Source organism: Lepidochelys kempii, chromosome 2 (genome assembly GCF_965140285.1).
Source record: "Lepidochelys kempii isolate rLepKem1 chromosome 2, rLepKem1.hap1, whole genome shotgun sequence".
Lineage (NCBI taxonomy): Eukaryota > Metazoa > Chordata > Testudines > Cheloniidae > Lepidochelys > Lepidochelys kempii.
In genome coordinates this window covers 181,531,595-181,603,683 of record NC_136381.1, presented here as the reverse complement: position 1 = coordinate 181,603,683, position 72,089 = coordinate 181,531,595, and the positions used below count along the sequence as shown (strand labels likewise).

General features: G+C 42.0%; 1 protein-coding gene across 1 annotated transcript; it reads right to left on the bottom strand.

The window, feature by feature from the left end:
• Positions 1 to 38,797: 38,797 nt before the first annotated feature.
• On the bottom strand, positions 38,798 to 67,430 carry HERPUD2 (HERPUD family member 2). Its single transcript, XM_073332898.2, has 9 exons — positions 67,324 to 67,430; positions 66,709 to 67,061; positions 58,551 to 58,628; positions 54,273 to 54,386; positions 51,266 to 51,423; positions 43,343 to 43,465; positions 41,780 to 42,103; positions 40,218 to 40,335; positions 38,798 to 39,755 (listed from the first exon to the last, which is right to left on the bottom strand). The coding sequence occupies exons 2-9, from the start codon at positions 66,853 to 66,855 to the stop codon at positions 39,594 to 39,596; spliced, it is 1,224 nt and encodes a 407-aa protein (XP_073188999.1). The 5' UTR covers positions 66,856 to 67,061; positions 67,324 to 67,430; the 3' UTR covers positions 38,798 to 39,593.
• Positions 67,431 to 72,089: the final 4,659 nt, after the last annotated feature.

Here is a 72,089-nt window from a genome sequence, read left to right as displayed (position 1 = left end):
CTGATTATATAGAGGCAAAGCAGTGGAGAATCAAGTCCCTAATAGTTTCCTGTGGCTAGGATGTCTTCCAAGCTCATCTTGAATCCCCAGGAAATCCTCTCCCTTACTCACTTACCTTCCAGCTGCTGCAATGTTACAATTGTCCTTTCAGTCACACAGACATGTTTCTCTTTAGCCTCACCAGTGCTACTCCTTCGCCACCCAGAGCGATTAAACAACTGTTCCCGTCCAAGGGCGGGTCTACACATACAGTGCTGCAGCGGAGCAGTTGGACCTGTGTAGCTGTAGCACTTAGTGAAGACTCTACCTACGCCGATGGGAGAGTTTCCCCCATGAGCATAAGTACTCCACCTCCCCGAGAGGCAGTAGCCATGGCGACAGGAGAAGAGAGTAATTTAAAGTAATGTTGTGTTTGTGCAGTTGGGCACATGGAAGTCTCCTCTAAAATTCATCATTCATTCTTCCTCCCTCCTAAAGGAAAGGAAACAGATTTAAATTTGTCTTCCCTTCAAAATGCCACAGCCCTAATATAAACCAAAGTTCATGACTTTCTGTGCATGTGAAAGGTGGCATGTGGTGGTCATGGGGAAATCATTACCCTATTGAAATCAGTGGCAAAATTCCCATTGACTTGAACAGGGCCAGTGTTTCACCTCAGGAATACAAGGGAGGGGCTCATCCTATGTCATCTTCAGTAGAAGAAAGACATGTCTGGTTCTGAAATAAGGAGGTTGATCTAAAATAGCATAGACATCGGCCACAATGCAATTTTAATCAACAGAGAAGCATGAGCTGCTCCAGGATTAAGAAAGTTCCATAATTCAGAAACTAGTCTCTATCCATTTCTATTGCATCTGTCACCACAGTCTTTAGACCCCAATCATTGCAGTCACAATCACTGGCAAGCTATAAAACCTGAAAGCAGAGCCAACCCCAACGGTCTGGTTCACCTCTACGTGTCCAAACATCAGCTAGCACTTCAAAGCTATCTCTAGGCATGTAAAATACACTGAGTGAGACACGAGAACAAGTGATTGCCAAGGAATAATGACAGTAATTATTTTCACTGGCTTGGTCCTCCTTGGCTTGTCCACATCTATAGGCCTCGAGATAAATCAGACCCAGGCAATGAACTGGCCCACCTTTAGTGGCTCCATTACACAGCCAACACATCTCATTGTATATCTGCCTCGACTTGGTGGTGCCAGGATCTATGTCTGTAGTGACCACACACATCACAGAGCTACAGCAGATGCTGCCAGCACCATCTTAATGAACCTCACAGCCCATCACAGAGACTTGCAAGTTCACGGGGAGAAAACTACAGTTTCAAACCAACCAGTGAAACATAAAAGAAAAGAAAAATATTCCCGAGATTGGAAGCTCTTAGCAGGTAGCCACAATTCTCCCTTTCATATTTTCATTACCCTGGCTTGTCTCTCTCCCCTTAGCTTAGTCAATTAGACTTATCTGTTGCTATCTGCTTTGTAATTAACAGACTGGTACCTGGTGGTTTAAAAACCTACTCATCTTGCTGGTTTAGTGCTTCAGAAGGGTTTAGATTTAAAAGACTATGTACATCTGGGTTGAATTCCACAAACATCTTCACATATCCTGAGCTGAGAAGAGCAGTCACGTATTGGATAAAGCTGGCGTCTGAAGGTTTAGAGCTTTCTGGTTAGTAGCTTAGTGAGATTTAACTTTTGCATTTCACTGTAACTTTCACTGAACATTGACTTCTGGGCTTATGCTTTCTGATGTCCTTGATGTTTCTTTTCCTCGTTGTTATTACTATGCCACTGAACAGCTTTCGCTACAGATCTGACATCAGCCTCTCCGAGTCTACCTCCCTCCCTCTTCAGCTCCACACGGAGGGGGTAGCATGAATTTAAACTTAAGATGATCAAATTCTTCTTTGGCATCATTTTCTAAGAGCCGCTTGCTCCTGCATTACAAATGTGCTGCCCTTTAAATGACGTTGCCTGCCTCCCTCCGAGTGTGGTACCACTGGATGTACAGCGCTGCACTTGCTGGGTTTTGCTGGGTCTCCGATACCTTTTTGACCAGGTTTACAAGTTTCTGTTCCTGTTGTGAAATCTTATCGGTGTGTGTAGGGTAGTGTGACTAGGTTATTGTGGTGGGTGATAGCAGAAACTGAGAGATTCATGCAATGGTCTCAGTCAGCGGGGTAATGGTGGGTATGCGGAATATATCCAGTGTGGGCCAGATTCTGACATTTAGACACAGGCACTTACTGAGGGCTATGTGCCACTGCAGAGACCACAGCAATGACCACATATAAATGACTAGACCAGGGAAGGGCAAAGTTTTTGGCCTGAGGGCCACATCGGGCTTCCAAAACTGTATGGAGGGCCAGGTAGGGAAGGCTGTGCCTCCCCAAACAGCCTGGCCCCTACCCCCTATCCACCCCCTCCCACTTCCTGCCCCCTGACTGCCCTCCTCAGAACCCTCCACCCATCCAACCCCCCCCCCACTCCTTGTCCCCTGACCACCCCCTCCCGGGACCCCCTGCCCCTAACCACCCCCCCGGACTCCACCCCCTATCCAACCCCCCTGCTCCCTGTCCCCTGACTGCCCCGACCCCCATCCACAACCCCACCCCCTGACAGGCCCCCTGGGACTCCCACACCTGTCCAACCCCCCCATCCCCTGACCGCTCCCCTCCCCCGAGAACCTCTACCCCATCCAACTGGCCCCTGCCCCTGCCTGCCCCCCAGGACCCCCTGCCCCTTATCTATCCCCCTCACCCAAGCTCCCCTTCCCCTTACCATGCCGCTCAGAGCACCAGGACGGGCAGCCACACTGCCTGGCCAGAGCCAGCCATGCCGCCGTGCTGCCCAGCAGGAGCTCGCCGCCCAGAGCACTGGCAGCAAGGCGAGCTGAGGCTGCGGGGAAGGGGGAATAGAAGGAGAGGGGCCGGGGACTAGCCTCCTCAGCCAGGAGCTCAAGAGCTGGGCAGGACGGTCCCGCAGGCCGTAGTTTGCCCACCTCTGGACTAGACAGACAAAGGAGACAAAGGCACAGTGCCTCCAAAGCTCCCTGGTGCACAGCGAGAGTGTCCCTGCTGCACTGCAGCTTAGGAGGGTGCAGCAGGCTGCGCTGGCTGGTTCAGAGTGCATGCGAGTCATGGCCCACCTCCCTCCTGCTCCCTTTGGACTGGCCAGCACCCCAGGAGACACTAGCAGGGACTTAACTGTGCCTCCTCTCAGCATGCAGGGTACAAGAAGGGAGAATCTCCCAGCATTCTTCCCCCAACCCATTGGTCACCTACACAAGGAGCAGGCAGAATCTAAGCCTTTGTACTTCTGAAGAGAGAGAGAGAGAGAGAGAGAGAGAGAGAATCTGTCAATTTTTGGCCTCTGTGAATACTGAAAGTGGCTGATGTGGTCTATCTACAAGTCTCCCTGTTTACCAGATCTGTGAACGGCAAGAAGTATGACACATAGGAATGTCCAGAATGGCCCCATTTTGCTAGGCACTGTAGAAATACAGAAGAATGGACAATTGCACCCTAAAGAACTTACAGTCTCTAAATAGACAAATCAGAGAAAAGGTGGGAAGGGACACCACAGGCCACAAAGGCAAAGTGCCTTCCCCAGGGTCATGCAGCAGTTCAATGGCATTGCCAGGTATCCTGACTTGTTGGTTAGTGCCCTAAGCACTAGACGACACTGCCTCCCTCTGATGAAAAATGTGCTGGTGGGTGATCTTTAAAAAAAATAATAACCCCAGAGAAAGAGCTGTATTCAAGAAAAAGAACTTGGCCCTAACTGGGTGGTATCCATCTTAATGGCAATTCTTTCCAGTAGGGTAATGAGTTGTTTTAGTTTTTTTAAACAACGGCTAAGAAGAATTTGCAGAGTTTGCTCTGAAATTACTTTTTGCCAGAACTCATGTCAGCATATTTTTAGCAAGAAAAAAATACTTTCCGCTTATTCAGCTAAATATATATATCTATTTACTCTGCTTAACACAGCCAGGACGGCACGGGCAAATGTTCAGGACGGTGTCTGGGGAATCAGGCACGCAGCCCTCACTGCGGCTAACAGGAGATCTGGCACTTGGTATTCGCTCTCCCACCATTAATCTCTGTGTAAAATCAAATGCAAACATGGCACTCGAACATGGCATGAAACAGCCCATTGAAAGGTCTCCTGATTTCTCTGGAATGGAAATAGTGCTTTGTGGTTTGACAGCTTCCCCTTTAGCAAACACCCGCCGTGCCAAGCCTCTTCTCGCTTCCGCAAATCCTCCTTTAAAATCCCCGAGGCCTCACTCTCCAGATGTCAAGGAAAGTCCAGTTCTTCAGGGAAATATTGTCATCTTGCTGGTACTACCCACAAAGGTGAATGTCTGGCTCATAGAAAACCGGGGTGATAGGTCTGCTAGAGAACAGGGCACAGCAACAATTTGAGGAGTAAAATTCTGCTGTCTTGTTTCAATCCTTTTGGCTGAGGCCCTGGGTGCACAAAGGGAGGAAGGTGCAAATCCATCTTCCCTGTCCTTTTGCACCAGATCTAGGAGCAAACCGTAATCTTAGCCCAGTGCTTTCTTAGTCAGATTAGGCAACTGGCCCCAAGCACAGAGGAAAGCATGCTGTAGCCCCCTGATGGAGTAGGGAAGCACAAGCACTCCCCCGGAGCACAAGCCAGCTCTAGGGACACTTTGTGGAAAATTCTATCCATTGTATTTATTAATTTTTTGTTCTGAGATAAATGAATCTTCAGTTTTGTTTGTGGTGGACGTTGCTACCTCAGGTAATAAGCAACAAAGAAGTATGTATCCTGTTGGGTAATGTTTTAAGTCTGCTTTGCTCCTCAGAAGTAGCGTTCTAAATCTGACTGTAGACTATCTGCTGCCTGGTGTGTTCAGTCTGAGAGATAGGTGTAAAGATGTTTGCAGAGTAGACACTGAAATGCACCATAATCACAAACCCACCATTCCTTTTTTCCTGAGGTAGATCCCACCTTTGGTTGTCCCTGGTTTTCTCGCTCCCCAAGTCTTCAAAGGGTCTACTTTGTAGTGTTCCTCCCTTTCGCAAGGAGATCTGGATTCAGCTCCCTTCGAAAGCCCATCAGCATTTCTTCTTGAGCTAGCCAAGGAGGAGGAGGCAGCATGGCCAAGTAGACAGAGTGCTGGACTGAGGACACTGGAAATGAGTTCTAGCCCTGGCACTGCCCCAACCTGCTATGCAGCCTTGGGCAAATCACTTTGCCTTTCTGTGCCTCAGTTTCCCTTCTCAACCTATGTCTGCCTTTGCCATTTAGACTGTCATCTCCTGAGGGACTGTGTCCTAAGGAATGTCTACAGGGCAGCTGGAAGCGTGCTTCCCAGCATGCATAGACAGACATCCACTGGCTGGGCTCAAGCTAGTGTGCTAAAAATAAAAACCACAATAGCAAGGGCAGTGGTTCAAGCAAGTCATCTGAGTAAACACCTGCCCGGATCCCTGGGTACGTACTCAGGTGGCTACCCAAGCCACTATCCCGGCAACACTGCTATTGTAAGGACACTAGCTCCAGCAGAGCTAGCATGTGTCTGTCTACCTGTGCTGGGAAGCACACTCCCAGCTGCGGCACATATGTACCCTTACTGTGTGTTTGTACAGTTCCGAGCACAATGGAACCCCAATTTCAGTTGAGGCTTCTCGGTTACTGCAATAAAAAGAATAATAATTAGGGAGCCAGGCGAGGTGTTGCTTTTTCACCCCATTTCCCCAGCTTGCTGCCTTTCTGGGAACAAGGATCCCCCTTAGGTCTGAGTATTGGGTTGGTATTATATTTGCAGTATTGCTCAGTCAGCCATTTGTAAATCCTAGTTCAGACAGGTTGCTGCATTGTACTTTGGAAAGGTCTAAATACCGTCATTTCAGGGAAGCAATAGTGCAATACACTTTTGGGAAAACCAGTGGTGGTGGCAGCCAAGTGTTCCAATTGGGAAAAGCTCAGGCACGACTGTGATCTGGCAGGTGTGTCTGCCTAACACTTTCCTTCAAGGACTTAACATGTCTAGTGTGTTGTGTCACTTACTTCAAATAAGAAGACTCCAACATTTATGCAACACTGCATGAATGGGACACTCTAAAAAAAAAAAAAAAACCCTGTCTTCCTGGCTAAATCAACAAGCTACTCGCCTGGCTAGGACTTTTTCATTTATATAAATGAAAGAATATTTTTCCATTTCTGTGATTCCCTCCATTAAATTCATTCTTAACACACTGCAAACAATAGGAGAATACTTTAAGCAGAAACCCCGCTTCAGAAGCCACATTCCAGTGGCATTGAAAAATCACTTTCTTGTGGTAGAAATAGAATCCTGCTCTCAGAGATGTAAAGAAGTTTTTTCTTTGCCATAGTTTTTAAAGTGGTTGAGATCTTGTATGCTACAGAACTGGTCTTATTTTAGATTCTGATGTACCTCATGAGCTGTAAATCTTTGTTCTAAAACAGTTTAATCTCTGGCTTTAATCTTTCATCTGCTTGATAGAAGTGGTTTCATGGGGCCAGGCTGAAGGCCAGAAAAGAGTACTGCAAAATGAAGATTTTCCCCCAGCCCCACACTAAATTTGATATTTCTCTCTCTCAGCAGTTGTCCTTGCTTGCTTTTGATCTTCCTTACTCATCACTGACTCTAGGACTTTCTTTCTCTTCCTTCTTTCCTCTCTCTCTTTTCCTTTCATATTCATTGTGTTTCCTTCCTCCGTATATAGTTAGTGGCTGTATTCTTGCTGTAAGAAGGGAGACAAACTACAAGGGAGCGTGAGCTCGGTAAACTGGAGACATTTAGTTCAATCAGTTAAATACAGGAAAAGAAACTCCCTCAGTAAAATGCAGTTGGCTCACTTTGGTGCTTTATTAACTCTATGTGCTTTCTGCTCTGCGGCCGCAGTCCAGCAAAGCTCTTTAGCACCTGCTTAAACTTTAAGCACATGTAGTCCTACTGACTTGACTTCCCTGGGAGACACATTAGAGTTGGGGACTTGCTGTAGGGCTCCCTCCAGTAGCACCTCCCTCAGCAAGCTTATTTTGATCCCAAAGGGAGATCTTTGTTCTTCTCTTTCTATTTCCAACTGGTTCACTTCCATACAACTGACTCCATCTAGTCCAAGGAGCCTCTGTTCACCACAGAGCCCTTGAGGCTTTCTGCAGCCCAGTCCAAAAGAATACAAGGGGATGGCTTGCTCCAGCCAGTCTCTCTCTCCTCCAAAGAAACAAACTGAAGTGTCAAAAAACCAGTCTATCACCACTGAACACCTCCTGTTCCAGACCCGAACACCTGCCGTGTCCTTCAGCTTGATAGCCTCAAGCCCTTTCTTCAGGGGCCTCTTCATAGAGGAATGGTGATTCCTCCTGTTGTCACTTCCTGGTCCTGTACCAACCCTTTCCCTGTTCTCCACAAGCAAAAGTTTTATACACGCCCCCATCACAGTGACCTTGGGCAAATCAGAACCTCTCTGTCTCTCAGTCTGCCTATTTGTGAATTAGAGTATTAGAGTAGTACCTACCTAGAGTATCTCACAGGCTGTTATGGGGCTTAATTTATGTTTTTAAAACACTTTGAAAATCTCAGATGAAAGGCACAGAAGTGAAGATGTAAGCATTGAAGGTGGTGGTGGATTTTCTATCTCCTGAAGTCTTCAGATCAAGACTGCATGCATTTCTGGAAGGTATGCTTTAGTCATACACAAATTGTTGAGCTCAATACAGGAGTAACTGGATGAAATTCTCTGGCTTGTGTCATATAGGAGATAATAGAATCATAGACTATCAGGGTTGAAAGGGACCTCAGAAGGTCATCTAGTCCAAGCCCCTGCTCAAAGCAGGACCAATCCCCAACTAAATCATCCCAGCCAGGGCTTTGCCAAGCCTGACCTTAAAAACCTCAAAGGAAGGAGATTCTACCACCTCCCTAGGTAACCCATTCCAGTGTTTCACCACCCTCCTAGTGAAAAAGTTTTTCCTAATATCTAACCTAAACCTCCCCCACTGCAACTTGAGACCATTCATTACTCCTTGTTCTGTCATCAGCTACCACTGAGAACAGTCTAGATCCATCCTCTTGGAACCCCCTTTCAGGTAGTTGAAAGCAGCTATCAAATCCCCCCCTCATTCTTCTCTTCCGCATACTAAACAATCCCAGTTCCCTCAGCCTCTCCTCATAAGTCATGTACTCCAGCCACCTAATCATTTTTGTTGCCCTCTGTTGTACTCTTTCCAATTTTTCCACATCCTTCTTGTAGTGTGGGGCCCAAAACTGAACACAATACTCCAGATGAGGCTGCACCAATGCCGAATAGAGGGGAACGATCACTTGATCTGCTGGCAATGCTCCTACTTATACAGCTCAAAATGCTGTTAGCCTTCTTGGCAACAAGGGCACACTATTGACTCATATCCAGCTTCTCATCCACTGTAACCCCTCAGTCCTTTTCTGCAGAACTGCTGCCTAGCCACTCGGTCCCTAGTCTGTAGCAGCGTATGGGATTCTTCTGTCCTAAGTGCAGGACTCTGCACTTGTCCTTGTTGAACCTCATCAGATTTCTTTTGGCCTAATCCTCTAATTAGTCAGGGTCCCTCTGTACCCTATCCCTACCCTCCAGAGAACCTACCACTCCTCCCAGTTTAGTGTCATCTGCAAACTTGCTGAGAGTGCAATCCATACCATCCTCCAGATCATTTATGAAGATATTGAACAAAACTGGCCCCAGGACTGACCCTTGGGGCACTCCACTTGATACCAGCTGCCAACTAGACATGGAGCCATTGATCATTACCAATGAACTCGATGATCTAGCCAGCTTTCTATCCACCTTATAGTCCATTCATTCAGCCCATACTTCTTTAACTTGCTGGCAAGAATACTGTGGGACACCGTATCAAAAGCTTTGCTAAAGTCAAAGAATAACATGTCCACTGCTTTCCCCTCATCCACAGAGCCAGTTATCTCATCACAGAAGGCAATTAGGTTAGTCAGACATGACTTGCCCTTGGTGAATCCATGCTGACTGTTCCTGATCATTTTCCTCTCCTCAAAGTGTCGTATGCCGACATAAGTTAGGTCTACTTCATTTTGTAGTGTAGACATGCCCTTAGGCATCTATCTCTGTGGAGGGGCAGGGCTTAGCACACACCCCTCTCGTCAGCATCTTCCATTCACTAGTTTAGATGCCTCCCCACTTAGCATGCTTGTTTTTGTGAATCCCATTTTTGGCACCTCTCTCTCCCCATACATTGTATAGAAAGTCTACACATCCTGCCCCAGGCTTTGTGGATCCTATTGTTGTTCCAGTGATTTTCTAAGCAAATCCTAAATCCCTTTGTAGCTTCAGGTCTCAGAGCCAAGGAGGCTGACTGAGGTCTGCTTCTTTCAGTGTCTGAGTCTAAGGCTATGTCTACACCACCACGGTAAGTTGACCTATGCTACGCAACTCCAGCTACATGAATAACATAGCTGGAGTAGACGTTCCTTAAGTCGAGATACCGCAGGGGCTACACCAGGGGGGTCCACGGGAGAAAATCTCCCACCAACTTACTTTACTCTTGTCGTTGCGGGTGGAGTACAGGGGTCGACTGTAGAGCAATCTGCAGTCGATTTGGCAGGTCTTCACTAGACCCTCTCGATCAACCACTGGTGGATCGATCTCAGGGCGTCGATCCCTGCCATAGTGTAGACCTGCCCTATGTGATTAGCACTGCATAGCATGAGCCTCTACATAAGGTAACAAAACCCATGCCAAATGGCTGTTGTCAGAGCATCTTAAACGTACAGCTCCCCACGACAAAGATCCCATGACACTTTTCATAAAAGCAGGGGATTGCCCCACTCTCTTTGGCCAATGTCTCCTCTCACCAAACTCATGAGTACCATGCAGCGCACTAGCTTGGGTGCCACTCTTCACCCAAGGGGAGGTGGCTGCATTTTAGTGGTGGACAAAATTATCCCTGCCTGAACACAGGGCTCCATCCCGTCACTACCAAGCTTCAGTTCAGGAAAGCATCCCTATTCAACAGAGCACTTGAGGACAAGCTTAAGTGCTTTCCTGAATCAGAGCACTAGTGCTTACTATCATGAGCAGTCTGAAGTCAATGGGAGTACTCACAGCCTCATACTACTAACCACTGTGAGCCTCATAGCCTCATACTACTAACCACTATATTTGGTAGTGAAGTTAGGTCCATAAGCCCCAGATCAGCAAGGTGAACCCTGGGGATAATCCGACTGATTTTAAAAATCTCACCCATTGTTAGTAAAATAAAATAATCTCCTTAAACATAAATAGCTGACTTTTGAATGCTCTAGAATCGGGAACCTAAACAGGAACAATAGCTAGCAAGCACCTCCAGCCCTCGAGAAAATGAAGGGTTATTATATTTCTGAGGCGTGCATTATGCCTTTCATGGTACTATATTATTGCAAACAGAAGTCACAAGTGAGATATTCATTCTGCTCGATCTATTGATTTCTTTGGTCCTGTATGCAGTGAAGGACATTCAAAACTGCAGATTGTGTGTGTTTTAAGGGAAGTGCAGTCCTAAAAAGGTCAAAAAAGTAATTGGGAGGTAATACAATTGTGTGAGATTATATTAAAGCCTACAGTTATTCAGTTTATTACATTTTGTTGTGAGCCACTGAACTGACTATCTATCTAGGTTGAAGTTGATTCAGTTAAGTTTAGGAATACATGAAATGTTCATTGTCTAGTACTATCTTTGGCTTCTGTTACCTAGGTCAGAGTTCAAGTCACTTTGTAACTTAAAATCTTGCATGCACAGCTGTACTAAGCCATTTCGAGGGAAAGCAGAAGTAACACATGAGAGCTGAAATAGCACCCAAACCGCTACCACAATATAACCGCTCTTTGGAAAAAAATGTCAATTTTTAAATGAATCGACTGAATAAGTTATTAGGAGTTTGGCTTAACATCCAATATTACCCTTTTTCGACTTTACTATCTTTCATTTGATGCTCAGGTATTTTTCGTTCCATTTATCTGCATTTCACTTAAGGATCTTGTCCTGGTTCAAAATATTCTCGATGAAACCCAAAAGCAGATAAATCGTGTTTGATTTTAAGCTCCATTGCAAACTTGAATGTCAGCCCAGGTTCATTTAACATTTTCAGACCTCAGTTTCAAATGAGCCTGGATCCACTTTTGAGTGACTCTCAGCCAGGTATTGAGCAAATCTGCAACGATTTATGGTTTCATGTCAAAATCATCTGTTTCTCATGGTTTCACAAGCTCTCCAGGAATAAACCAGGTGAAACTTGGTTGTTTCATCTGAATTTGGTTTGGAGTATGGGATTTGTTTGAGCGCAAAGCCATGCATGTCAAAACAAGAGAGTTTCATACAGTTCTTGCATGAATCTCAAGCCAATAAAGAAACCAGCATCAATTCACAGACACCTGGCTTTTTTTTTTTTTTTAGGGGCCTCTGCGTCTTTATCTTACACTGCAGTCCATAGATTTTTCTTTACTAGGACCCTATCTGCATTAGATGAAAAGGTAGTGCCACAAACCATTCGTTGGAATGGGCTCAAGCTTGCAACGGTTGTACAGAGCCTTGCATTCAAACAACTCCTTTTACATGCATTAGGTCTGTTGGTCAGTTGGAATTCCCTGGGACAAGCCCTTGTTTAGCTGAAGCCCTGCGCTCTGCAACAGTTGCTCCTCAGCGTGAGCAGAAAGAGAAGGCTTGTGCTAGGCTGGTTCACCCTAATTCCAAGCTATCTGAGACACGGCATTGTGAACACTCCGTACCAGACATCCCTCAGCACTCTGTGCCTTCTGCTCCAGGTATCTCAGTTGACAGTTCTACCTTTCAGAGGGGCTACCGTGTTAGTCTGTATCAGCAAAAACAACGAGGAGTCCTTGTGGCACCTTAGAGACTAACAAATTTATTTGGGCATAAGCTTTCGTGGGCTGTGAAGCGCAGCTGGGCCCCCCTTGCTTCTGCCCCTGCTGCCCTCACAAACCAGTCAGGGATGCCTCAGGTTGATGCAATCACCAGTGTACTTTATTTATATCTATTTCCCACCACCACCACCTTACTATCTATAGATAGGATTTTGCAGCCAGGCTTCACAAGCAGCAGACCAGAGCCACCAGTCCCTCTGACCTCTCCCTTTCTCTTCCTCTGGCTTCCTTCTTGACAGCCTTTATCTAGCCCCTGGCTAACGAGGCCAGCAGCTGTTCCCAGTTTGCCATTCAGGCCTGGGCTTACTAAGCCAGCTCCAATTCCCCTTTCTGCATTGGAGCTGGCATGACAGACCCCTGGCTCAGAGTTTCTTAGCCAGCACCCTGTCACAATTAACAAGAGATTTCCTATTGATATCTAATGCCCAGTAGTTGTTACACATAATCAGATTACACATTTGATCATCAGCATTGACTTGTGAGACAGCAGAACTCCAGTGTCTATTGTTTCTTACAATGTCTGCTCCAAATGAAAGCTCTGATCAAGTTGTAGCTGGCCTGCAGTCGGTGTGATGCCCTGCATGAGATCTGGAGTGATAGTGGGGTCCAGATGGGACTCACACCTTTACAGCTACCACCTAACAGGTCTACACCGTGGCGGTGAGGAAGCTTTCCAAACTGGGTAATGAGTACAGTGTTAAGCACTACTACAATTGGGTCACCAGGACAAGGGCTTACCTTGGAGAAGACAATTAGGAGATTCCGCTACACTTACGGCACGGGTAAAAAAAGAACTGACGTTATTGCCATTTAGCTAACATGGCCTAAATCAGTGGTGTGCAGTCAGCGGCCCATTAGGGTAATCTGCTGGCGGGCCACGAGGCTGTTTGTTCACATTGGCTGTCCGCAGGCCCGGCCGCTCCGCAGCTCCCAGTGGCTGTGGTTAGGGACATGCTGGCTGCTGCTTCCTGCAGCTCTCATTGGCGGGGAACAGCAAACCGCAGCCACTGGGAGCTGTGGGTGGCCGTGCCTGAGGATGGTCAATATAAACAAACTGTCTCGCGGCCCGCCAGCAAATTACCCTGACGGGCCGCAGATTGCCCACCACTGGCCTAAGAATTGTTTTAGTAGGAAAAAAGATAAACAATAGTCCCAGCAAGTGCTACTCCCAGTGGCGGATTAGCCACTGGGCCAATGGGGCCCATGCTCAGGGGCTCTGGCCAATTGGGGGGCCCCAGAAAAATGGGCACTCCTGTACCCCAACGTGCTCTGCCCACCTGGCTCTCCAACTGGGGAGGTGCGGGATTTACCCTAGGGAGTGGCAAGAGCGCCAGATGGGCGGAGTGAGACAAGCCCCCACGCCCTGACCCGCTCCCCAGCAGGAGTGCTGAGTAGGGGAGGGGTGGGACAAGCCCCCGTGCCCTGACCCCATTTCCCTGGCAGGAGCACCAGGGCAGGGGGAACTGTAGGTGGAAGAGGTGGGGTGGGGTATCCACTTGCTCTGGCCCAGGGCCCCACAAAACCCTGGCTACTCCACAGGTATAAGAATTTCACCAAAACTCATTTAAACTAAACCAGGCTTCATGTGATGAGATCTCTTATCACCCATGAGTGAGAAGTGAAAACTTTTGCTGACAATATCTGCAACAACAAAAATGTTAGCCTCATCTTCTTTACCAATGGTGATTTACAAGCCTGGGTCGACATTCTCATTGCCACACACAGCGATCAACCCAGTGTATAGATTTGTGCCAAGGCTGAGTGCCAATACCTGAAGAAGACTTTTCAGTTCCTTGCACAATGGGAGGTCAAAACCAAATGAAACTGGGGCTGTAGTTCAATAAATAAAGCTGGGTTGTTCTGATATAGGTTACTGGAACCAAAATTCCAACGCTGCTGACTAAGATCAACTTAATATGCTCAGTGTTGCCAAACCAAAACACTAGATGTGCACTCCCCTGAACCTCAGAGGTGAACTACATGCAAACTCACATCCACATCAATATTTTGCAACTATCACCTACCTTTATAGTAGGCCTGACCAAAATCCTGTCTTCAATCACCCACAAACTTTGGGGTGTTGAGGATATAGATCTAAAATTTGCAGCTTGAGTCATCTTGCTTTGCCTTTCAATTTGGAAAGCAAAGATACCAAATTGTAAATGACAGGTTTCAGAGTAACAGCTGTGTTAGTCTGTATTCGCAAAAAGAAAAGGAGTACTTGTGGCACCTTAGAGACTAACCAATTTATTTGAGCATGAGCTTTCGTGAGCTACAGCTCACTTCATCGGATCCGATGAAGTGAGCTGTAGCTCACGAAAGCTCATGCTCAAATAAATTGGTTAGTCTCTAAGGTGCCACAAGTACTCCTTTTCTTTTTGCAAATTGTAAATGTAATTCCTTTGAGCCTCTACACAGTCATTATTTTTGCGTGTGCAGAGAATAATATAAGGTGCATTATTAGCCCTCATTATTAGAAGAATCCTTAAGCTACTTCATGAGAAGGGACAGGAGGGCGAATGAGAGCTAGATGAGTACTGTACATATAACACTATACTGTACTGTTCCCTATTGGCCTCTTCCCTTTAAAGAGAGCCACTGCCAAGGTACAATCCTTTCTCTCAAAGATCAGTCATAGCTTTTCCTTCCCAAAACAGAGAAATCAGTCATCTGTTTGGTGTGCAAACAAATTCTCCTAGTGTGGCCACAAGCTGTGCTAACACAAGAAACATTTCCTATTGCCCGACTTTTGCAAATGATGGGCTTTGTCCCAGGGCATTGTATTTAGTTTCAGTCTCAAGCTGTGAATCAGCCTGGGGCTGGGAATCCCACCCTGGCCTTGGTATGAAGGAAGCCGTGTTGAAAGCTCAGCATTTGGCTCCAAGAGAAAGGGTTATTTTTGAGGACTAAACATTTAGCTGTAAAATGTATAAACTGTGTAAAGGACTTCATTCAGTGGTATGTGTTAAAGTAAGAGAATAACATTCAACATTTCTCAGTATCTGCATATAGATATATATCATGTCTTTAGTTAATGACGAGAAGGAATGGTAACAATCACTACGGAGTGTCTAGCACTGAAAAAGAGAGGCCCATCTTTTAATATAGCTCTATAGCAAGAATGTTGTGTTTGCTGAAATGTTGCACATATCCCGTTGAAAAGAAAAGAACTCGTAACCAAACAAACACATTAAGGAGATGTTCTGGCACTGAACAGCTACAGCTGTGAAGCATTTACACATTCTGTACTTCTGAAGTACCCTGTTTAACTTACGTTTCATTTATAAAATACCCACATACATTCCATGTCAAATATCCACCTTCCCAGCCCATTAATGCTGGTCTAAGATATGAAAGTATATGGCCAAGATTTACAAAAGTGACTTGTGATTTTTGGGTGCCTAACTTGAGAAACCTTAAAGGAGCCTGGTCTTCACAAAGCGTTGAGCACCCACCCTCTGAAAATCAAGCCCTTTTAAAGGGACGTCTACACTGCACACTTCTTACAGTGGCATGTAGAGTACACACCTGGGTAGCCCCCCAGCATGGATATAAATAGCAATGTAGACAGTGCAGCACAGCTTAGGCAAGTTAAGACACAGCTGAAGCCTGTGGGTATGTACCCGAGTATATGCCCACCTGTCTCTCTACACTGCTATTTTTAGCAGTGTAGTGTTCCACTGCCTCCTCCAAGAGGCAAAGATTCTGGCAGCAGCAGCTGGGAAAGGCTTTGGCTGGGGGAGGCAGTGGGGAAAGGCTCCAGCAGCTCTCCTCTGTCAAAGCCGTTCAATGACACATGCAGCTACACCCCGCAGTGTGGCTGCAGCTTGCTTTTCACTGTGACTTGTAGCTATACGTACCCTATGCCCCACCGCCACTGGTATGTAGTGTAGACGCAGCCTAAAATGTCTCAAGTTACACATCCAGAATCACTCGTGACTTTGGATAATCTTGGCCATATGTGTCATAGCCATTTGCATCACTGCACGTTGCATGCACTGGGCACATTCCATGGCACAGTGAAGCAGAGAATATTCTACTTTTCGTGTCCTCTTAGATTGCCTCCAGGTACAAAATCATTTCAGATTATCTGAATACTGAGAATCTCAGGGGTGAGGGAAGCCATTTTGAAAACATCATTAACCTTAATTGGTCGAATTTGCAAGGCCGTACACTTAACATGACAGCATTTTTCTGTTTGTCTCCAGCATGGAGGGAGACTGGAGGGAGAGCAGGGGACGATGGTATGGGGGAAGGGGATATGAGGGTGGGGGGACACAGAGCCCCTGGGAGGAAGAGGGGAGAATGGGGGAGTAAGGGGCATGGACAGTCCCTAGGATGGGGGGCGGAATGGGAGACAATGGTATGGGGGAAAGTGGCACACACAGAGATCCTGCAATGGTGGGAATGGAGAGCATCTGGAGAGGGAGAAATGCAGGGGTGGGGACACAGAACCCTTAGCATGGGAGAAGGGGGAAATAGGGAGAGGAGGAGGAGGAATGAGGAGGAAGGTGGCACACAGGGAGTTTGTGGGAAGGACTGGAGGGATGCAAGGAGCCTCTGGTGCATGCAGTGTACTCAGCCTACAGAAGCAATGCAGTGACCCTCTAGTAATATGGGGCTCAGGCCTGCAGGCATATTTCTTGCTCAGGCAAAAGTCCCCATTTGGAATCTGAGGTACTTCCCTAACGCTACTGAGCACTGAAACCTTCTTCTTCTTCTTCTTCTTCTTCTTCTTCTTCTTCTTCTTCTTCTTCTTCGCTTTCATACAAACGTGAACACTCTGGACCTGATTCTCATTTTCATTAAGGCCCCTTTGCCCCTCTCTGACAGCCTACAGGAGCCTTAAAGGGGAAGTCAGTTACAATTACATTCCTGTTAAGGCCCTTTCACAAAGCCAGAGCAGCATAACAGGGCTTTAGTGCAAAGTGGAATCAGTCCCCCTGTTACTTACAAAATATTTTAACCAATGCCCAAAATATGGGGAAAAAATAGTTTAAATGTAAAAACTTTTTTTTTTAAATTTCAGAAGCCACACTCAGGAAATTAAGTTTGATCTGCATTACATCTTACGTGTATTTGTTATATTGTCTTGCAAGATTTTCAGGGCAGGTCCTCATTTTATTCTACATTTTGTAAAGCATCATAGATTAAATTTTCAAAAGCACGTCAGTGACATAGGAGCCTAAATCCCATTTTCAAAGGTGGCACTTGGGGCCTGATATTTAAAAGTATTTAGGAGCCTAAAGATGCAGATGGACACAGAATGGGATTGTCAGATGTGCCTACGTGAATTAGAAGCTTAACAGCCATTGATTTCAATAGGACTTCATATTAATGTATTCATTTTTTACTTGAAATATCCAATCTGCCAACCTAATACTATTGCATTCTGGGGAAAATAGGGGAGCTCTCCTGCAGTTAACTTCATGTTTGTGAATTCCTAAGCATAATACCCAATGACTGTGTACTCTAGTGTGCATATTCTTTATAGGGCGAAAGTAATGAGTTCAAACCCTCTGGGGATGTGATTCTAGGAGAAAGTCTTCACATCTTTTATTTTCTCAGCAGCCAGTACAGGCCTACATTTTCAGCAGTTCATTATCATCATTCCCCAGTACTCTGTGTTTTACTGAAGTATTTGAACAACCTTTGCTTCAAGAAGCAAAACATACTGTAGAACTGATGATTTCCACGAGGTTCTGCATGTGTCAGCCTTATTATGAATTAAGCACCTTGTCTGAGCTTTGTGGCTGAAATTCTCAAAGCTGCCTAAGGGAAAAAAAATGCATGGGAATTGGACAGCCAAATTCCCCAGCTGGCTTTGAAAATCTCAATCTATAGCCCTATTTTTTTAAATCATGTTTTCCTGCCAGGTCTCTTACTAGTTTGACTGCCTGAATTCTGCCCTCTTTCTTTCAAAACAGCTTTACTTCCCTCCCTCTCAAGCTGTTTATGCCAATCCCCGTCAACTCTTCTTTACCTTCACTTCTCTCCTTAAACTCCTTCCCAGCAGCCCAGCTTTCCAGGGATCATAGCAAACTTCTCAAAATCGAATTAAGAGGATCTATCAAAAGACAGCACTTTCTCCCCATTTTTCTTTCCCTTCTTCTGCGCTCTCAATGGCCCCCTTTAGTGAAATGCTTAAACACATGCTTAAAAGTTAAACATGTACTTAAGTCCATCCCTATCATCACAATACTTAAACATTCAATTAACTTTAAGTGTGTGCTTATGCCTCACTGTAGTCAATGGAATTTAAGCTTAACTGTGCTGCTGCCCTGGGGGCAACGGGACAACTTGTGTATAAATGTAAGCATATGTGGAACCAGGATCTATGTTTGTAAAGCCATGTGTAAATGTACAGAGAATTTATCACTATGGCCCTGATTCAGGGAGATACTTAAGAAAATGCCCATAGAATTCAATAGGGCTACTACACACGTACTTAACAGCATCTGATCCTGCACTACTGAAATAAATGGAAATTTTGCAATTCACTTCAATGGGACCAAGAGCAGGGCCAAAGTTAGTACTCAAGGCCCAGATTTTTAAAGGTATTTAGGCACTGCTGTGCTCTTTATTACAATACCTACCTGATTTAGGAGCCTAAATCTCATTTTCAAAAGAAATTTAAGCATCAACGGAATTTAGACTCCTAAATGCCTAATCCCTTTTAAAAATGAGATTTAGGCTCCTAAATCAGCTAGGCATTGCAACGCTGAGCACAGCAATGCCTAAATACCTTTAAAATTCTAGGCCCAACTGCCTTGCTGAATCAAGGGCTAGGTTATGGTATTTAATAATAACAAATTAGAAAAATATTGGCACTCTCCAGCAGCCAAATGCCACCAAATTAACCGAGTGGGAGAATTTTAAAAGGAAATTATTTAAATTAGTTCGGCCTGATCCTACAGACACTGATGCATAGGACTAAACTTTGCCCATCCATGAGAGAACAGACATGACTAAAATGGTGTATTGTCCCAGGATAGCACAATACACAGCAAGAAGTTACATTTCACCCATATTTTAATATGTATGGTAGTTACTCAGGATCATTCATGGAAAAAAAGACATTTGCCAAAAGTACATTACTTCCTGGTTGCAAATATAAAACTGAATTTTAAAAAAGAGAGAGAAAAAGAAATGAAAGTGATAAATTGGCCAATTTATTTGACTTGAATTTTCTCTTCATATGGGAAACAAATGACTATTTACATATTGTAAAGTCAAGTGTCTAGCCACCAAGGTAATGTCATCAAAAAGTCATCAGAAGAAAAATTTTATTATTTAAAAACATTTTTTCCTTCTGTGGTTTCTGCTTCTTAAAAACTAAATAAACATTAAAGCAGCAGCCACATTCCATCTATTGGGAGTTTGGGGGAGGTTGTGAGCCTGCTCGTTTAAAGTGTGAAAACTCTAGCCTTGGTAAACAGCATGCACAGGCCCTCAGGGAGAGACTCACAGAACTAAACAATCCCCACATGCCTTGATTAAGATATGGCATTGTAGGATAGGAAGACTTTTGCAATGCACCTCAGCTGCAGCAGAAGGGAAGTGAGCACTTCTGAGTGTTCCATCAGGCAATATGGAAGATGGCCACTTCCTCGTTACATATGTTACAAAATGTGTGATAATACTGGTTAGGTGATCACCACCAGATGGGAATCCTGTAATCAGGGCATGTAAAGCTACACACATCTCAATAATTTACTGGCCAAGGCAGTTGTTTTGTCATGGTACGTATTTGTACAAGGTGATGGTTTTATTCTACAGGGCCTCTATCTTGATAGGTACTGAACACCCCCAATTTCTTTTGACTCTAGTGGGAGCTAGAGGTCCTTAGCATTTCATAGGATCAAGTCCTAGATGACTTGGGACCTGCTTGCTTGAAAGACCTCCTCTCTCCGTGCTACCCTGCCACAGTTGTAGTCAACTGAGAGATGCTGAAGGTGGACTCCCCTCCATTTAACAGGCAGGGGGAGGGTGGTAGAGCATACCATATGAGAGGCCCTCAGGTGGGGAACAAGCCTCCCCTGCTGGCCCAAAAAATCAGGGTTCATTGCACACTGAAAAGCACATCTCTTTCTGCCACCATTTGAAGATGATGGTGCCGGGCCAGACTGCCGATGGAGGATAGAATTTTGGTGGAGAAAGTCCATCCAAGTGCGTTATGGCACGGGTGGAGCTTTTCTGGGGATTTGCTGTGGTTACGTTACATTGTTGTGTTAAATAACATCAAAGGCAACCAAAGGAGCAGACTGACACCCTTTAAAAATTATAAACAGAGAACAATATTAATAAAATACAGTCACAGGATAGCACCATGGGAAACTCCTGTGCTGAAAGGAGCAGGATGAGTGATTCAGCAGTAGTTGGCTCTCTTGCCTCTGGTTCAGGATTGAGCCATTAATCTAGCACAGTGCTAAAGGAACTGTGTTGCTGCAGGTACCAATTTTCAGGTGAAAAGTAGAACTAAGGCCATGTTTACTGGTAGTTGTTGTAGATCCTTTTACAAGACAGCTCTTATAAGAGGAAAGATGTTAACTTGATGATCTTGGACAAATGGTAATTAAGTTACACTGATCTAACCCCCCACCCCCCGCCCCTTGCAGTTTTACTTGGATAAATTGAACTGGCTTTTTCCACTTCCAATATTGGTTAGGTACTGAGTGCAAAAGAGGCACTGTCTCTCAGAACAGGAGCTAGTCTACAGTGGCTGTTGCTCAATTTTAAGCCCAGTTTAACTTGCATAAAACACTGTATCCCTCTTGATGTTTTGCTAAATCTTTGCTTTCAGACACACGCTTCCATTTTCAATGGATATGACCCAACATTAAGGCATCATTCCTCCAAAGGATCTTGTGTTGTATAGGTCCATATGAGACAAGGCAGCCTCACTCCCCATCTGGGTTGCCAATCCATTGTTCCTGGCTGCCACCAGTAAGCTAATATAAATAATTTACCCAGCCTGATCCCATCATAATAGAGATTTTACCACCATGGACGTGTGAACATCTCAGATTTTAGCCGGGGCACCTCACGTGATACAAAATGAAAAATAAAGACACAAGCATTCCATTCATACCAAGCATTCTCCCAACAGCACATTTAAACAAATCTAACTATTCAAGGGACAGAGCAGAACTGGAGACTGTCTGCTTCCATTTAAATCTGTCCCTGAATGATGTCCATGAGTTAGCAGGGAGAATTACAAGGAAAGGAACAAATAAACAAGAAGAGAAGTAAAAATAAAAAGAGAACCAGACATTTTAAACAATCAGACTCCTAGACGGTTCCCAGGCTAGCATACATACATTAAAATATTCTCTTCATGAGCATACCACTGTTAGCAATTCAAAGAAGTGTAACATATCCATGAATGAAGACACAAATACTACAGCATCAGCTAATTGCAGACATGCAATACTGGAACCAGAACTCAAGTCTTCTCTTCCAGTAAACGAAAACCAAATACCCCAGAACTCTAACACTTGAGCTTTAGCTGCCATTAGCAATAGGTCTTATTTCACTTGCCAGGCCCAACTGTCCAGAAGGCAAAACAGCAGAGCTGGTTGGAAACTGCATAGTGTAGTCTTTGAAATTCTCTCTCCATATATATATAGCATCTAAACAGTTGCAGAGAGGTTACTTACCAGTACCTTTTGTCCTTAGTGAGTCTTTTCTGTGCATTCACTCCTGTGGGATAGGATACCCTTGGTGAAAAGCTGCACAACAGCCTCGAAATGCTGTGTCCACATGAGAGATCTCATGTGATAGTGACACCATTGCTTAAGGGAGTTCAATCCAAATCACCTCAGTTTTTTCTCCCTAAATTGAAGGGTCCTGATCTAAAACTCTGAGATATGGGAGAAAGTGGACATGCCCACTTGTAGAGAATAGCAGGCAGTGCTCCACCAGAAGGATGAGGGGGGAGGGGTTCTTCACTAAATATGGACTGTAGCACCTCTCTGCTAAACTGAGCTTCAGAGCATGATGCTAAAGTCAAGGAGCTGTGCCTGATGGAAGTGTGCACTGTCCTCCAAGTCACTGCTTTGCATATCTTCACCGGGGAACCCTCCTGATGCATGTCATAGAAGTTGTAATAGCTGTTGAGGAGTGGGTCTTTAAACCGCAGGGTACTGGCTTTCCAGCTTAGATGTAACAATGTTCTATATATCTCCTAATCCAGTAAGAGAGTCTCTGTTTGGTAGCAGGTTCTACCAGGCATCTCTCCCCACATGCTACAAATAACCAATTAGATCTTCTAAAGGCATTGGTCTTTAACGGGAAGAACAGTGTGACCTCTTTACATCTAAAATATGGAGACAAGTTTCCCAATGGGTGGGAATATTCAGGGTTTTTATGATCACCCTCTCCTTTCGAGCTGTGATCACTGGAACAGGAACAGGGGCTGAGGAAGAACATAGGGAGGGAAATACATTGAGAGAGGTGGAAATCTCAGATCAGTTAGACATGAAACTGGGATGAAGCTTCATAGTGACTTTGTTCTTTTGGATAGCAATATAAGATGGAATGGTCATCAAAGCACTAAGCCCACTGACCCTTCTAGCCATGTAATTGCTGTGAGGAAGGCTGTTTTGATTGACAAATGCTTGAGAGAGGCTCGAGCAAGAGGCTCATCAGCTAGGTCCATCAGCTTTATTAGGACAAGATTTATTTCCCATGGAGATGGAGCGCTCCACGGGGTGGAAATGCATTTATACTGTCCTCACTGAACCTGAAGGCTGCAGGTGAGTTTGTCCTCAACATAACTATGATGAGCAGATACTGGTCTGCCATATAGACCTTTAGGGAGGGTAAGGCTAAGCCCTGAGACTGAAGGTGCTCTAGGACTGCAACTGGAAAAAGCGATAACACTAAAGAATTAATCTGAAAAGCTAGTTAGCAGAGCATGCCAGAAACACACTGGGGCAAAAAAGTAGCGTGCAGCAAACAGCAGTGCTGCAGAGTGTCATAACAAATGCACTCCTTCATTACCAATCCTTTACCAGGGGCCTGGATACTAAACAGTATCCATTTTTGTCTATAATATTTCAGAGTGCAGCCTTTCCTGCATTGCGCTAGGATGGCCTGAACTCTCTGAGAGCAGAAACAGTCCCCGTTAGTTAGCAGATCAGTTCTCCTCCCTTGCTCTTGAGACAGGAGGTCTGGGGGGGAAAGACAGCAGATACGGTGGCTCCTTGGCCAGCTGTTGGAAATCTAGTTATCAGCGCTGATGAGGCCACATTGAAGCTGTTAACACAATCCTGCCTCTTTCTAATCTGATCTTCCTTATGACTCTAGATATCAGGTGAATGGGACGGAAGGTGTATAGAGGACATTGCCTCCAGTCCAGCAGTAAAACATCTGAGATGGCTTTGGTTTGAATGCTCTTGACTAACTTCCCATTTGGTGTTTTATTCAGCCACAAATAGTCTATTACTGGATGGCCCCACTTGGAAAATAGTGCATTGGACACTGCTGGTGTTGATCCTGAGACCTCCTGCTGAGCGAGTTTGCCTTAACATTCTCTTCCCCAGCAAGGTGAAGAGCTACTGGGTGGATTTGGTTCTGGATGCATCAGAGCCAAAATTTTCTTAACTCAGCAGTTAAGGACTGGGAGCTTGTTGATGTAGTACATTGCTGTGGTGTTGCCTGTAAGCATCTGCACTATATACTGCGGCAGGGATGGGCGAAAGGCCTTGAGGGCCCCCACTATAACAGCCCTGAGCCCAGTATGTTGGGCTTAGCTGCCCTTTGAGACTTTGGAAATCTCCTCCTAGGTACCTAATTTTAAGTGCCCAAATTTGAAAACTTTTGATGATGAACTTTTGATGAAAGTGCCCTGATATTAATTAACAGTGATGAAAAAATGCAAAGCCTCCTGCGGCTACAAAATAGGGAAAACACCCAAAACCAATGACAGCAGGTTAAGTGATTTCCATATCCAGCACAAATCCAATTTTGCCTGAACCTCTTGACCCATGCAGTATAAAAATTGTGTCCAAGTTTAATATAGGAATTTTAGAGCTTGCGTGTAATGTGTGTATTTTATATCTATCTAGAAAATATAAAACAAAGTCAATATAATGAAAAGCTTTCCCCTGTCTCTCTCCTGAAACTCCTCTTCAGCTTAACCCAATTTTCTAAGTCACTTAGAGGCCTTTAAACAAAATGAAATCCTAATGATGTCGCTGCCATGAATAATTAATTGTACTTGTACAATCTCCCAAACAAAATCCATTCTCATTAGGTTAGAGGTTTTCTCAAGACACACGAGTTCATTATGGCATTTATACATCCTTCTTGTCTCCTATGTTTCTTTGTCTTTTCTTATCTATGTCTGAGATCAAGGATTCCATCACTCCTACAACCCTCCAAGAAGAGGTGCACATGCCCAGTTTGGCAATCTTTGAGAAACTGCACTTCAGCTGATGGCTTTTTCCTCTGTGGAACTGGCTATATTTTCAGGGCAAGGACTCTAAACACCAGGTGGTATAGCTGTCAGAGGCCACTGGTACTTCTTTCTGTCTGGCTTTGTAGGTATTTCACAATCAACTTGTTTCAAACCTCTGGAAACTCTTATAAATTTGCCACATATCAGCTTGGGGAGTGATGTTTTTAGTTTTATGCCAAATTTTGTTGAAATGAGCTTAAGTATTTTTAAGTTACAGGAGTGCAAAAAAGTAAAGTTTAATATTCAGTTTTTTGTGCATATTTCCATATTATTCACACAGATTCTCACTGATAATATTGATGCCATTTATAGTAGTCAAGTTAAGGATGGAGGATCACCCCCAAAGAAATTGGCACAACTCCAAAGGCAGTGGGATCTGCCTCTGCTTAGACCGGAGCTGGATTTTGCTCACAGGCTGAGGAACCAGAGCATCCCTCATAATTGACATGATAGGTCATTAGTCCCTGTCTAAGCAAAAGACCTGTGTCACAATCAGGGTCCAGACACTCGGAGGGGAGAACAGGGGTGCAAACACTAAAGAATAAGCAATTGAATCAACTGATTGTATACAATGTTACTGTATATAAAAATACATTGAGTAAAGTCTTTATGAAAGCTTGTAATATTCTGAACTTGGTCATTATGAGATAGGTATAGACTGGTTATGAATTTATGTATTTGTTTATAGAGAAGACTGTGCTCATAACCTGTACTACACTTTCAAACACACCTCACAGCAGGGAGGCGACCCTCCCAAGCCAGGTGTTTACACAAAACCAGACATAAGAAATGATTCATTTTACAATCCAGGAAAAGGCAACAGTGGACAATTAAAGTTAATGGCTAAACATTGAGGAACAAGAGGCAACATGGGGGCATGCAGGCTCACGTGTCCTCCCCCACCCCAGATTTCTACCAGGGTTTGCCAGCCCTGCTCGGTCACATGGTGCAGCTGGGCCCCCTCCCTGCACAGCAGCTGCTGGAGCCTGGGGAGAGGCGGGAGCAACAGCTGGGAGCTGCAGGGAGGGACTGCTGCTTTCCAGGGGGTAAGGGAGTGTGACTCAAGCTGTTCCAGGGCAGCCAAATCTTTAAATTGTGCCCCACCACTATGAGCAGGTACCGGTCCTCTCTCTTGAGGGAACTAGGGATATCCCCCCTTTCAATAGCTATGGCGACTGAAGTGGAAAAAAACCTCAAAATCCTATTTAAAATGGAAGGGGTTTGAAGTGAAAGGCATCCAGCAATGGAGGGACAGTGACGTGGCAGGTTGTGTCTGTGAAATGATGGATCCCCTCTGTGGTAGGGGGTATTCTAGGAAACTGTTCGGAGGCTATAGGTCACTTGTATCAGAAAAGGGATTTTATCTAATTTGAAAGTGTAAAGCCTGAAGTTGTGTCTTTGTTTGTTTTCTGGGTCATGTGTTCAGGTTTTCTATTCCTTACTATTTTATCTTTGAACCTGTGATTTGCCTATTACATAACCCTTTTATTTTTACCCCAAGCAGGTTTCTGTTGTGCAAACCATGTGAAGTGTTTGTGCCAAAGTGAACGGACAGTTGAGGTGCTGGTTTCACTTCTTCGGGGGTGATGAACCAGAATGGAAAAGTCTGAGTAGTTAATAACTCAGGTAGGACCAGAGGTGGACTTACCATGAAACAAACAGGACGGTGGCATGGGGCCCCCAATGATGGGGGGGCCCCAAAATGCAGGACAAATCTCATCTGACAACCTGCCCCTGAGTCCCAGCTGGCGGAACCCTCTGCTGTTGCCTTTCACTTGTAGTGATCTACGTGAGATGTGTTTGGTGCTGTCAGTCTGGTTCCCAGTTGGCAGGTTTCCACATCAAGAGGGGGAAAAAAATCACAATTCAAGCCCTTGCTAGTAGTCTTAGCAGAGATGCTAGTGATTTAATTGGGGTAAAAACTGGACCTCCCTCTCACTTCTAGAAGTGGCCCCTTGAGCTCAAACTCAGGGCATATTGGGGAAACTTGCATTGCTGCTGCCACTGCTATGCCTGTTCTGTGGACTAAGATCTTCACCTTTCAAGGCTGTGAATCCAGGAACTTTCACAAACTAGATTCTCTCTCTCTCAGAAATATTTGGTAATATTTCAACTTGCTCAAGCACTGAGGCTGGGATTTTCCAAGCAGCCTAAGGGGGTATGTGCCCCTGGCACATAACCTCAACTTTATGTAACATACTATTGGTGCTGGGAATCAGGGATTCATCATTTTATTACTGTCTATTCAATTTCTCTGCCCCTTTCTTTTTCCTGCAGCCACATGGAATTGTAGCTATTGTGCAAACATCTTTCAGGAGTTAGATGTTCATGCCGGACTTGGACCCTTGTATGTTTTGTATTATTCTGAACTGCATCTTAAGTATAGGACAAAGAGCAGCATGGGTACAAATAGGAAAGAAGAAGGTTGTGCATGGTTCTTGAGAGCAAATGTATTTCCCTTTTTATTTGATAATTCTTAATATCAATGTTTACTTTATCATCCAAGTAACTTCTCCCCCTAAACAAAGTGTTGTGTGGTGTTGCTCATGTAGAATAACTGATGGATTTCACACACACCCCTTTCCCGCCCATATTGGTGGCTGCATTTCACTGGTGAAGGGGGGAATTCATATATTCTATTGTATTCAGGTTCTTATACTGCTCTCATCTTCACAGTGTCTGAGCGCTTTCCGGAAATGCATTAAGGGACATGACTATACGCCTACCACACAGTATTGCAATAAAAATCATGGGATGGTTTCCTTAGAGGCTGTTTCTTCTCTTATAGTTCCAAAGTTCAGTTCAGGAACTTGGAGGGTGTAGTTTCTAGACTTTAAACTGTTCTGTATAATATTCTATGTTTCTGTCCATTTCAGAGGAAATTTGTGTGGACAACGGGCAAGGGTAGGCAGAACTATAAAAATGAACAACAAAAACCAAACCAAACCAAACGAGGGTCTGATCCTCAGCTGGTCCAATGGGCACAGTTTTATCGATTACGACCAGCCAGAGATCTGGCCCACAGTCATCTATCCATATGCCTGTTAAAGGTATATACTGTTATCTCTCGGCTGTCTCTGACTATGTGGGACCATTTCTGTGGCTAGACTGTGTTTCCACTGTATCCTGTTATATCTGATTTATGAGAGGTCAAACACACATTATGAGAAATAGATCCAAATTTCCTTCCATCCTTCAGTGTCCTGATACCTCCTCCCTTCTTGTTACTGTAATTTAATAACCTCTTATGTGTTAAATTTGACAACCTGAATTATTGCCTCATTGGTTAATGCTCATGACGCTACTAATGCTTGTGTTTCTAATTTCCTCCCTCCTCCACTGTACTAAGCATCCCTGTTTGATCTCTGCTAGGCCGACTAGTACAGTATGAAGGTAGGCAGTTATAGAAACAGGTTCAGATTATTTTGATGATGATACTTTAGGGGAATGGAGGCATTTTCTTTAGGCTTTATTTGTCCCACTTTATTGCCTGTATACAAGCATTCTAACATATCTGACATCTGCACAGGAACAAATACAATTTAGTGTTTCTGGGGAAAAGGGAAGTGTGTCTTGTTTTCTTTTGCTTTTTTCTTTTCAGTCAAGTTGAAGAAATGTAGCTAGATCACTCTGCAATAGTCTAGCCATCTTCCCCTTGAATAATTTTTATAGGGTAAGAATTACCTTCTGTTCTTTCATTCCAGCTGCCTAGTTGTGGCATTTCTTTCTTTGCCTAGAACAAGACGGTGGCACACCTAGCTCCTATTGGTGCGTTCATATTGACTTAACATGGATAATGATACTGCCCACCTTTGTAAAGTGCATTGAGAAAGACTGCTGAAAAGCACTATATCATATATCTCAAAGAGATTTGCTTGAATCCACAAACCCCAGGAAATAGTGAAATTCCACCTCAGACTGCACCAACTTGTGTGCAGCTGTACTCACCACTTAAACCCTTAAATGGCACAGAAATCCTTGCACAATACTAATTCACTGTGGTGAATTTAACCCTTTGTCCTGAAGCTTACACCGAGGTGCCTTGGTACTAATGTACACATATCTGCATTTAGTCACTGGTCTCTGAACCCTGCTCTACTTAAACACAAATGAGTGAGGCTAGCTTGAGGAGTCATTATAGTGAATTTCTTGGGTTTAATTCAAATCTGTGAGTTTATTTTAATTAGTTTGTGTTCAGCTTCCAATTCTAAAACATTAACTGTCATTGGAATCATGGATGATGATGTCTCAAACCAATATAGTTTTGATTTTAATGGGTTCTTTCAAGTTTTTCCATTGATTTATGTCAACTACAGAGGATTATGAAGTGTTTTATATATAAACTATATATATGAGAAATCCTTGACTCATTGATGTCATGCAGTTTCACTTTAAAAAACAAACAAACAAACCCAAACATAGCAGCTGTTTGAGCCAATGGATCTACTCATCTGCTTAAAGCTAAGACTGTGTTTCAGTGCTTTCAAGGCCTGTGGCTTAAAAGTGCATTGCAACACTACAAAGAATTTGTAACTGAAACCACAGGTGAAATTTAAAAAGACAAAACAATTTCCAAAGATGGAATATGTTCAGGATCCAGAAAATAACTCCCTACTCTTGTGAAAAGTCCCATTAGATTTTTAATGGGTGTCGGTGATCAGGACTTCAATTTTATGTTTCTTCTGAAAGACTGAGGTAGTAACAGTTGCTCAAGGGGGTTGAATCATTTCAGTGGTCCTCCATTCCTTAGCTCATTGTCACAGTAAAAAAAACAGCAACTCCATTGGACTATCTTGCATGGTTGAAGGCTATAACCTGGTGATGAGAACACTGTTAGGCCTCATCTACCCTACCGTTCTTTACCATGTTTAAATCGAGTTGTGACCTTTTGGGAATCACCTAGACCAGGAAGGGGTTCTGTCAGCACCTGCCCTGTAACCTTGAGTGCTCTTATGCTATGCAGCTTTGGTTCAGAGCCATGACACCAGTAGCCTCCCAAAAGCACTAGGTCTCACCCTGGCTTCTACCAGGCTGGTTACTCTTTGGAGAGTGCCCCCAAAAGCCCTTCCAGTCCCAGAACCTCCCCAAATCTGTCCTTCCCAGTGGTGGATTTAGAGTTAGTGGGGCCCTTTGCACAGATTCATTTTTTGAGGCCCCCCTTGGGACTCAGCCAAGAAACAGAACATTCTCTCTCATCTCCCACCCCTGATTTTTCATTCTTTTTTTCTTCCTCATCGTCCTATAAGTAATAGGAAGTAAATGAAAATAAAGTGAGGTACCTTGATTGGGGTAGGGGGTTGGGATGTGGGGGGTCAGGCTCTGGGAGGGAGTTTAGGTGCGGGATCTGGGCTGGGGCAGGAGGTTGGGGTATGAGAGGGGTCAGGGGGCCAACGCTTACCTTGGGAGGCGCTGCAGTTCCCAGCCAATGGGAGCTGCGGAGTCGGTGCTCGGGGTGGGGGCAACGCACAGAGATCCCCCCCGAGGGGGCCCAGGGACATGCTGGCCGCTTCCGGGTGAGGCACAGAGGGAGGGAGGCAATGCAGGCAGGGAGCTACTTTAGCCCTACGGCTTGCACGTCTTTGCGTGCCCCTTTGGGGGAGGGGGACAGTGGGTCTCTGTGCACTGCCTGAAAATATTTTACTCAGACATAATTAACCTGATGAACTCATTGCTACAAGAGAGAGCTGCCAACAGTTTATACATACATTTATATGGATCAAATGATCCATAATGACATTGTATAAAATGCATACATACTTAGGAAAGGGATATAAACCACTGAGCTAGGGACAAACTTCTACATGTCAATCCCCACTGCTCTATTACCAAAAACATTTATGATGAAGGCAGTGGCCCAATACATGATCCTGGACTTGAATAAGAACATAGGAAAGGCGATACTGAGTCAGACCAGTGGTCCATCTAGCCCGGTATTCCATCTTCTCACAGTGGCCAGTGCCAGATGCTTCAAAAGGAGTGAACAGGGCAACTGTAAGTGATCCAATCCCAGTCATCTAAGTCCTAGCTTCTGGCAGTTGGAGGTTTAAGGACAACCGGACCATGAGATTGACTCCCTGACCATCTTGACTAAGAGCCATTGATGATCTTAGCCTCCATGAACTTATCTGATTCTTTTTTAAACCCAGTTATACTTTTGGCCTTCACAACATCCCAAGTCAATGAATTCCACTGGTTGACTGTGCATAGTGTGAAATACTTCCTATTTGTTTTAAACTTTCTATTAATTTAACTGGGTTACCTTTATTCTTGTGTTGCTAAGAGATAAACAGAATTTGTCACTTTCTCCACACCCTTCATGATTGTATAGACTATCATAACCTTCCTTAGTCATCCCTCTTCTAAACTGTACCCCTAAACCTCTTCTAAACTGAACCCCTAATCATTTTCATTGCCCTTCTCAGCACCTTTTCCAATTCTAACACATCTTTTTTGAGGTGGGGTGACCAGAACCTAACACAGTATACTCAAGGTGTGGGCATTGCATGGATTTATATCAGGGAATTATGATATTTTCTGTTTCATCCTCCCTCCCTTTCCTAATAGTGTTAGCTTTTTTAACAGCCACTACACATTGAGCAGATGTTTTCAGAGAGCTAGCCATAATGACTCAGAGATCTTTCTTGCATAGTAACAGTTAATTTAGACCCCATTATTAGCGGGGATTATTTTTTCCAAAGTGCATTACACTTTGCATTTATCAAGTCAGAATTTTATCTGTCATTTTGTCACCCAGTTTTGTGAGATGCCTTTATAACTCTTCACAGTCACCTTTGGATTTAACCATCTTGAATAGTTTTTTTATCATTTGCAAATTTTGCCATCTCACTGTTCACCCCCTTTCCAGATCATTTATGAATATGATGAAAGCACAGGTCCTAATACAGATACTTAGGGGACCCCCCCTGCTATTTACCTCTCTCCATTGTGAAAACTGACCACTTACTCCTATCCTCTGCTTCATATCTTACTCAGTTACTGATATATGAAAGGACCTTCCCATTGATCATGACAGCTTGGTTTGATTAAGACTTTTTGGCAAGGAACCTTTGTCAAAGGCTTTGTCAAAGGCTTTCTGAAAGTCCAATTACACTATGGTGACCAGATCACTCTGGTCCACATACTTATTGACACCCTCAAAGAATTCTAATAGATTGGTAAGCCATGATTTCTCTTTACAAAAGCCATGTTGACTCTTCTCCTGCATATCATGTTCATTTATGTGTCTGACAATTTTGTTCTTTACTATAGTTTCAACCAATTTGCCTGCTACAGAAGTTAGGTTTACTGGCTTGTAATTGCCAGGATCACTTCTGGATCCTTTAAAAAAAAAAAAAAAAGTCAGAATTATATTATCTATCCTCCAGACATCTGGTACGGAGGCGGATTTAAACAATAGGTTACATACCAGAGGTCAGAAGTTCTGCAATTTCACACTGGAGTTCCTTCAGAACTCTTGGGTGAATACCATCTGGACCTGGTAACTTAGAACTGTTTAATTTATCAATTTGTTCCAAGCCTTCAGTTTACAGGCAGTCCAAGAATGGAAATAACTTGGTAACACAAAACTGAACTGTCCTGGACAAGACTTTGTGTAATAGAGCTAAATTTTAAAATGACATATTACTGAAGGCACACAGAGCCCAAACTAGATTTTTAGCATGCCTGGCAAAAACCAAAAATCATCCAGCCCTACCCCTCACACCTACCTTCATCACATTCTGTTGGTATTTAAACAAGCACTATCCTCCCCAGCTGTAATTTAGACACACATTCTCTCTCTCAAGAGCAAGCTTTCTCATATGAGAGTGTAAAATGGAATTTGTGCGATCTAGACTTGGGTGCAGTTGTAGTACCATCTAGTGGGAGATATGTGAAATGCTACTGCCCTCATTCAGTTCCACCAGATGGAATTCATATTTACATTCTTTCGGTGAATGAAGTTTGCTGAATTTCATACATGCACTTGTCTCCACTACATTTTAGGCCACTGGTTGAGATAGCCTGGTAAAACCCACAACGTAAGCACGATTTGTATCAGTGAAGCTTACTACTATTAGAAACCAGATTAAGCTGCTCCAGTACAAATCATGCTGCACTCATATAAATTAAGTCTTTTCTAGGAATTTACACCTCTGGCAAAAACCCAGTGTAGACAAAGTCTATGAGTTTATATTTCAGCTAGTCTTAGTGAAATTCTACATCTACCATCCTTCCCCCCTTTTACTCCTCCAGCACCCTTTTTAAAGGTTTGCGGGCAACCCTGGCTTATCTGGGGAAAAAGACAGCAGCTATCAACTGTGCCTATACTTCCCACCCAGCGGTGACCACAGTGTAGGATGAAAATCCAAGCAAAGTTCGGCATAAATAACATCTATAAGTCTCAGCTTCATGATTCAACACACTGATGCCAATGTGTAGTAGCAAAAGTACACTAGCAGCCCAGGACCAGATTTTGATTGATCCCCACATAACTACATCTTTTTTAAAATGTGCACATTTACACGTAATAGAGATGTTTGTCTGTGTTGACTAATGACATTTCAACAAAGTGCAAAGCTTTGAAATAAGTGTAAGTTGATGCTTTAGGAAGGAAGAACAACAGTTACGTGTTTTCTCTTTTACAAGTCCAAAAATCACACAAGGTTGTCTATATTTTTTTATTTCTAGACTGTTTTCTTCCTGGATACTACTGTGTTTGACCTTCATATCTTCATACTAGTTTCCAAAAAAAAAAAAAAGTTTCAAGTTTAATCCATCTCAGCCCGATAAGATGAGACATCAGTATGGGGAAGCTCACACTACTAGAGTCCTTGCTATTACATATTAGTTTTGTGGATGGATCAATAAAGTATGTCAGCCTCCAGAATGGTCCAACCAGCATCTTTCAGGAGCAGTGACTGGCTGAGATTCTGCAAATGAACAAATCCAATGATGAGCAGTAAACTGCCTTAAACCTGAAAACCACTCAGATTACAATGGTTGGACAAGAGAAATAACAGCATCTAGAGGCTGGCTGCTAATACAGAATACTGCTGTGCAACAGAACTTTTTGGCACAGAGATCACAATTGGAGACATTTTATTGCCCATTGTATTGAAGGTGTGCTGCAATGTACTGGAATAAAGCATGTACCAATGACGTGATCAAGGCTAGTAGTGTCCCTGAAATAGCTAGGGGTTTTGAATGATGCTAGTGTAAGTGACAGAACTTGCGTCCCACATACCCCCCAAGTCAGAGTTTTAGAACTGATTTCTCACTCTGCTGTGGTGGACTGCAGCAGCTTCTTCCTTGCTCATCAGGCATGCTTCATGCCAGAACACTTTAAAATTCTAGCTTTCTAGGAAAGCAAGGGCAGATACCATTTCTTCAACATAGCAGGAAAATAAAGAGTGATTTCTGTGACAACTGCAGTTCTTAGGAACTTTGCATACAAACAGCAGTTTCCCTACTGAAGCGGTGATGGCTGAGGAGCTCACTAGATCGCTACTGTTGTTTTCAGTAAGTCTTGAAACACTGGGAAAGTTCCAGAAGAGTAGAAGAAAGCTCATGTGTCAATATTTTAAAAGGATATAAGGTAATTATAGGCCTGCCATTGACATTAATCCCAAGCAAGTTAATGGAGCGGCTGATATGAGACTCAATTAATAAAGAATTAAAGGAGGACAATATAATTAATGACAATCAACATGGTATATGGAAAATAGATCCTGTCAAATTAACCTGATACCTTTTTTTTTAATAAGATTAGAAGTGTGTTTGAGAAAGCTAATAGCGAATAAGGTCTTAAAAAAACCCTCAAAATGTAACTGTAAATGGGGAATCAGCATCAAGCACATGCGTTTCTAATGGGTTCCCACAAAGATCAGTTCTTGGCCCAACACTAACGTTGTTAATCACCTAGAAGAAAACAAAATCACGACTGATAAAGTTTTCAGGTAACAATAATTGGGGGAATGGCAGATAATGAAGAGGACAGGTCACAGGGTGCAAGCAATGTGTGTTTTAATACAGTTTAATGTAAATGTGGAATTATAGGCCATCCTTACAGGATGGGGGACTCAATCCTGGGATACTGTGACTGAAAAAGATTTGAGGATGAAGGTGGATAATCAGTTGAACATGAGCTCCCATGGCAATGCTGTGGCCAAAAGGACTAACACCATCCTTGGATGCATAAACAAGAGAATCTCAAGTAGGAGCAGAGAGGTTATTTTACCTCAGTATTTGGCACTGGTGTAATCACTGCTGGAATACCCTGTCCAGCTCCGGTTTCCACAATTCAAGAAGGATGTTGATAAACTGGGGATGGTTCAGAAGAAGCAACACAAGTCTGATAAGGATTAGAAAATATGCCTTACAGGGATGGACTCAAAAGAACTCAATCTATTTATCTTAACAGGAAGAAGGTTAAGGGGTGACTTGATTACAGTCTATATGCAGCCACATGAGGAACAAACATTTGATAATGGGCGCTTCAATCTAGCAGACAAGGTATAAAGAGTCAATGGCTAGAAGTTGAAGCCAGACAAATTCAGATTGGAAATAAGGCATAATTACCTTCACTGTTAAAAAATTAACTATTGGAACAAGTTATGGTCTTGGTGGAGTCTCCATCACTAGCAAAGAACTTGGATGTTCTTTTCTGAAATTATTTTGAGGAAGTTCTATGGTCTGTGTTATACAGAAGGACAGACTAGAAACAAGATAATCACAATGGCCCCTGCATTAACGTTGGCATCTATCCATCTACAATCGTGTTTGAATATGCTTTTGTGAGACTGAAGGAGATCTCCATTGATGGTAATATATACATGAAGTACAGTCTACAGCCATTGCTGCTTGTTGTGTGTCAGAATGTGTTATCTGAGGAGAGAGCACTGCATGGAGCAACGGGGTGCTCAGGCTGGACTCGGCCCATTTCCCCAGCCAACTGGGAGCTTATTGACTATTACTGATCATGCTATCTAGGTGAACATGAAAAGGGATGCACGATATATTTTGTTCATGCAGATACTTAAAATGGAGGAGGAAGAGCGAGATCTCCATGTTCCTGTGCACTGGCCTTCTTTTAAGTCAATTGAAAACATAATTTAGTTATTGCTGAATGAACTAAAATGCCCAGCTGAAGTGTTTCCACAGATTATACCCTGGGAAAGTGAACACAAAGTATGTATTTAGACTGCACACATTGGTCTTCAAGGGGAGGGGCAAATGATGTTCAGTGATGCTGGTGGCTTGCATCTGCCAGATTACTAGTGGTGATTGTTCTTGCTAATGTCCTCACATAATGTCCAAAGATATTTAAGATGGCATAGTCTCGTGTTACTGCCTCAAACATTTTAGCCAGAATTTTATTTTCTCGAGCAGTTGTACATGACACTGTGAAGTAGGGTTGGTTTTAAGAGGTGTAACGGTGTCCTCTCAGGGTATGTCTACATACCAAAGAAAACCCTGTGGCTCGCCCATGGCAGCTAACTTGGACTGATAGGGCTGGGGCCATGGGGTGGGAGGTCCCTAGAGCTCAGGCTCCAGCCCAAGCCTGGAAGTCTACCCAGCAATGAAACAGCCTGACAGCCTGAGCTTCATGAGCCTGAGTTGTCTGGCATGGACCAGCCACAAGGCTTTCTTTGCTGTGTCGACATACCTTAAGTGTTCCATCCTGTCAGCTGACCTGAAAAATCAGGGGGGGGGGGGGCCTGACATTTTGTCTATTATATAAAACATTGGCGTGTAATGCATGTAAGTGTTAAACTGTATGTGCACACTGATATTGGGATAAAATTCTGTGCTGCCTTACAACATATCCTTTGACTTCAATGAGGTTGTTTGGGATGTAAAGTAGTGCAAAACTTGGTGATGCCGTGTATTTTGTGTTTTTGAGACCAGCTCCTAAAACAGAATAGACTATAAGAAATGTGAATAATTAAGTAGTTTATTAGTCTTCAGTTTTTCTATTATTTCCATTTCTCTATTCCATTCTGCCATTCCCCACTATTTATTTATATTCCATTTTCTGTTTATTCCTTCCCCTCCTCTTCCTCCTTTATCAAATATGTCCTGCAACCCACCAATACCAGGTAATTGATCCTTCATTGACTATAGTCATCACCAATGGCTCTCTCCTCTCAACTGGTATTGAAAATTTTCTGTTGTGCATATCTCCCCAATCACTTGCCCATTCTCTTTCTTGTCTCTATCCTCTTTATTTTCCTCCCCTTTACCTCACCCTCAGCTCCCCATCTTTTACCTTCTTTGTGCACTCCCCTCTAGCTCTCCACACTTCTTTCCCAACTCTCCTCCTCCTCTTTCCAGTACCCCTCTGGCTTTCATTTTCCCTCTCATATCTATTTCCCTCCCTCGTCTCCTGTCACCCTCCAAGTTAGTTTTTCTTCCTCCCCTCCTTTTCCCTGCAAAACCCAGTAAGGGCAAAAAGAAAAGGAGTACCAGTGGCACCTTAGAGACTAACCAATTTATTTGAGCATAAGCTTTCGTGAGCTACAGCTCACTTCATCGGATGCATTCAGTGTGAATGCATCCGATGTAGTGAGCTGTAGCTCACGAAAGCTTATGCTCAAATAAATTGGTTAGTCTCTAAGGTGCCACTGGTACTCCTTTTCTTTTTGCGAATACAGACTAACACGGCTGTTACTCTGAAACCAGTAAGGGCAGGAGTTTCAAGGATCAGTGTTGTGATAGATATGCTCCTAGGAGCATGGTTTCTTCAGGACTGACCATCCCACTCCTCCAAACATATGGAACTGAATGTAACCCTAAAAAGTTGCTCCTTTCCATGATCCGCCTCACTCATCATCAGATTCTCCTGCTTCATTTGCCAGTCTCCAGTGTTCTTACCTTCCCCACCATTCAAATCTCTTCTTTGCTTGTCCGGCTACAATCAAACCGGCTCTTCTGTAGTGGCTGCCACTATTACTAGCACAGGGCCAGAATCACCGTGGGAGTGGTCCTCTCAATCCCATCTGTCAGCAGCAGAGAGCTGCCAGTACTTGCTTGCTGTAGCAAGAAAAAGGAGGTCTCCAAGCAGGGAGCAGCTACTACTGTCGGCATGCCACCACGTTGTAAGCACTGCAGATGTTAGACATAGAGCTTGTAAGACAGCAGGGAAGACTAACTGCAGGGGCAACAGGTAAGGAGGGTACAAGCTGGAGATTTGGGTGCCTCTGTAATGTAGTGCTGTAGGCTATCACAAATTAGTCCTACAATGTCTAGGGTTGCCACTGAGAGTCCTATCATTGTATTCAAGATCAGTGTGTTTGCAAACATTAATTTTACATCCATTAGGTGAGATTCAGGTACCTGTCAACTTGCCAAGGCAGCCATCACTTGGGTAGAGAGTTTGGACACCTCTATGCTATTGCATAACAAGGACGTAAACCAAAGGGAGTTATGACTTCTGTCCCATTGAAAACAAGGGAACAAAACAGCCTACTTAAAAGTCAACCTATTATTTCTACAACAGGCAGTAAAAGAAATATTTTGAAGCCTTTAAGAGGGCATTACAAATGCTACAGCATTAAGAACATATGGGTATTTATGTACTGAGGACTGATATTCATGGCTGGCTATTTTCTAGTTTACGGGCAGCTCCTTTTTACTCGTTTATATCAGTTAGGCTGGTTTTAACATGTCAGAAGGGTCTTGAACCTTAGACAGGCACTTTATGTATTGTATAAATCCAAATATAATAGTTATTTTAAGGCTTAAATACTTCCTTACTGAAGAGCTTTCAATAGTTAATACTGATAAGGGCAGGCCATTTTAAAGCCTTGTTTTTCACTTGTTCATAAATTCTCCTAACTTTGTCCTTTGGGTTGAAACTTAATGTTTGGGCAGAGCCAAGATAGGAATTCCTTATTTTATTTTATTATTAAGTGAGCATCATCTGTTCAGCCATTTCTGAAGTAATCAAGTACAAAACATACAAGAGCTGTGGGAATCCAAAAATAAAGTGTTAAATTTAACTGTGTAGTTCAACTATTAATTGGGTAAGGAAAGAGTTACTTCCTGACTTTAATGCATACAGTAAGGGATTGTGCCACGGATGTGTAATGCATTATTTCTCTCATTTAAAGGCTACTTACCATCTTTAGTTTTATCCCAAAAAGAATGCAAAACATTTTGTTTCTGCTACATTGAAATAAATAGTTTAAAAGTACAGAATCATAAAATTGATAAACTATCTACCACATTACCTCTGCCATTATAAATATATACCTTTATTCACTATGTGCAATATGGCTGTTGTAACCATATAATTTCAATTTTGTGATTCATGTGTTCTCATCCTTAATGATGTGTACATGTAGGTTTTTGCACTTAAGATAAAAGGTTGTATTTCTAGGAATAAGCATCCATAAGGGTTACTGTAACTTGGTTTTTATTAAAAAACTAATTACATATGTCTATTTTCCAGTACATCTTTTTTTTAAAAAAGTACTGTATGTATCAAACATTGATGATGTACTTTATCACTGTTAATTTGCTTTGAAGAGCTGTCTAAAAAAGAAAATCACCCCAAAATGTATTGAAACTGGCTATATAGCCTCAAGATATTTAAACTTTCTAGCTTCTTACATGAGAGGTTTAGTACTTTATGGCATAAGAAAAAACATACCATTAGCAGGTAATGCTTTGTCCGAATAGAATTCTTTTGGGGATGCCATAAACACAAAACTCAGACAAGGATTTATATAGTGATTAAGACTATTAGGATTTATATAGTGATTAAGACTATTAGGAAGACTCAGTTAAGTTAAATTTACCAGGAGGATAAATCTCATTTTTAAAAAGGTTTTCGTTGTTGACATTTATACTTTAACAGCTCTTCAAAGGAATAATCATGCACACAACCTACAAACTTCTTGTCTCAGTGTAATGTACAACTAAAATTAAGATAAAACATGGAAGACCAGTATTTTTACATTTAATCTTCTTTAGAAAAAAGAAGAACTTAAAAAAAATTAGTAGTCCACTTGTGCTTAAAATATTCATATGCATGAGAAAGCCAAAAGGGAAAAAAATACACATTTTTGTGCACCATGATCAAAAAGTTATTATAAATCTTTTGAAATTGCACTGTATTTAAAATACCCCCTAGATTCAGCTCCCTCTTCTATGTACAGCTGCTAATGCTGCCTGGCACAGTTCCTCTTGAGCTTAATTGCCAACCTGTGGAGGTCCTTCAGGGATAAGCGATGTGAAGAAGGTGGTGATGAAGGACCAAGCTGAAGCCATGAATCCAGGACGCTGCTCTGTATTGCCATCTTCACCTGCATCTTCTCCACTCTCTTCATCAATCCCATCGTCCATAAGACGCTCCTTTTAAAACAGAAATTGTCTAAATGGTTTAATTGCTTTAATAAAGAGGCAGAATATATTAATGGAAATATTTTCCTACATAAAGTAACCCTATTAACAGGGCAATTCCCTGTGAAGGATCTACTAGCATAAACATACAACCCATTCAACAGTGGAGTAAATAACTAGCAATTCTCTATTAAATACTATAGACGAAGATGAGGGCAGTATTGATCTGGTTTTTCATAATAAGGCTTTAATCATTAAACATTTAAAAACAAACTCATTTCCTTTCTGCCCATCCCACGTATTAAGGTTACTTTTTTGTTAAAAAAAAAAAAAAAAGAAAGCGAAGTGCATTTCTATCCTCATTCCCTTCTGATTCAAGCTGAATTTTGTACTACTATTCAGTTACAAATACAGATTATCTGAAGGTGAGCGAATACAGGAAAACATGGAACATCCAAGTTGACAGTCACCTACCATCTCCTCAAGGTCAGGGTTATTTACATTTTGTTCATCACGGTTCACTTCTGCATTGTTATTGGCTGCCTGTTGCTGGCCTCCCTCTTGCCTAAAGGGGAACCATCCAGCTTGGTGTCTATTTAATAAAATGAACAATTAAAAGCCTTGTCTCTCTAAATTGTAAACTTGCTTATGAAATTTCTACAATGGGAAAATAACTGCTATCTACATGACCAAGTCTCATTAAACTTACTTGCAGATTAAGAACAGATAATCCATTCTTCATCTTGATTAGACTGTTGGGGGAATACTGGAGTCTGAGCATTATTTCTAAGTAACAAAACTAACTGAACAGATCCCTGTTAGCCCAAATAAAGAATAAAATGCTTCTTAGAACAGCTAATACCTATGTTATTTTAGGTAAGCACTGAAAAATTCTGCTCAGTTTTTTTTTCCTACTTGCCTGTCCAAAATAAACACAACAACAACAACCGCAACCACCACCACGATAATTTATTGATGTCAGTGATCATGGTAATGTGTGCAAGTGAATATTTTGTTCATGAGCTACTCAGTTTTAATGATGTTTCTGACTGGCAGTTTTAAGTCATTATAATTAAGGCTATCCTTGTGGGGGAAAAGCCGATTGAAAATTTAACCAACAGCTGTTAGCACAATGACGTAGCAGAATCAACCATATCTTAAGTTGAGAATTCAAAAATCTTAAATGCAGATCTTTTCAAGTTTAATTCCTTAAAAATTACCTCTTGAAAGTAGCCCAAGATGAATGTGCTATGTAACCATTAAGTATTTCTGGCATTTTCCACTTCCATCCAGATCACACTAAATGCCTTCACCCTGGCTGAGATGGTATTTTTAAATTCATTAAACCTCAGTGTCATTGTTAATGAAATTTGGTAGCAAAAGGCAGTAGCTTCCATTTTTAAAAAAAAAAAAAAATCTGTAAAGCTTTTCTTTTCCGGTATCTACAATGCCCCTGAATGTTGTATTCTGGAGTGTCTTCACTGAGCCCATACAAGTTACTGGGAGCATTTAGTAATTATATCTGTGCTTAATTCAAAACTGAGTTCAGCTGTACAGTTCACCTTTAAGATCTCCAACCAGTAACAATATGTAATTTACGCCAATGCAAACACATGCTTTGGAAATCAATTGAATGAAATTCAATTCTTCCTTCACTCACCTCTTAAGTTCTGTTCCCATAATTCTCTGTTTTCCCTGCAACAGTTGATAAGTTGACATCACCAATACCCAAAAAGCAGCATGTTCTAGGTGTGATGCCCGTCAGTTCTTACAGGGAAAAAGGGAATCCAGAACTCAAGAATTCTATATTTTGAGACTACATCTGAACATCTGTTTGAAAGCCAAGTTTCTGTATGTGCCCTGTTAATGATTATCATTAATTCTTCTCTTTTACAAATTCTTTAGAGTTCACGTTTAAGTTGGAATTCTGTAAAGTGATCCAATATCACACCTTTAAAAGTTAACTTACAATGATAGTCATACACTGATAATCTAAACTACAGCTAGCTATTCATAACTGAATTTTTTTTACTCACAAATAAACCAGTAGCATGGCTCCCATCACCATGACAAACCGACTGAAGGAAGAATAAAAGTATACAATGCTGAGGAGAATAGCTGCTCTAGAGAACGTGTACATCCAGTCTAACCAGTCTCGATTGAAGTCCTCCTCATTCACCACTGGACCTCCTTGTGCATTCATTTGAACATTCTGGTTTACAGGCCTGTTCTCCTGTGCTGCTACGTTTGGCACTGCTGGGGGCTCATTTGCAGGAACATGCTCTGAATTTACAGGCTGCGCGACGGCTGATCTGACTGGCTCAGTGCTGGATGTTGCCTGGGCTGAAACTGCAGCTTGACTGAAATTTAAAAATATGTTTTCTGAAAAGCTAGCTTTGTATCAGAAGTAATAATATTTAAACCAAAGCTTCCTTCCAGCTCTTTTGTATAGAGAAAAATGCCAGCTGAAGCACCTAGGAAACTTGAGATCTTAACTACAGTATATAAAATATATGCCAAATTCCTCTTCTTTCGATAGTACCTCTGTACAGAGACCTGGCAGCTCTCACTTATCTTTTCCCTTCATTTTATACCAAATATAAACACTCTCAAATAAATTTAGATACATACAAGCAAAAAACCCCCAAAATTAATTCAACTATATTTTCCCTCTTCCTCCAGAAAGAGACGCACAACATTAGTTTAAGTAAAAGCTCTTTACTTTTTGAGTAAAACATCAAAGTTTGGAAAATAATACAAAATTTCATCTTTAAAGAACCTTTTTGTTATCTGGTAATAAGTAGGTCTTCACCAGGGTCCCAGATGATTGTGTGATCTAGTACAGAATCAAAGCTGCAGTATCTGGACACAACAAGGTGAAAGTAGGGGAGATTTGGCCTTTATTATAACCCTCTTCCCAGTTGAGGACACTGCTTCTGTTGGACAAAGACTATGCCCACTCCATGCACTCAGTAGCAGAGATTATTAGAGTGACACGTGGCATTACCCCTCAGTCAGCAGTTGTGTGCTGTCGCCATAATGTTCCAAGCCCCACCGCCAACTGAGTAAGGTGGGAGAGAGGAGCCAAATTCTCATTCAGCATGATGCACCGACATTCAACAGGGCTACTTCCCTTGCTTTTTGGCTTAAAAACCAATGGAATCCATTTTACTTGGCATGAGAGATTTTTTCTGGGTCTTGCTAACCTCTACTTGAAGACAAAAAATTTTTAATGATAATTGTGATTTGAGCCTTTTAATAGCTAATCCCATCTCACAGAAGTGTTGCCTGGGCAGTACAAGAGCCCAATGAGACTAATGTTTGTATCACAACAATTCCAAAGGTGAATGTTAATAAAGATACTTTCAAACAAACAGAAGAATTCCACTCTCAATCAAAACTTTAAAAGGAATACATTTTTAGAAGCAGGCTAAGTCATTTTTAATTTAATAGCCAAATTAAGTATAAAACAGTAAAACCAGATTAATAAAAGAGGCAAGGCACAGACATTTCAGTCACACAAACAGCAGCTATCTAGTTTTTTTATGGCAGGTTGTCATCGTGGTAGGTGCACTAAGACGATACATGAAATAACTTACTATTGCATGTAGTACTGACGTGCATACATTTGTTGCCACCATATCATCTGTAATGGGCTGAATGCAGGGTACATTGGAAATCCAGTAGAAACACCTTGACCTGGAAACTGGTTGCCTATGTTGCTACAGTGAATTAAAAGCAAAACAAAACAAAAAAACCCACCATTCAGACTTTGGCTATTAATAATTACAAATGCATATATTATTCTAGAATATAGATTACACTGGGTACTTTTTTCTTCATGTGCTCCATGAGACAATTCAGTATCAATAAAATTGTGAAGACATCCTTTGGATAAATACCTGATTCCATCATCCATTACTGTGCAAAATGAAGAGCTCTTTGTCAGAGATAAAAGGTCACCACAATTATGTGATCAATCCTCATTTGAATGTACCATTATTTCCATTCTAAAAAACATTTGTTGCATCTAGAAACTCTATCATTACCTACATTGACTAATGGGTTTATGGCCAAATAATCATTGTTAATTATTTCATTATTAGAAAAACTTCTTAAATCAGAGCTGCTGATCAAACATTTGTATATATTATAGGGAGGGATTATCTGCACCAGAAGACTTCACATGTTCAGAACCCACTACTACAGGCAATTCAAGGAACTATCAGCATTTAAAGCCAGAAAGGACTACGAGATCATATATCCTGAGCTCCTGCATATGACAGTCCACCAACACCACGTGCACACTAAACCCAACAACTGAAATTAGACCAAAGTATTACAGTGAGACTGTTATGTGCCACAGGCAGAAAACAAAACAGACTGAGGTGTGCAAATATCCAATGCAATGGCAGGGAATTGATTAAAATGTACTTTAACTCTATTACAGCTTTCTCTTTTGGAAGCAATGATAGAAATATCACTATTCACAACCACCGAATCAGCAAGGATTGACTGGACATAGAAAGCAAGCTACCCTCTCACCCCCAGAAGTGGCCCCTTTGCATCCTGGTTGCAAGATGCTGGAAGAGCATGGTGGGTAACCTTACTCTAACACTGCTCCTGCAGTCTCTTTTGTGGATAAAAGAACTTTGTTCCCTAGGGCAGAGGTCTCCAAAGTGGGGTGTGAGCAATACCATCCCTGGGAGTGCGCAGCAGGAGGAGCGCTGCCGGCACAGCGGCAGCAGCGCTCCTGGACCTTCGATTCTTCGGCGGCACCTCAGCTCTCCCTGCTCCATCTCAGGTGGCACACCGGCTCCATCTCAGGTGGCACACCGGCGGCAACTCTCTCTCTTTTTTTTTTTGCTTCCCTAGAGCTGGCCTTGGGGGTGCGCGATTCAAAAAGTTTGGAAATCACTGCCCTAGGGAACCTTTCCCATGCATTAAATTCACATGCAAAAAAATAAAGAAACTCCTAAATGGAAACTCCTAGATTCCAAAGTCTTCCCAAAAAACTCTGGGGTTTCTTATGGCATCTTTCAATCGATTTTTCAGGACAGTATTATAGCATAAAGCAATAGTTTTAAAAAGTTTATTCATATTGCAGTTAGCAACAGTAGAAAATACCGCAAATACACGGCAGGCTACAATTCTGTTCTGGGTAGATCACTGGTTGGAAAAGTGTTACACCAAGAGATCTCACTAGCCCACCCAGGTATTCAGATAGGCAAGGAAAGTCAAATGAGAGGAAGGAGGAGTGGAAGATGCTAAAAACATTATCCTTCCCTGATATGAGAGGAAGGGTACCCGTGTGAACTGATTTGCTGTTAATCTGAGCACAAGGCATCATGCAATTCCCTCACCCTACCACATAGCCCATCTGACAGATTTGTATCAAGTTCTTTACGCTATTATCTAATTTACCCAGAGTGAACAAAAAGCAAATACTGCACAGAATTGGAAATATATACAAATGTTCTCATTAACCAAATTAACATTCACACAAAACTGAAAATAGCTTTTTTGTTTCTTTATAAATTCCAGAAATTGAACTGGCAGGCTCCGTGACATCAGCAGGGTCAAGTTGGGTCTGTGACAATGGCTTAGCAAATCAGTACTTTTTTCTAAGGATGTCATCTTGTGTCCTGACAAATAAGCTGTCATTTAAGGGTAAAGTAAATATTTACCTTTTTGAACGCAAAGATAAGTTCCACATTTTTAAGGTTGTGTCCACTGAGAATGCAAATAAATGAAAACCATATTTCTGAAAGGAGCATAAGCTATCAATATTTTTGAAGGAATTTTTCATCTTTGTTCACTGCCCAAAGCACTCAAGAAAGAAGAGATCATATTATGAAAATGTACAGAGTGGCGTCTCCTTTTGAAATCCCAAGTGAGATGAGTTTGGCACAGGAAGTAAACTTGGGAGAGTGTCATTACTCCCCCCTTCTTCAGAAGAACGGCCCTACAGACCAAAGGTCCATCCAGCCCAGTATCCCATTTTCTGACAGTGGCCAGTGCCAGGTGCCCCAGAGGGAATGAACAGAACAGGTAATCATCAAGTGATCCATCCCCTGTGGTTCATTCCCAGCTTCTTGCAAACAGAGGCTTGGGACACCATCCCTGCCCATCCTGGCTAATAGCCATTGACGGACCTATCCTCCGTGAATTTATTGAGTTCTTTTTGGAACCTAGTTATGGTCTTGGCTTTCAAAACATCCTCTGGCAAGGAGCTCCACAGGTTGACTGTGTGTTGTGTGAAGAAATACTTCCTTTTATTTGTTTTAAACCTGCTGCCTATTAATTTAATTTGGTGACCCCTAGTTTTTGTGTTATGAGAAGTAGTAAAACAACACTTCCTTATCTACTTACTCTACACAAGTCATGATTTTTTAGACCTCAATCATATCTCCCCTTAGCAGTCTCTTTTCCAAGCTGCAAAGTCCCAGTCTTATTAATCTCTCCTCATACGGAAGCCGTTCCATATCCCTAATCATTTTTGTTGTCCTTTTCTGAACCTTTTCCCATTCCAATAAATATAAATATCTTTTTTGAGATGAAGCGACCACATCTGCACACAGTATTCAAGATGTGGGCGTACCATGGATTTATATAGAAGCAACATGTTATTATCTATCCCTGTCTTAATTATTCCCAGCATTCTGTTCGCTTTTTTGGCTGCCGCTGCACACTGAGTGGATATTTTCAGAGAATTATCCACAATGACTCCAAGATCTCTTTGAGAGGTAACAGCTAATTTAGACCCCGTCGTTTTCTACGTATAGTTCATGTATGGCTCCTCAATTGAACCCCTGGATATCAGTGCTTCCTTGGTATTATGCTGAGACAATTTGTAGGAGTTTAGCAAGTCCCTTTTTTTAATATTTGGTATAGTTTAGTTTTCTTTTAGTTGTGCACCACTCTCCAGTAATAAGCTCTGAATTTACTCTAGCAAGTTCTTCATTTTTGTGATCTGGAGCACATTTCAAGAAACCAAGCTTGTTTACAGTTTTAAAAATAATAATTTTTTTCCTCCCGCACAGCGGTGCTGCTTGGAAGTGGTGTTTGGAATTTGAGACTCCACTTCATACCACATTCGAAAATTTATGACAGTCTTAAAAAAATCTTGAAGGGAGAGGAAGGAACAGAAAAAGAAGATGGTCACAGTTAAGCCAAGACTACTAGAGACTTTAATAATACAGTGTCCTAAGCTATTTCTGCTTCTCTCACACCAAAACAATTTGCATGCTTTATTATTGATTACTGGAGACTACATTTTCTGAGAGGCAAGATGCACTTTCATACCTAATAATGTCAAACTCGGAGGCCCACTGAGTTTCTCATTTCTTATCACTCAAAGAAATCTTGGCTTCAGAGAAGCACTCTGCAGTGCTAACTTCTCAAGCTATATTTGATATACTTGGAAAACTCAGCAGATGCTAGTATAAAAATAAGTACACAGCCAACACATTTGAAAGCGATCAACAAGGGCATTTGGGGAAAATACATGGGCAATGCTTAGAACTCAAATACACTGCATGGCAGAATGGAAAAACAATATTTAACCAAAAAAGTGACAGTCCCTCCCAAGTAAAGAATTAGTGCACTCTCTCTGGAAGGGAGAGGAAAAGAAGGAGCATGAGAAGCTTCCACTTTTCCCTCAGAATGGAAGGGAGAAGAGGCAGGAAGCAGAGTAGTCCAGGAGTTTGGAAGCAGTGGAAGAGCATAAAAGCAGAGCAGAACAAGCTGGAACTGCCTCTGCTGCTATTCCCACAGCAGAGGAAAAGCAAGCAGAACAGAAGCAGCCACAGAAGAATGGAGTTGTATGAGGCCAAGGAGCACCAGCATGTCCATGAGTGACCGCAGCCTCAGAACATCCCTCCAAAGAGACAAGAAGCCCAAAACTTCTTAAGTGGTTGAGGGTGGGAAGAGAGCCCAGAATTCATTAGTTTGGAGGGACCCAGGTTTAAATTTTGAGTGTAAAGGAAAAACCCAAAATGTACTAAATGAGCTATGTCTGGGAATAAGGTTTTGGAAAAGGTATATTTTTTGCAGGGGAGAATAAGATTAGTGAATGGTGCATAGAGGAGTGGCACTGTTGATTTACTGGTGCGGGAATGAATATGTGGCAATAGGAATACCTTTGGTGGGGAAATGGCACAGGTAGTTTTCACTCTGGCTAGTAGGTTTAGTCTTAGGATACATCAAATATTTTTCGAGCCCTATTTAACTTTTATTCAGAACATGGTATTTGTTCTGAACTATCTTCCCAATATTTCATTTTGTGAAGCAATTGGTGAGCACCAATGGTTGTCCTGGATATAAGGGGGTTCTACCGCAGAGCTGTTAAAACTTGTTTTGTGGAGACTGCTGAATTATTTATTGTCCATAGGTTCGGGCGATATCAGCCTCAACAGGTTAATTTCAAAGTGGCAATGGAAGGTTAGCACAAACAGTATGTGATCCTTATACAGCAGCTCAATTTTTAGTTAACTAACTGCGATAGTCAGTATTATCAATTGAAGTAAAATGGTAGAGAGCATTTATCTGCCTTCTGTTTATTTAACCATTTGCACATGCAAATGTGTGCCTGAAGTTATTTCGCAATGTGAGTCCTGCTGCTGTCACTGTCTTCAGAGCTCAAACCTCATTGCAATAAATTGGTTCAGTTCACAACTTGCAGAGCTGTTTCAGACTAAGACAGCAATGCACCAGGTCATTTTTACACTTTGCAGAGTCCGAGCATCATGAAGGCCAGTTAAATACATCACACTAGCAAGGAGTTTGACAATCCTTTTCTACACCGGAGGTGCACATCTATACAGTATCCTTTGGCTCAGGTTTATGGGGTTCCCCAGCCTCCCCCACACACCATTTCGTCTCCTACATTATTCAGCCAAACTGTCTCTTCCCCAAACTAACAGGAAGCAAAACCACCTCCCCAATGTTGTCAGTGTCACCTCTAATCTTCTAACGTGCTTGGATATCAAAATGACAAATTTCAAATTATCTCCTCTGGTCCTTTTGTATATATTCTATATTTTGCTTTTTGGAAAAAAAATTTCTTTACAAGATGGGAGTTTTCTCCCATCATATAAAATCCCTACAAACCAGGAAAGCAAGTTGCAAATGGAGAGGATGCAAGATGTGTGACTATTTACACATTCCTGACCTAACCTCAAAAGTTGCTTTGAAAAAGCCACACCCCTACCTAAACTTACACACATTATCTGGGGGTTTGTCTACATAGCCCTACACTTCAGACTGCAGGAGTGCAAACTGCAGCACACACCCACTGTAACTGCCCCATGTTTATGTCAACACCATTCACATGGGCAGTTACAGTACAGCACTTGGGTGGGGGGGGACATTGCAATTCACATCCCTGCAGTCCAAACTGCAGCACGGTGCGGACACAGCCTAAGTGATGGAGATCAGATTGAGAATGGCTTCAAACAGAGGGTGTGCCTCAGATGAATAAAACTAGAAAGATTCTTTTCTGTGGGAAGAATTTGGATTTCTTAGTAAGTTTTGTAAGAGGCTGCTCGTGACCTACTATGATAAACATCAGAACGCACTTTATTTCTAAGTTGGATTTCCTTGGCCTGTCTGTGTGTGTCTGAAAGGTGACCATTGTGTTGTCCATGTAGTTTGTGTATGCATAGTTTGGAAGAGGATTTTGCAGTGGAGCAAAATACTGTCTATTCAAGAAACCAAAACAGTCTCATTTTAAGTAAGCAACTAGTAAGAAATCTTAAGATTTCCAACATAGTCCTTTTGTAATAAGTGTACAGGGTACTCTTATTTTTAAAGATATGTTGCTCCATTTACCTAAACCAGTTGTTTAGAATTATTAAAGAGCAATATGACTATTTTATTGTCAATTTATTTTGTGACTACAGAGCCACAGAAATAAGGGATTATAGGTGAGAGGGCCTAGCCTAATCGTAAGCGGTCTTTGATAACATGCTACTGCTACATGTACATAGTTATCTATGCTGATGACTCAGCTCTCCTTCTGTCCAAACTAACATCTCTGCCTGTCTTCCTGACATGAATATAAGCTGATGCTTGGCATCCACAAAAGGGATGGAACAGAGCTTTTAACCGCTCTCACCTTCCTCAGTCCTTCCTCCCTCAGTCACTGTGGACATCATCATCCTCCGTCACTCAGAAATGTAATCAATGTACAATCTTAGACTCTGCTCTCTCTAGTAAAAAAACAGAGGGGCTAATGGCTGCAAAGTAGCCCAAGACATTAAGAGGGCTTCTGTCTGCAAAAAGACAGCAGACAGGATTGGTACTGGTATGGAATAATCCCTCACCAATTAGTGGGTCTGGTGTCCAGTAACCCATAGCAAAAGATTTTTTTAAAAATTTGGATCAACTTGACAATGTTCCATTAAATTATTCTTTAGAGAAAACATCAAATAACTTTTTACAGTTCACTTTGACTGACCCCTTAGCCATGTCTCTAGGTTTAAGCATTCCAAGTCACCTGGACTTCGGTATAAGGACTTTAGTGTCAGTCTGCAGGTGAGAGGGACAAATGATCCAGTTCATCATTTATTTAGATTGCACGCTAGTGAAATGTTTATGCCCTGTATGGCAAGTTCATGTGAAAAGCTGAATTTATCCAACCTTCCCCCAGGCTCCTCCCCCCGCCCAAAAAAAGATTTATAAGACAATCCCCTATGTATGATGAACATACCACAAGTTACCTTGAGAATGAGCTTATTGCTCTACATTGAGCAGTTTCCCTGACAGTCAAGCTAGCCTGATCCAGTTTCCTCAAAGGCAAGTGTGTCACTATTTACCCAAGGAATAAATGTTCACAGTGCAACATAATACATAAATTTTCCTACCAAATAACAAGGCAGATCTTTTTCTTCCTAGCAGAACCTGCAAATAGTCTGTTAGGTTATGCTGCACACCAATATAAGACCGCCTCTTATATCTGTTATCCAGGATATCTGTGAATTACTTCTACAGTTCAATCCAATGTGGACCAGGAGCGAGGTGTCAAACTGCTTTTCTGGATGTGTGTATGCCATAAAAAAATTAAGAGTCAACATTGTTCTTGTATGAATTTAACGTTAGGTAATCTTGTTGATTAAAATACCAGCAATGAGGAAAAAACATCAGCTGATCCTTAGTGGATTTATTTGCTTGTGTTTCAACCACAAATGGGGATATCAGTCACACCACCCAAAAGTAAGAGAGCATCAGCAGAAGAGGCAAAGTGTATGAGGGCAGGACAGAAAAGGAAATCGCATGGAAGGCAGCATTGATAATGCTTACCCAGGGACTTACTCTTAGATAAACAAACAATCAAAGAAGATACATAAGATTGATTACAGGAATTCTGAAAATCATAATATTAATTACAAGTCATTCCATCATAGACTATGGAGTAACCATAATTTCAACTAAAAACCTAAAAAGTGAAAAGGAGGTATCTACAGCAAAAAATATAAACAGCACTATAACATGATTTTGAGGATTACTTCAAATTCACTTACCCTTGCATTAAATATGGGAACTGGTGACTTTGCACAGGATTGCTTTGTGCTTGTGGAAGGTTACGATGCCTCACTCCATCTGAGCTAGAGTTTATAGATGTAGATAAAGATTCTTGGCTTGTGGGTGATGGAGTTGTCGATCCAGAATGTTCTGAGTTCTTAAAATAAAATAGTTTCCTTTAATATTTTCACCACACTTATGGGGGACTCAGTATTTCTATATTTGCATTAAAGGCGTGTTCTTAAGTGTGCTGTGTGAAGTCTCATTAATTATATATGGTGTATACACATGCAACAAGAAACTTTCTCCTTTTAAAAATAGGAGCCATGAGTAGGCCAGATTTTCAAAAAAAGCATGCAACTGCCCATCCAGGCACAGAAGTAGGAAGCCAGGTTTACAAAAATGCTCAGCATCCAGCAGCTCCCAAAGAAAAAAAAATTTTAATGGGAGATGGGTAACGAGCGCTTTTTTTTGGGTTGGTCTGGTTCATAATAAATCAGCACTTAACGATTCTAATCAAACGTTTAACAGTGAAAGGAGATACTAGTGGACATCACTAACAGAAGTAGTTGTTGTCAGTGTCTCTCATTGTTTAAAAACAATTGCACAATCCAATTTTGTAGGTCATGCCTGTCCTTTAAGTGCCCCCTGCTGGCTGAGCAGGGTACTGTAGGAGTTCTCTGCCTCAATTTCCTTCCTGCAGACACCTCAGTAACTCCACACAAAGACACCAGTCAGTTCTGGCATGGGTGGCAGGTATAACAGGCCAGTGGAGCACTGATGCTGATGCCCAGCTGCAGATTTGGTGGGGGAAGTTTTTGCTTTATTATGCCCCATGCAGGTTCCAGGGCGGCTGAGAAAGCAGTATCTGCTATTCAACTTCCTGAGTTCATCAGTAATCTCCCTGGACTCCAGAGAGACTGCTGATGAACCCAGGAAGCTGAGTAGCACATACTGCCTCCTCAGCCGCCCCAAAATCTGAATGGGGCATATCTAAAGCTCAGGTTCTTCTTCAGGAAGAGATGCTGCGGCTTTTCCCGGGCAGCTTGGGGTCTGGGGAAGGGGAGGCGTGGCAGGCCTAGGACTCCTCCAGGCAAGTGGGGGGCTGGCTCCTCCAGCCGAGGGAGGGGTGCACTCAGGCCTCCGGCCAGCCCAGAACTTCTCCAGCTGGGCGGGGGGGGAGAGGGAGAGACTACTCGGGGCTCCTCTGGGTGGGGGGGAGGGAGGCTCGATGCTCCTGTTGGGGGGGGGGGGGGCGGGGGAGACATGGGTGGAAGGGGTGGAGCCAGGGGCTAGCTTCCCCCAAAGGGGGCTCTACCTGCTGACCATGAGTTCTAGTGATGTGGCTTAGCCCTCTGGCAAAGTCACAAACAAGTGTAAACCCTTCTGGGGTATCAAAAGTCCAACTGAAGAGAGCCAACAAAGAAGAAGATTCTTCTACCATTTGGGGGCTTCTCTTCAGCCTGCTCCCTGGGCTCTAGTTCCTAGCCCCTTCCAGGGCTACTTCTGAAAGATTTTCTGGCTCTAGGATAGAGCACTTGGCCCCCAAGTTCCCTGGAGTATGCAATCTTCCACAGATGCTAACTCAGAGCCTTCCACAGGATCCTGCCTGCTCCCTGTGATTCTACACCACAGTGATCTCTCTCTGTCCTCTTATGAGGCCCAGCTGTCCATTAAGCTATCACCTGACCCCTTATTCCTGCCCTCTCAGGCTGGGAAGCAACTAATTAATTATGGCGGGCCAGCCAGTCACCCTGACACTTTCAGAAATGAAGATCAGACTGCAGGGTGGCAAATGTTCTAGTATAACCAGCCTCCTGCACTAGAATTTGGTTAATACATACATAATTATATTAGCTTTCATAAACTCCAACTCCTAATATTAGCTTTTAAAGTACAGTGTTTAAATATTAGAAAAACCCATCCAAACTTAACTAGCTCTGAAGAACAGAAATTAGAACAAGGTCAACGTGCCACAGATGTCAGTATGGAAACAAACATCTATACAACCCCATCTGTCTGCAACAAAAAGCATGCAAGAGATAGTTTTACCTACTAGAGTGACAACTGAAGAACGGAAGAAAGAAAGAATGATGGATAAAGTCCCTCTGCTTTCTGATGGATACTTTTTCTACTAGATTAGGAATCTGGCACTGTGTACTAACATGATTTAAAATAATTACTTTGCAGACAAGCATACAGGTAGTTTATAAAGCAAAGCAATAAGAGTGGAAGCCAATTATTTCAAAAACTATAATATAAACCTAGACTTTTTGAAAAGAAATATTTACAAAATCCCTCTGAAAAATTCATTGCACTCAAGTATTGCCCAGAGGTTGGCTTAAGGTATTCAGCTACATGAGGAAGTCCCAATCTGTACGCTGTCTAGTGCGGGTGTGTCAAAGAGGGGACAAACTTGGCCTTCCAGTGAGGTGAGAATAAAGCAGACAGCTGATCACTGCCAAAGTGCTGTTTTTGCTGACTGATAGTCAATCAGCAGAACACAGGTGACATGTGCATATGTCCCAGCTAACCCTCAACAGCCTCCTGGAGAACAGTCACATTTCCACCTAAGGAGAGGAGGCAGGAGGCTCACCATAATGAAGGAAAAGACGACTCTTAGAACCATTTTTACCTGCTATTCTATCACAGCCAAATACAGTTAAGAAAACCCCCACTTTCAGGCTCCAGGGAAGGATTTTTTAAATATAAAATACATAGCAGTTTTGAAGTCACAAATTTCATCTTCTAATGAAGACTACAGAGATTTCAGCATTGTTACATTTACCAGAACAGGGTTCATGTTTTTTTCTATTACAATTTTAATATTTGCAGCACTGCCTTTGAGTTTAACTGTACAAAACAGTTTACATAAGGTTGTTTTTACACAATATTTTGCACTTTCATTGTATTGCTACTAGGTTTTAAAAACTAATGGGAAGTGCTGACAAAAAAAGACCACAATCAAATGAGAATCTCCACTCCATATACCAAAAAACAACTCACTGAGCTGCTGCTGGATGTCGATGCTCCATGACACACAGAACTGGTGCTTGGTTTTGGAGAACTTGGGGGGGTCCGTGAAGTACATACTAGATGAACCATATGATATTCATCTTGCTAAAATTAAAGAAATTAAAGAGTTTAAAAAACAGTATTTCGGAAATTTCTAGGTTAAATGGGATTAAAAACCTACTTTCAAAGTAAACTCACAATTAATAGGGCAGCATGATGCAGAATCTAGTAGCCATACACATCTATAACTTAAGCCCACTATGACAGAGTTCCACGTTTTGGATAAAGTATTTTCTTACCAATTCACTGTATCACTATGCACAATAGCGTACGTTCTGGCATAAAGATGTCTCTTATCCCTGCCTCTAGAACTGCAGCATGGTACAATGGGTATGATACCAGACTCGGAAACAGGAGACCGCATTTTGTTTCTAGCTTTGCCACTAACTCATGGTGACAAGTCATTTACTGTTCTGTGCCTTAGTTTTCCCATCTGTAAAATAGAAAATATGCTCTTAAGTGGCTTTGAGATGTGTGAACGAGTGCTAAGTATAGTTATTGCAGTCAAACAGCAAATACTCAGTACTTACGTAGTATTGTTCAAAGTGCTATATAAGCCTTAGTTCTGACCTACATAAGGTACAGAAAGTATCTCCATTTTATTTGGGGAAACTGAGGAAAAGAGCTATAGTGACTTGCCCAAAACCATGAGTCACTGGCAGAGTCAGACTTGGAAATCAACAGTTCTTGATTTGAGCACTGAGTTGGATTCTCCAAGAACATGGTGTTTCTCAAACAGGGATGTGATAAAGACTGCTCAATTTGCAGGTATCTATTTTATTCCATAGGAAAGAAACCACTAGAAATAAATAGCTTAAATGGCTATGGCCATGGCTATTTCAGATGTGCTGTGACTAGATTCAAATTGCACTGTGGGGTTCTCTCAGTATTCACATACAATAGCCTGCTACAATTCTGAAGTCATGCTGCAGCGCACACCCTGGCACAAATAAAATGTGCCATTATAATAATAGTTATCAGGATAAGTTTAGAAATATTTTATTTTTTAGACAAGGCTAAAGCTTAGAACGTTAACCCTAAATAGCCACATTTAATTCTTCAAAACAGCCAACAGAAAGGTTGCTTTTGCATCACATTCTCCATTACCACTTTTTTTTTTCCCTTCCCAATCAAGCAAACATAACCACCCTGATGCTAAACCCCAACAAACACCACTCCCGCTCTAGAGAGACAAGGTTGGTGAGATAATATCTTTTTATTGGATCAAATTCTGTTGGTGAGGGAGACAAGCTTTCAACCTTACACAGAGCTCTTTTTGACCTGAAGGAGAGCTCTGTGTAAGCTTGAAATCTTGTCTCCCTCACCAATAGAAGCTGGTCCAATAAAAAGATATTAACTCACCTACCTTGTCTCTCTAATATTCTGGGACTGACACAGCTACACCACCACTGCATACTCCCACTCTAGTCAGCTCCATTCCTAGCCCCAGGCTCCTCTCTTGCTTCTACTCCCTAGCAGGTAGGTTCCTTCCCCTGCTATTCAGATGTGTCACATTCAAAGAGCAGTGGAACTTGACCAACTTACAAAAATAATCTCCACATTGACTAATAAGGTTCCTCCCATACAGGTGCAACTTACAGAATGCTTGACATTATAGCATGTTCTTTCAAGCTTAGTATCTGCATGGCACTGACCAATGGCATTACCATCACATGTGTTATACACAATTGTACACAGGTTTTCAGTGTACATGCTCAAGAAGTTCCTAGACATCTCAACATGTGCGTAAGTACTATTTTGGACAACTGATGACACTCCATGTCAAGAGAGCAAAATGTCAGAGACAAAAATTTCTGTAGATATTCATCAAATCCTTAGCTGATATGAGAACAGATGGCTAGTCAAAGTATTAGAGACCACGAGCTAAAGATTCGTTTCTTCAAAATCTAAAGCAATTGATGGCACAAAGATTTTGGGAAGAAGAATATGGTGAACAATAAAGAATATTTCACTTACCTTCTATCACAGCTTTTATTTCCCTTCCTTCCCCTCCACCCCCTCGCATTACAATCTTTTCTTAATTAGACTGATAAAGATGCCCCCAACTCAGTTCTGGGGTCATTCAGGGATACAAAATTCTCTAAGTAAAACAATTTGATGTACAGTAGCTGAAGACTGTTATGAAAACCTTTGTAGAATCAGGTCCACAGGGTTAGCAGGGTTTATTTATATGGGCTCTTCCTCCAGTAGATAAGCATGGCTTGAATTTGTGTATCAGAGAAAACAGGTTATATAAACTCATCTATGCTTATCACAAAAACCCATAAGCCATGGAGCTACTGTTGATTTTCAGGGCACGGAAAGAACTGTATTTGTCTAAACTGATTCAGGCCTTTAGTTGTTACTACTCAGCAATCACAGAAAATAAGGTTTCTGCACAAAGAGTAAATGCTACAAATTTTATGAAATGAGAAAAAAATGGAACAGAAGATTTACTGCCAGTAAAAATAATTCCACATACAGTTTTCCACTGACCCTAGTCATAATCTACTTAAGTTTGGTGGTATTGGATCAGATACAAGTGATGTGTGCATTTCAAAATTACCTTAAATCAGGAGAGAAACAACACTATGAAGCTGTTGAGATTTGTTTAAATTATATTGATAGAAATTTTTTCCAAAAGGATATTTGTCAATAGATATTTCACCTTAAAGCTATGCTAATGATCATATTTCCAGTATTTCAGGATTCCGATACCATGCTACCCAAGCTGCCTTATGGTTTTCCATCTCATCTTCAAGTAATATGACATCACACTGATTTAAAGGTTTAACAGTTGAACACACATTATTTGACTATTCATTGACCAGTTTTTTTGTTTTGTTTTGTATTTTAAAAACCAGCTTCAAACCGACTGAATGGCTCTTCGGTTGCATTTTCATTGCGCTTCTTATCAGTAGATCAAGGAATTTTACAAATGAGGTAAGCATTATTATCCCTGTCAGACAGAGAAACTTTTTTTCTGCATATCAGGCATATCCTTTTAAACTGCAAGGGTTGATAAATACATTGATTCAATACTTTAAAGAATTCCAGGAACAGAAGTTAGTTCATCCTCACTGATGTTCAGGTATTGCATATTAAATGGTTTGCATGTTTTTATTACACAAGAGTGTATTTCTTTATCCCAACAAAATAGCTTCAGGTGAAATCTTTACTGCTTTCTATGCATCCTAACCTCAGGAATGAGACTAAACTAAATGTATTATGGTTTCTACCACAGGCAAAATTCAGAGATTTTATTTAGAGTTCTGGTACAAAATAATCTCTCTAGCACATCATTCTGCTCAGTGCACTAATCCTACACTATTCTCGTTTGATCAAGTACCTCCTGCCTGATGGTACTGAAACAGGCTATTCTCTCCAGACCAAGGACTACAAATTTTCTACGTTTAGATACTAAGTACTAAGACACACTATGTTTTTTGTCTTTGAGGCCTGAGTTCAAATTCAGTTTAGCCAGAGGAGCCTAAAATTAAACTAGTAAAACTAAATCAATCTGTAAGGTGAACCAGCAGAGAGAGAAAAAGGTGCACCAACCAAGTTAGTACTATCAAGCCATCACACGCAAAACAAAACCAGCAGCAGTTAAAAATGTTTAAAGGTTAAAACCAGGATAGGAGTCAGGATACTATGCAGAAAGACTTGTTAAAAGGGACAGATACACATTTCTACATATGAACAGCCATGTACTACTGTCAATTTAAACAAAGAACTCCCATTTTTGTCCAAGAGTTCTGCTGTGGATTGAGGGAAGCATATGACCCTATAAATATAATTGTTTTCAGATCCATACAAAACTCAGCATTGTGGTGAACGTATGCAGGATCCATGCTTCAAAGTTGCTGCAATTAAACTTATGCCATCACGCAACAGCGAAGTTAGCACTTGGGCCAGTTGTTAAAAAACAATCATTCTATTCCTCATGCTACTAGCTAAGAATTAATGCAAAATATTTTACCCTCTCCCACCAAACCTCTCGCAGTCCTTCAAAAAGCTCTACTCCCCTGCAGAGAGACATGAACTTTCAAATTAATTTCCCTGAACATATTTAGACTACATGTAATAAAATGCTCAATCTCAATATAAGAATGAAAAGTTGAAAGTTAAACAATGCAAGTTTAGAGTCCTATTTCCCCAAACAATGGTTTTACTTAAAATATCATATGGTGTTGATGTAAAGCTTACTTTTCTGAGAATATCTTTCAGCTGCAGATGATCAGGAAGCAGTCTGCCAGAATACACCAGTCTCTGATCCTTTGTAGACTACAAGATGGGACAAAGAGAGGAATTTAGCTTTTTTTCCAGCTGTACAGATTTACAGCTGGAAACATTTGTAGATGAAAAAAATCCCTTGCAAATTCCCACCACCTACTGTTAGTCTGCAAAACACATTTCAGTGGTTTTGTAATTTCAGCTGTTACGGAAAATTGCTGATAGTGCATAACAAAAGGTGGGGGGATCCAGGTGTGGGATGAGAGGGTTCTGTGTTGGGCAATCTGGGTATGGGTGGCTCAGTGGGGGGGGGATCTGGGTGTGGGGGAGATCTGGATGCACAGGGGCTTGGGTGGGGGGGGGGGTTTCCTACCTGCAATGGTAATGGTACTCTGCAGGAGGGTCCAGGTGAAAGTGGGTGGGGCTCAGCAGGGGGGTCCGGGTGTGGGGAGCTCAGTGAAGGATCTGGTGCAGCTGGTTTGGGCTCAGTGGGGTGGGGATCCAGGTGCAGCTGGTTGGGGATCGGGGTGGCTCATTGGGGTAGTCCAGGTGCAGGGGGAGTGAGGCTCATCAGGCGGTTCTGAGTGGAGGGGTGTGAGGCTCAGCAGGGGAGTCTGGATATGAGAGGATCTGGATGCACAGAGGTCAGGTGGATGGGGGAGCAGCTCTCTCTATAGGGATCCCTCCCCCTGCAGCTGAGGAGCGATGGGTGCAGGAAGCACCAGGGTGAGTTGGTGGGGAGGTTTGCAGAGTTTCCTACAGCTGGGAGAGAAATCTGGGGGTGGGTCTGACATGGCCCCAGATGCTGTGCAGGGGAAGAGGGAGTCCCATCCTCCCCAGCCCAGCTGGGACTAGCAGCTGAGCCTGGCACAGGGTAGGAGCCACCAGCCAGGTCTTTCCTAGTCCTGTGCCCTTCCCCACAGTGATTTCTCTCTCTGCTGGCTGCCCTGGGCACCTGAAACACTGCTGGCGATGGTAGCATGACCACTCTTGTGCCTTCCCTTTGTTTCCCTGCAGAAAAGTGACTTTCAGACTGGGAAACAAAGAAATCTGTGGGGGACAAATTCTGTGCATGTGCAGAATTTCCCCAGGAGTAGAAAGTATATGTGGGAGACCAAGTTACACTACTACAGCACCCAATGTGATTTTTATATGTCACCATTGGTATCAGGCACTTTATGCAGAAAAAGACTCCCTTTGGTCTTACCTTTGCTGGTAGGATCAAACTGTTTTAACTGAATTACTAAATCACGCTATAGCCTTGGTGAAGTTCACAGTATGGTTCCATTTACAAGGGCAATACACAACTAGTTTTAACAGTTTCAGGATACCACTACATCCCTGAACAGCTTTTCTAGTTTAGATGGGCCCTGAAGCCTTATCTACAGTGGGATTTTTTTTTTTTTAAATCCCCACCTTTGCTAACTTCACTTGAACAAGCACAAGCAACATGAAGAATCCTGGGGTAGAAAAGTTTATAACTGGCAAAGTTTTTCAGCACAACTAACTCAATATGGAGCAAGCCTTGCTGACATGATGCTTGATATAAACCACTCCCCTCCCCATCAGCTGAACCTGTTATCAGTGTAAACATTGCTTAAGATTCTGCATTTCTTTCCCCCTTCTCTTAATATGCAGCTAAGTATACAGTCTCATATACAGGACCAAAGATCCTGCTGAGATCCAGATTTCTAATGCAAAATATTATTTTAAATCCTTTGAGACCATCTTTATATGTCACAATGCAGCAGAAGGCAATACACTTTTTTTGTTTGTTTGCTTGCAATTACCTTTTATAGGCTCCCCTGTAATTTAGCAAACTGTACTCCGGATACTACACTGGTACAATTTTTCTTCTGGAATAAGCCACATCACGACAAACATTTAGAACAACACTGGGCAAAGAATTAGAAAATGTACTATAGTGTACAGTCCTGCCCTATATTACCTTAAAAAAAAATTTCCTTCCAACTCCAATTTCTGATGTACCACATTCAATACAGTCACACTAGAAGGTCATAGCAGCGTATCAAATATAAGCTGCCTCAAAAAAAGAAACCCATCGGTGACAGAGAAGAAAGGCAAAGTTTATTGTAGGGGCTATGGGTGGAGAACATTAGACATAAACGTACAAAACAAGTTATGTCCTAGTGCTACTTAGAAGTACAACCCAAACATGGAAACTGAACTGAAAAATAATGACAAAACAAGTCCTAAGTGCTCTCTTCATATTGTAGAGTCCACTTTAGGTTACTAGCAGAAGACAGTGAGTTATATTGCCCAGTTGGTTATTGGCAAACGTGAGCAACTTTTTCCTGTATTGTAGCACACTGACTACATTCTTTCCACATTTCACTGCTAAGACTAATTTCTTTTCAGAAAACATTCATAATTTGTTAGTTTTACTCTCCATGCTTACAGTGCCCTTGGCTTTGACCCATCTTATTTAATTAACATTGTTTTAAATAGAGCTGAAAGAAAGGTGTTTGTTGTATAAGAACTTCAGTGAACATAGCATCCTATTGTTACAAAATTTCGGCTTTCCACATCACAGAAACAAGAATCACAGGAACAGAGTTAACTACCACAGCAAAGATAGTACAAGAGACCATATTTTTGTACTTACAAGATTTAAAAGTTCTTTGGAAACTGACAAAAATCATGTCACAAGAAAAATACCACAGAGGATTTTTAAAGAACCCAGAGGGCTTACCTCATAAGATTATAATGCAACATTTAAAAAAGTAATTAGTCCTAAGTATACAGTATATAGCTTGGGGGGTGAGGGGGCTGAAATCCCTTAAAATGGATAGCAAGCCAGTACAAGTTGCTTTCTATGTTTTTTTTTTTTTTCCCTATGAGGTAGTGTCTCCTGCATGATCAAATACAGGTGCCCTGCTTTGGTAACTTTATATAAGAAGTTCTAATACATGAAAATTTGTTTTACATCATCTAGTTATCAACTGCCTGCTCAAAAGCTATATAATTAACAAACAATAATTCTCTGGCATAATCCTTAAACTGAGTAGATTCTTAAGAACGAAACACCTAGAATATTTCTGTCTAATAAAAATCCAATAAATCCCCATGCACAAACTTAAACACATAACTGCACTTCTAATCAGCCTATGACAGTAAAAAACATTTACATCTTGAGAATGACATGAATATTTGCTAATCTGAAGTCTTCTAGTTCAGTAATTCCTAGTGTGGTTTATTCCTTTCTAGTTTTGCTTCTCCAAAAGACATGCAAATATTTTTGCTGAGTTTATTTATACTAACAAAAAGTAATATCTGGAGCACTGTTACAGAGCTCAATTTCTCAACAATACTGTCTACTTTATATAAGTAACATACGGCAAAACCATTTCTGCACTATATGGTCAGAGTTATTTATGGCTAAGAGTAGAGACAATTCTGAGGATAACATCTATACAGAATTTGGTAATGGACTAAGTTTTCTAAAGGAAATTCCTCTGTTTCACATTGAGCATCTCTTTCGTGGGTGGTAGAAATTCATGTTTTTGACACACAAGTATGGTTTTTCCCATCCCATTTTTCCACAGAAATTTAAATTAAAGTCCTTCAAGTGTGACTATTAAGAAAATATTGTCATCAACCTAATTTAAGCTTTGCCCCGTATGCTCATAATTCATTTACTCCAAAAACAAGGTTAATTCACTCAAAAACTGCATTAACACGAAGTTAAGCTTGTCAACATCCATTCCTAAATAAACAGTAAAAAAAGAAGATGCCAAGTTTGGATTCTTTCATGAACCTTAGAAATAACCTTTTTCATACACAAGATATCAGTACTCAAATACAAAAGAAGATAGATGCATGCACTGTGATGGTTTGAACCTAGGATCTACGATACCAGAATAACCTTTTGAAAGCAAAAAGAAAAGGAGTACTTGTGGCACCTTAGAGACTAACCAATTTATTTGAGCATAAGCTTTCGTGAGAGCACAACTCAGTTTTTTTCAAAGTATTTACACCTACGAGTAAACTTATCTATTTGGGAAGTTGTAATTCAAGTGACCTGCCTATAAAAACTGCACTAGTTTAAATCTGTTTAAAATGTACACTCACAAATCAATTTAATCCTCACTTAAATCCCTTTATCTTAATTCAGTGAATTAACAATGCAGTCTAGACTGATTTTAGTAACGGTTTAACTGGTTTAAGAGCACTTAAATTAGGAGTTTGCACTGATTTAACTGGGACCTTTTTATAATAATATAAATTAGTATAACTGCTCTAATACAGACAACACCTGAGTCTTCAAAATTCTGGGATCCTTTGCATCATAAGTGGGTTACTGACAATCTCTTGCTCTTCGCTTCCCATTATGCTACCACATGAAAAAATACCCAAAAGTTTAATATATCATTTCTAATTCATGTTTTAACTTATGACAAGAGGCAATACTCCTGATTGTGAATCAATGTTGGTTAGTCTCACATTTGTTACTTTTATTTTGAAAGAATTTTTATTTATAAAATTATTACAATGGCTGGTAAACCTAAGCAGGGGGCAACATATTTATCATTTTTAATATGCCATAAGTGTATGAATTAGCTAGTGGTATAACAATGATCTACGAGGGTCATATAAAAACATCTTGAAAAGTTTATAGTTGATCAGTAAGTGATGGCAATTGATTTCTCCTTTCCATCACTAATTGAAATTTAGAGAGGAAAATGTTATGCCGAAAAGCAGCACTTGTGAACTGGTGCATTATTACAAATATTAAATTATTTTATTTCTAAATCTTGTTTTTCAAACTTCTACAGTCACTAAAGTCCAAGAAAACAGTATCAAGCATTTTTATTTTACAAAGTTTTAGTAGTGCAAAAATTTAAATTGAACTTGGAAAAAAAAGTTAATTTCCAGAACTTATTAGTAAATTAAACCTTTCCAAGCCTACATATAGCTATGATAAGTTTGAACAGTTTTACCCAACTTTTATTAGGGGGGGTGGAGAAGAGAAACAGCCTCTAAAACCCAAATACTTTCCATGCTGTTTTATAGGACACCACAGATTTTTTTTTTTTTTAAAAGGCTCCTTTAATCTGTGACCATCAATCACAGCCAAAAACATATGCAGTAAATCCCACTCCAACTGACACTTGAACTTGCTGAATTAGTTAACAGTAACTGTATATAAGGTACAATGAAATTCTCAACACAAAAAAGCAAAACTGATTAAATTAGCATTCTCCCCATCCTCTTCAACCCAGCAAGGAAACATATTTAATAGGTCAGGTAAAATTTAGGCCTGGTCTACACATAAAACTTAGATTGACCTAGATATGCCACTCATCGGAGTAAAAAAAATCATCAAAGCCCTGAGATGTAGCTAAGCCAACCTAAGCCCCGGTGTAAACACTGCTAGGTTGACAGAATTCTTCGATTAACCTAGCTGCTGCATCTCAAGGCGGTGAACTTACTACAGAAACAGAAAAAGCCCTTTCATCCCTGTGCTAAGGCCGGATCTACACTTAAAAATTAGGTTGACCTAGCTATGTCATCCAGGGCTGTGAAAAATTTCACACCTTGAGCACCATCGTCAGGTCAGCCTAACTTCTGGTGGTGTAGATGTGGTTAGATCAATGGAAGGATTCTTCCATCAACCTAGCTATACCACCTCTCTAAGAGGTGGATTATCTACAGAACAGAAAAACCTCTTCTGTGGCTGGAGGAAGTGTCTACATTTAGGGCAGGTCTACACTATGGCGATGGACGCTCTGAGATTGATCCACCGGTGGTTGATTTAGCAGGTCTAGTAAAGACCCGCCAAATCGACTGCAGATCGCTCTCCAGTCAACCCCTGTACTCTACCCCCGAGGAGAAGAGTATGGTAAATTGACAGATTTTTCCCGTCGACCCCCCACGGTGTAGACCCCGCAGTAACTCGACCTAAGGTACATTGACTCCAGCTATGTTATTCACATACAATGCTGCAGCTGTAGAGTAGACATAGCTTAAGTCTCCTGGTAACCAGAGACCCATTGAGAAGGAATTTATTACTCAACTAGAATAAATTTTTTTCACTAATTTGCTCAGTCCCCTAAAAAAAGTAATGATACAATGCATATATATTCTCTTATGCATTAGAGTTGTTTCCTAAAGACTAATTCAAGTCTCTGCCTATGTGAGATCCGGGGAAGATTTGTTGAACTGGTGTGTGAATACACATTTTAGGAAAGTGTTTTCTATTGATGAAAAAGTTGTAACCAATCAAAGGTATTTTTTCATTTCCTTTAAAATGGACATGCTCCTTTCAGACATTTTATCTATTAATTATACTTTCACAAGTTTTACCCTCAGAGTACTTACTCCTCCAACAGATGTCAGTGTAGCTTTATCAGTCACAATATAATCATGTTGTAAACTAGATAAAAAATGATCTGCACATGCCTGACAAAGCATACACAACAGTTCTATTTTCCTTCCAACTTTAATTCCTTCTCAAAAAATTTAGACCCTCTTTTCAAACATAAAACTACAACAATTTTACTACTAAAGAAAAATCCTACAATTGCACTTTTTGAAGGAGACTGATAAAGCAGCTGACCATTTTATTACACTAGCTCTATGCTAGCCATTTGCAATACACACTCATCCTTTGTTCTCTTCTTTCCCTAGTATTACAGTAGCACCCAGATGCTCTAATCAGGCCTAGGACCCCATTGTGCTGGGGCTATACGAAGATGAAATAAAACTGTTCATGCCTCAGAAATTTAATCTATATAAGTTTCATAGATTCACAGAGTTTAAGGCCAGAAGGGACCATCAGATCATCTAGTCTGACCTCGTGTATATATAACAGGCCCTTAAATTTCACCCAGTACTGAATCCTTTAACCTGTTTTCTACAGGTTTCAGAGTAACAGCCGTGTTAGTCTGTATTCGCAAAAAGAAAAGGAGTACTTGTGGCACCTTAGAGACTAACCAATTTATTTGAGCATGACGAAAGCTCATGCTCAAATAAATTGGTTAGTCTCTAAGGTGCCACAAGTACTCCTTTTCTTTTTGCTGTTTTCTACAGCATCCAGTCTTGATCTAAAATCATTAAGACATGGAGAATCCAAAACTTCTTTATTTTTTTTCACTCATTTAATCATCCTCACTTAAAAAATATGTATGCCTTATTTCTAATTTGACTTTATCTGGTTCTTCTTATTCTTTTCTCTGCTAGATAAAAAGAGACCTTCAGTATCCTGTACTTTTTTCCCAGGAAAATACTTACACAGTGTAATCAATTCACATCTCAATGTGCCTAAGAACCAAATACACGACTTCCTGCACATTTTAAATGGAAACTGAATAGCAAACAAGAATCATTCTGGATGTATTAAGAATGCACTTAATGTATTTGAACCACCAATTTTTGTTTTTTCCTTAGCCTTATAGGCGCTACAGTTCTTTCATTGTGCAAATTTGGAATCTAACAACATTCCAAGTTCTTTCAATCTGCAAGTCACAAAATTTCTTCAGAAGACAGCAATAAATAATTCTAAGTTATAATACTTTCCATTTTTACTATCAGGACAACCATCATCCACTTTTGCCCAACAGTATTTGCAAGAACTGAGAACACAGCAATGGTCTTCAGTGTTCAGAAGAGCGGATTTCTAAACCAAGATTGGAGGAAAGGGGAGAGAAGTTTTACGCTCTTTTAAAGCTTTGTCTTCACATTGTTAAGCATTCTTGCAGCCCATCCCTTCCATAAATATACTATATCTTATGTGAAACTTAGCAGTACCCTCCCCCCCAAAAAAAACACCCACCTCAGAGGCCTTCCGTTTACTGAAGTTTAGCCAAAAACATATACTGCTCTAGTTAGCCTAGAGAACTAACTAACTAAATGCACTGTGCTCTGCTTAGACCATGAAAAAGGAGAAAGATATTGAATATGCTTCCCGTTTCCCCAAAACATAAAGACAACTGCAAACATTACTCGGCTTGCCAATTCTTCAGGGCAGGGACTTTTTGTATGTGTGCCATACCAAGGACGATGGGGCCCTCATCAGGGCCCCTAGAAGTTGCTGTAATACAAAACCCATAGTACCGGGGCAGGCAGCGTGGCCCTGGGCAGGCTGCTGCGAGGCAAGGCAGCGACTTACCGGCTTACTGGGGTAGACTTTGGAGAGGTGAGTTTTCAGTTTGCCCACGGTCCAGTCCAGGAAGCAGCTAATGGTCTGGTCGGTGTATTTCTGGTTGGGCGCTTTGATGATGAGGGTCACCGGGTGACCCACCAGGCTTTGGTCCATGCTGCTCGCACGGGCTCGCTCTCTCTCCCCGCGGGGCGAAGCCGCTGAAGCTCGACGGCCGGGGCCGGAGGATCAGTGTCCGGGGGCGAGTTTCACAAGGAGGCTTCGGCCGCCCATCCCCGCGGTCTCGGCGGGAGCCGCCCCGGCAGTACAGGGAAGGGGGAAGTAGACGGGACCCCGACGAGCCACGCCAGGGCGGTGTCCGCCTGCGGAGGGGGAAAGAGGGGGCGAGTTAGGGGCGTCACACACCGACCCCCCTCTCCCACGCAACAAGGGCCGCGACCCTCCTCCTCCTCCTCCTCCTCCTCCCCCCCCCGGGGGCCGGTAACCGGAGCAGAGCGGGGAGCCCAGTGACTGGGAGCCCAACCCTCGGGCGAGGCATGGTCACACTCAACGACCCCTGGGGGGAGGCCTACACCCCGCCTCCCCGGCGGCAGCAGCAGCAGAAGGGCCCCGACCCGCCCATACCGAGCCCGGCGGCGGCTCGGCTCGTCCCGGAGCTGTTCTGCTGGCGTAAAATGGAGACCGGAAGTGGTTCGCCTCCCTTCGCCTGCGGCGCCCCGTGCGCGGCGCCAGGGGGCGCTGGAGGGCTGGCGGCGAAGGGAGCATGCGCACTCCCCCCGCGCGGAGAGACCGCGGCAGTCCTCCAGGCCTGCTCTTGGCCAAGCCGCGGCCGCATCGGCCCTGTGTTGGGGCCAGGGAAACCCGGTCACTGCGTCTTGGCGCCAAGGAGACGGGCGCCCCCTGCTGTTGAGTGGCAGCAGGGCCTCAGAGGGGCTGTTCACACAGGCTGCATCCAAGGCCTCTGAGAACTGAGAAGGAGCAGCGGGGCACCTTCACTGGAGCTTTCTGAAGTGGTATCTGCTCTGGGACGGGGATGAGGGAAAAGCCCCCTGCTCGCTCCAGCCCCCAGAGCTCCATGGCATCTGCAACAAGTGTTTGGCCTTTGGCTAGTGCTCCGCGCCGGGGGCGGCTAGGTACTATCATCATACAAACAACAGCAAAGGCGTCGAATACAACAGAGTGTGTGTCAGGGGAGCAAACTGCAGCTCTTTGTGCTCTAGAGACATTTGCACCAGCAAAGTTGTGTCCACCTAATTATTACGCCAATGCAAATTTATCTAAGGCACAGTGGGCAGGCTGTGCTTATATGACCAATGTATCAAATGAAAGTTTACCAGGGTCCCTATTACACTAGTTGAAACCTTGCTTTGCATCCTTGTGACTACCTTGATGTAGTTATACCGTTGCACATTTTGCTCATGTATACAGGGTTTGTGACATGATGCGAGTTGTCAGCAAACCTCATTGTCAGTATGCCATTGAACAAAATAACTTCAAGAATAGACTATATCAGGGGTTCTCAAACTTCCTTGCACCACAATCCCCTTTTGACAACACAAATTACTACACAATCCCAGGAGGGGGTCCAAAGCCTACGCCCACTTGAGTCCTGCCACCCCAGGCCGGGGGGGAGGTGCAAAGTCCAAGCCCCACCACCCTGGGTGGGAGGGCCAAACCCAAAGCCTTCAGCCCCAGGAGGTGGGGCCTGTAACCTGAGCCTTGCCACCCAGAGCTGAAGCCATCAGGCTTTGGCCCTGGGCAGTGGGGCTCGGGCTTCAGTCCTGGGCCTAGGCAAGTCTAACACCAGGCCTGGTGACCCCACTAAAATAGGGTCCCAACCCACTTTAAGGTCCTGACCCACAGTTTGAGAAGCCCTTGACTATATTAAAGGGTGTATTTTTCAAATAAAAGAATTTTACCTGTCATAGTGTGATACAATGTATCCATATCCACAGCCTACCCCCTATTATAATAATCTTTGTACAAAGTATGCCTTTTGAGGTATTATTTGAAAACTCATAATTTGCTGGTCATTATTTTCCTGGTAAAATGTATGTGACAATATTGTAGTTGAAGTTATAAGATTTCACTCTATGGTGTTATTAACACATGTTCTAAACTGAGGTTGGCAAACAGGTCTGTCTCAAACAAGGAAAGGAATGCGTGTGCTGCTTAAGTTGCATTTAAGCAGTAAACTGAGTCATCAAGCAGAAAGGGAAACAAAGGAAGCTCAACCTTGTGTGGAAAAAGCAGCAGAGAACTTGTCTCCTGGTACCTAGCTGGAAACGTTTTTCAAGAAGGGCACTGAAAATACAAAAAAGGAGGGACAAACACCCCAGTGCACCCCCACTCTGCCCATTGCATTCATAGCACTTGAAGCGACAAAGAAGCATTCACTAGATCTTGGAAGAAGGGATCCTGACCTAAGAAGTATGGTTAGTAAGACTGCTGAAAACATATGCCGAGAAAGCTTTGCTTTGACTTTTACATAGTTTGTTAAGTTAGGCACAAGTTGTGTTTTTTCTTTATTTTCCTTGTAAACATTTCTGACACTGATGCCTCATTACTTATATTCACTTGAAATCTCTCTGTAATTAATAAACTTGTTTTATTTAATCCAGTGTGTTTAAATTTAAGTGTTTTGGAAACTCCATTTGGGGTGGCAAGTTGTGTACATATTATTTCTATTAAAGAAATAATGGACTTTATATAAACTTGTCCAGGAGAGGGCTTGGCAGTACAGGACATACATTTTGGGGGGGATGTTGGGGTCACCATGCAGTATAACCAAGGCTGGAGAGAGCCAGAGTGCAATCCAAGTGTGGCTGGCAAGCTGCAGTTACACACAGACGCTCAGGGTGTGGCTTGCATGGTGGAAGGTTGTTTGTAAATGGCCCAGATGGGAACTCCTTCAGGAAAGCATCATATGGCAGCCAAGGTTACAGGGCAGGAGTGACATAGCTGCTCATTAGTCTAGATTGTATCCTGGTATGTCACACAGACTTGTACAGCTCCCACACTGTAACACATGATCAGTTCACAGTCTAATATAGTTAGCTTCACCGCATCTCTGTGAGCGGGGGATAACTATCATCCCTTTACTGATGAGGAACGGAGGCAGACAGAGGGTGACTTGCCAGAGGTCTCACAGGAAATGTATAGTACAGCAGGGACTTTAACCCTCATTTCCCTAGTCCCAGCCTAGTGTCATAACAACTGGGCCATCTTTTCCATTTCATTATTAAAAAAATTAAAAATGGAATAGTTTTTATGACCACCTGTTACTGTTGTAAAGGAACTCTACAGTAAGAGACAACCTGACTGACTAGACAGGAAAACAGTAAATTGTCTATAGGCAAAAGTGCTGTCAAATACATATTATAAACTAAGAAAAAAAGAGTTTTGTTAACTTTTTGGAGTTATAGTAACCTTCACTGTAACTATAGAAGGTCCAAAATTTTCAACCAATATTTTCAATTGGCAGTGTCACTTTAATGCAAAGGAATTACACCTTTGATGAATCAACATGATGATCAACAGTATAAACAAGGACTGTAACACAGAAAGGTTTGCTGGCATAGAGGTGAGCTTCAGAAACTACAGTGCATACAGAAAGAGGTAAGAAAGGACCTCATCAAATAATGCAAAACACTAAAGGCCCCATTCTCCCATTGAAATCAAACCAGGATCAAACCACCATGGCTTTGAAGTTTTGCCAAAGAAAAGCAAATACAGATACAACCTTATTTTTGACATTCATTGACTTTTGACTATTTATTAGTACAATCTTAATGTTTAATACTGTGTTTCATATGGATTTGAAATTTGTTGTCTATAGTGCACATTGACCTTGTCTTCATTTATCATGCAGCTCATTAGGTCATAATGGGGGCTATAAGATATCTTAATGGTATTTTCAATTTTAAATATTTTCAAAGCATGACCTTTATTTGTACATCTGCAATCATTTGCGCTTGCAATTTTAAATATACTATCACCAGTGAACGCAATTTACAAGCAACATTCAAGTATTTGTGCACAAAAGGTATAGTACGCAAAGACCACTTGCTAGTTATGTATGTGCAAAGATGCATGCACAAAAATAAAAGGCAAATTTTGGCTTAAACCTTTTTTAATATGGACCCATTGTTTGAAGATTGGCCACTCCACATACATATTACAGGCTGAGAACTTGAGATTTAGGGTGGTTAAAATGCCTTCTGAGCCACTACTAGAGAACAGGAAACTCTCCACATAACTCCCCTGGAAATTGTACACTTTGATTGCCCAATCCTTCAGAGAGCTGAGTGCTGGCAGACCTCTGTGACAGCACAGAGCCCCACTGGATCAGGGTCCACTTATGGAGAACTCAGTGCAGGACTGGGGCATAGGACATCAGTCAATAAAATAGCCTAAATATGAATGTACATGCCAGGCAACATGCTACCAATATACATGATGTAGTATTATGAAGGTATATGTCAAAAGGCTATTTGATATTTTCATATACTATGAATTTACATAATTGTTCTTAATATGGATTTGTACTTGACAAATCTAAAGTCATGTTGAACTTTTGGGTAAATATGTAATGTCTTATGACATTACTGTGGTCCAAAGGGAAACATATCCATTTAAAACACTTTTAAAATCTTAAATGGATAATGTAAACACTTTTCTTTTAATATAGAGAATAGAAAATTTCTACATTAACTAAATTACAACATATCCATTTGCACAAAATGAGAAAATCAAGAAGTTATTCCAGATTGAGTCTCTTTTCTATTCCATGTTTCCTTATACCCCTCTCATAGATTTCACATTCTGACAATTTGTGGACCATGTTGTGGCTTTATTACTGTACCTAAGAGTAAGTCAGGTTTCTCTCAAGAGGACTTTTTAAAAACCCAGACCACAGGCAACGACAACAAGGACGCTCCTGCACCTACCTCACAGCAAATGCGTTGTGAAAATAAAGGTAAAAAATCACTGAAGGAATTTGTGTTCTAGTCTTGATCTCATACATGAGACACTTGATTCTTTCCAGGACACTTTGAGTAACAGATCAAGGAATTTACATTTTGGTTAGTAATTTGAAAAAACTAAAGGTGACTTCCATGGGTGGAAAAATGACTGTATCCTTTTTTGCTTCTTTACGTTGGATAAAGAAAGACTGAAAGGTTTAGGCTTTAAAAAAATAAAAAAAGTGAAAGGTGGTGTTCTGCTGGGTTTTTATAAATTCAGGTCTCATCTGCTCAGAAAGGGTCTATAGCAGTGGTTCTCAATCTTATTTGATTGCTCCCCCCTTCTTTTTGGCTTAAGTAGTTTGCCCCTTTCCGCTCCGCCACACAGGTATATATACAAACAACAAAAATCATGCAACTCTAAAT

Bases quoted from the DNA above. Each gene is read 5' to 3' on its own strand.
- HERPUD2 (XM_073332898.2), bottom strand. From the start codon at position 66,855: ATGGACCAAAGCCTGGTGGGTCACCCGGTGACCCTCATCATCAAAGCG. The intron at 58,629-66,708 runs GTAAGTCGCTGC...CCCATCTTGTAG, and splicing joins AAGTCTACCCCAGTAAGCCG to TCTACAAAGGATCAGAGACT. The intron at 40,336-41,779 runs GTGAGTAAAAAA...TTTATTAAATAG, and splicing joins GCCATGCTACTGGTTTATTT to ACACCAAGCTGGATGGTTCC.